The 71570-nt window shown below is 49.9% G+C and overlaps 4 protein-coding genes across 8 annotated transcripts in view; 3 read left to right on the forward strand and 1 right to left on the reverse strand.

Moving 5' to 3' along the window:
• LOC135811320 (temptin-like) overlaps positions 1-21590 on the reverse strand; it is a 39979-nt gene extending 18389 nt beyond the window's left edge. Inside the window, exons 1-2 of one of the 2 annotated variants that reach the window (XM_065324543.1) lie at positions 21282-21590; positions 734-789 (exon numbers count right to left, since the gene is read on the reverse strand). In XM_065324543.1, coding sequence (XP_065180615.1) covers positions 734-789; positions 21282-21430 — 205 coding nt within the window. In that variant the 5' untranslated portion in view covers positions 21431-21590. The remainder of the gene's footprint in view (positions 1-733; positions 790-21281) is intronic. The other variant, XM_065324544.1, reaches the window with a different exon arrangement.
• Positions 21591-28429: 6839 nt separating this feature from the next.
• On the forward strand, positions 28430-57246 carry LOC135811315 (temptin-like). 2 transcript variants are annotated; one of them, XM_065324536.1, is made up of 8 exons: positions 28430-28592; positions 44146-44321; positions 46473-46528; positions 49800-49970; positions 51916-51963; positions 54036-54128; positions 56065-56076; positions 56779-57246. In XM_065324536.1, exons 2-8 carry the CDS (start codon positions 44164-44166, stop codon positions 56823-56825), a joined length of 585 nt encoding a protein of 194 aa, XP_065180608.1. In that variant the 5' UTR covers positions 28430-28592; positions 44146-44163; the 3' UTR covers positions 56826-57246. The 2 variants fall into 2 exon arrangements, with proteins under 2 accessions (XP_065180608.1, XP_065180607.1); XM_065324535.1 differs by having other exon boundaries at positions 44149-44321.
• LOC135812815 (uncharacterized) lies at positions 32234-32851 on the forward strand. Its single transcript, XM_065326033.1, has one exon. The coding sequence runs from the start codon at positions 32234-32236 to the stop codon at positions 32849-32851; it is 618 nt and encodes a 205-aa protein (XP_065182105.1).
• Positions 57247-63265: 6019 nt separating the features above from the next.
• LOC135811317 (protein tweety homolog 1-like) overlaps positions 63266-71570 on the forward strand; it is a 17372-nt gene continuing 9067 nt past the window's right edge. Inside the window, exons 1-4 of one of the 3 annotated variants that reach the window (XM_065324537.1) lie at positions 63266-63859; positions 69654-69820; positions 70162-70273; positions 71018-71152. In XM_065324537.1, the coding sequence (XP_065180609.1) occupies positions 63728-63859; positions 69654-69820; positions 70162-70273; positions 71018-71152 (546 nt within the window). In that variant the 5' untranslated portion in view covers positions 63266-63727. The remainder of the gene's footprint in view (positions 63860-69653; positions 69821-70161; positions 70274-71017; positions 71153-71570) is intronic. The other 2 variants (XM_065324539.1, XM_065324538.1) reach the window with 2 other exon arrangements.

The following is a 71570-nucleotide window of genomic DNA, read 5'->3' on the forward strand; positions in this document are numbered from 1 at the left end:
AAGGGGGAGCAAGGTGGGAAATTCTGAGGGGTGTCATAGACGACGCGTATCATAGCACAAGAAGATTAAGAGTCAGCTGACTCACCCCTCAGAATTTCCCACCTTGCTCCCCCTTATGTGCTGGCTGCCCGTTTTGGATCCATCAGTTGCCTGATGATCGTACTTCGTAGTAGTAATACGTGAAACTCAGAGTGTAACAAAGCTTCCAAACTCTCTCTCTCTCTCTTGTGTACAAGGCTCTGCTCTACATGGGCATTGAGCACTCTTCGGACAGTGAAGCACACCACTTGACTACTGTATAAATACAAATTTTCGTCCACGAAATCTTTCGTTATTTCACTCCACCAGCAGGCTTGTTACGTACTAAATTTTGGTCGAGGTCTGTCACCCGAAACGTTCAGAAAAAAACTTTAGTTTGGTACAAACTTTAGTTATTTCGTGCCCCCAATAGCCTATTAAACGAATATAGCGCAAGTTAATTCCAAACGAAAATTTGTACTTAGACAGTAAAATAATATCGTTGAGGGAATGGAAAACGGAAAACGGGAAAGTCTGAATAAAAAATAGCCTGTTGCCACCAGGACTGGAACCAGTGACCTGCGGCTGCGCTCAAGGCCAGCGATGCTCTAAGTCTACCCACTGAGCTACATGTACATGTATAGTGTAGCTATCATCCAAGCAGAGACCGCTCAACATTTTCTTCAGACTTCGAGACATGTAGTATTGTTCGTACCTCTGCCGGATGGTGGCCCGGTGCAGCTAGCCACGTGTCCCACGGAATCACAGAATCTGTGGCCAGCCAAAGCAACACACGGACATACACAATACGCGCACGTGCGTGCGGGCACAAACGCATGCACACACACACACACACACACGCGCGCGCGCGCGCGCGCACACACAGGGCATACACACGCGCACGCAAAAGGAAGCAAAATGCAGGAGGTGGATGACAGGAACGCGGTGTTGACTAGACAAAGGGAACGTAGAGACGATTGTCCCATACCCTGGTTAGGTGGACGTACATATAACTCGACTAAGCGGAGATCTCCACTGGAACAAGGCATTTCAAGGTCATTGTACACACGAGGGAATGCGAATAGACGAACACAAGTTCGGCCAACACCAAGGACACAAAGAACGCAGGAAGGGTGAATATCAAGATGCCGCTGTCTGATGATCGCTGAAATGCGTAGACGTTAGTTACATCCGCACAGCCCAGGCTTTCGCCTCAGTTGTATGTGCATGCTGCTCTGCATATTACGGTAATTTTGACTTTGTGCATTGAGGGCTCTGCTTCGAGCTGCCTCGACCGGCCTTGTGTAGGTTTTCCTACGTATCCCCGAGGCAAAGTATTGCTACTTTTGCTGTTTATTTCTGTACGACGTCATTACTGTTCCTTTAGACCGCTGCCATGATGGGATGCTGCACTTGCTACAATCGACAACTGGTGTGAACTTCGACAATTAGGGCTTGAAAGTGCTACGTCACAGCATAGCAACAATTTCAAAAATTAAAAAATTGGATCCACTTGGATCCAGTTTTTGTGTGGATCCAAGCACATTTCAAGCGGTCTTACTCTCAGCAAGGTGATGTAACCAGTGAAACTGACTGATTTGGCTACTGGGGGCGGGGTTACAACAGGTGGCGAAATAAAAGTCACACCTGCATGCGACATGAGTGGGTTGCTATGCACCCACATACTTAGGCAATGGCAAAGTCACACCTTAGTGGATCCAAAAATAGAAATCTGATGTCAACTTACTACTCCCTGGCCGTTTTGACGTCATCACTTTCAAGCCCTATAGGGATCCACGGCCCATAAAGATTTTATTTATTTATTTATTTATTTATTTATTGCATCATCATCTCGTGGCAAGCAATGCCAATATTGAATGAGAGAGGGGTGATAGCCAAAGATGTAGCGGATCGACGATAGGGACATTGATACGGGCATTAGTCCGCGGCCCATTAAAATGTAGCGGATCAACGTTTCCAAACTTTCCATGCTGACCGTACACAAATCTGTCCCTGACTGAGCTACTCCCGATGTTGCTAATGTCACATACACGAGTTCCACGACCGGATGGAGGTGTTACCCAAGGCGAATGCCTTCATCACATTGAAGGACCACAAGCCACAAAGACAATTCCCGCTGAAACCTACGATGTACTTCTTTCGCCGGTTCTATCTCCCATCTTGGTTGTAGCAATATACCTCAGCCATGACACTTACACTCCTATTACTCACAGTAGATTCCAGCGCTGGTGTTATCTCATAATTATCATGGCTGTAGCTGCCCTAGCCCGCCTACAGTCTACATTACAATTACCCTATATACATATTCATGGGGTTTTTTTTAAGTGAGGCACGCGTTTTTCGGGCTCTCCTTTCTTTCACCTTTTTTTGCAGCCCAGCCGGCATCAGGCCGGACTGGAAGTAGACTAGATCAGTGGTTAGAAGTAGAGTAGTGTCGGAAACTTTTCATGCCCGGAGCTACCACGAGAACTAACTCTCGTGTATCAGCCTTGACTGAATCTGAGAAGAAAATGTTGGGCTCCCTGCCTAGTATCGAGTCGGATGTATTGGCAGTGCTAAAAGGTCTGGTTGCACTTGTCTCTGAGGCCGCCGATCGCGAGGATCACCTAAACAATAGGTTCGATGAGCTATCCAGACAAGTATCTGAGCTGAAGGAGGAGGTAGCTTCTCTCAAAGAATCCGCCCTTGCCATGGCGAAAGCTCCTCAGCCATGCCAGCCAGGATGTACTACGAACCGTGACTGTACCCGTACTGACCCCCGCACAGCCTGCCAGTGTAGCATGAGTTCGAGTACGAGTAGATCTACCAGCGCGCTGAACCAAGGTCCAGCATCCGATGCGCCCCGTACTGAATTTGAAAATGATGTTCGCCCAGCAGCCAGTCCTGGCCACAATGTGGACAGCGTGAGCGAGAGTGACGCGAATGACGGTTTTCAGCAGCCACGGAGACGAAAGCGCAACAAGAGCACAATTAAAGGTTTTGAAGCCCATCTCCGACAATGCATTGAAACTAATTGCAGATGAGCCCCACAGAGCGAAGAGAGCTGTCGTGTATGTTGGTAATCTCAGCAGGGAGACAACTGAAGACCGGTTACGCGAATTTGTTGATTTGTGTAGCAGGGCCGTCAACTCCGACACACCAGTAGTGCTCCACACCTGTAGCATGCATGTCAATGCTAGCGGCTGCATGTCTGCAAGAGCGTTTGTGGATGCCAGCTCCCTGCATATCCTGCTGGCTGCCGACTTCTGTCCGGGTAGGCACTGCATTATCAACCCATATGTCGCTCACCGCTGGTGTGCCACAAGGCTCCCACCTAGGCCCTCTATTATTCAATCTTTCCATCAACTCCCTTCCCAGCATTCCCCAATCCAGCGATCTGACTCTGTTTGTGGATGATTCCAACATGGTCTGCGTTTCTCCGCCTACTGGCGTACCCGCCGCGCACACTGCCTCCCTGCAACTAGACCTTGATAGATGTGTGAACTGGTCCCATAAAGCTGAAGCAGTTTTCAATGCCAACAAATGTGTCCATGTTGCCTTTTGCAGACCTAAATCAAACCCACCTGATCCCAGGACCGTCACCATGGCCGGTACGTTACTGACCCAGCCCTCTTCCCCCCGCATCTGGGCATCATCCTCACTCCTTCACTCAATCTGTCCCCCCATATTCAACACATTACAAGCAAATTTCGAGGTCGAGTTTTTCTTTTAAACCACATGTCCAACTTCCTTCCTTTTCCTGCTGTGAATCTTTTGTATAAATGTTATGTTCGTCCCCTCCTTGAATATTCTGTTCCCGTTTGGATGTTTTCCGTTTCAGCCACCATGTCCACAACCCTTGATAAACTGCAGTGCAGGCTACTGCTGCTAGAGCATACTTTAAAAATAGTAAACTCAAGCGTCGGCCTGACTGCCTGACTGCCTGACTGCCTGACTGCCTGACTGCCTGACTGCCTGACTGCCTGACTGCCTGACTGCCTGACTGCCTGACTGCCTGACTGCCTGACTGCCTGACTGCCTGACTGCCTGACTGCCTGACTGCCTGACTGCCTGACTGCCTGACTGCCTGACTGCCTGACTGCCTGACTGCCTGACTGCCTGACTGCCTGACTGCCTGACTGCCTGACTGCCTGACTGCCTGACTGCCTGACTGCCTGACTGCCTGACTGCCTGACTGCCTGACTGCCTGACTGCCTGACTGCCTGACTGCCTGACTGCCTGACTGCCTGACTGCCTGACTGCCTGACTGCCTGACTGCCTGACTGCCTGACTGCCTGACTGCCTGACTGCCTGACTGCCTGACTGCCTGACTGCCTGACTGCCTGACTGCCTGACTGCCTGACTGCCTGACTGCCTGACTGCCTGACTGCCTGACTGCCTGACTGCCTGACTGCCTGACTGCCTGACTGCCTGACTGCCTGACTGCCTGACTGCCTGACTGCCTGACTGCCTGACTGCCTGACTGCCTGACTGCCTGACTGCCTGACTGCCTGACTGCCTGACTGCCTGACTGCCTGACTGCCTGACTGCCTGACTGCCTGACTGCCTGACTGCCTGACTGCCTGACTGCCTGACTGCCTGACTGCCTGACTGCCTGACTGCCTGACTGCCTGACTGCCTGACTGCCTGACTGCCTGACTGCCTGACTGCCTGACTGCCTGACTGCCTGACTGCCTGACTGCCTGACTGCCTGACTGCCTGACTGCCTGACTGCCTGACTGCCTGACTGCCTGACTGCCTGACTGCCTGACTGCCTGACTGCCTGACTGCCTGACTGCCTGACTGCCTGACTGCCTGACTGCCTGACTGCCTGACTGCCTGACTGCCTGACTGCCTGACTGCCTGACTGCCTGACTGCCTGACTGCCTGACTGCCTGACTGCCTGACTGCCTGACTGCCTGACTGCCTGACTGCCTGACTGCCTGACTGCCTGACTGCCTGACTGCCTGACTGCCTGACTGCCTGACTGCCTGACTGCCTGACTGCCTGACTGCCTGACTGCCTGACTGCCTGACTGCCTGACTGCCTGACTGCCTGACTGCCTGACTGCCTGACTGCCTGACTGCCTGACTGCCTGACTGCCTGACTGCCTGACTGCCTGACTGCCTGACTGCCTGACTGCCTGACTGCCTGACTGCCTGACTGCCTGACTGCCTGACTGCCTGACTGCCTGACTGCCTGACTGCCTGACTGCCTGACTGCCTGACTGCCTGACTGCCTGACTGCCTGACTGCCTGACTGCCTGACTGCCTGACTGCCTGACTGCCTGACTGCCTGACTGCCTGACTGCCTGACTGCCTGACTGCCTGACTGCCTGACTGCCTGACTGCCTGACTGCCTGACTGCCTGACTGCCTGACTGCCTGACTGCCTGACTGCCTGACTGCCTGACTGCCTGACTGCCTGACTGCCTGACTGCCTGACTGCCTGACTGCCTGACTGCCTGACTGCCTGACTGCCTGACTGCCTGACTGCCTGACTGCCTGACTGCCTGACTGCCTGACTGCCTGACTGCCTGACTGCCTGACTGCCTGACTGCCTGACTGCCTGACTGCCTGACTGCCTGACTGCCTGACTGCCTGACTGCCTGACTGCCTGACTGCCTGACTGCCTGACTGCCTGACTGCCTGACTGCCTGACTGCCTGACTGCCTGACTGCCTGACTGCCTGACTGCCTGACTGCCTGACTGCCTGACTGCCTGACTGCCTGACTGCCTGACTGCCTGACTGCCTGACTGCCTGACTGCCTGACTGCCTGACTGCCTGACTGCCTGACTGCCTGACTGCCTGACTGCCTGACTGCCTGACTGCCTGACTGCCTGACTGCCTGACTGCCTGACTGCCTGACTGCCTGACTGCCTGACTGCCTGACTGCCTGACTGCCTGACTGCCTGACTGCCTGACTGCCTGACTGCCTGACTGCCTGACTGCCTGACTGCCTGACTGCCTGACTGCCTGACTGCCTGACTGCCTGACTGCCTGACTGCCTGACTGCCTGACTGCCTGACTGCCTGACTGCCTGACTGCCTGACTGCCTGACTGCCTGACTGCCTGACTGCCTGACTGCCTGACTGCCTGACTGCCTGACTGCCTGACTGCCTGACTGCCTGACTGCCTGACTGCCTGACTGCCTGACTGCCTGACTGCCTGACTGCCTGACTGCCTGACTGCCTGACTGCCTGACTGCCTGACTGCCTGACTGCCTGACTGCCTGACTGCCTGACTGCCTGACTGCCTGACTGCCTGACTGCCTGACTGCCTGACTGCCTGACTGCCTGACTGCCTGACTGCCTGACTGCCTGACTGCCTGACTGCCTGACTGCCTGACTGCCTGACTGCCTGACTGCCTGACTGCCTGACTGCCTGACTGCCTGACTGCCTGACTGCCTGACTGCCTGACTGCCTGACTGCCTGACTGCCTGACTGCCTGACTGCCTGACTGCCTGACTGCCTGACTGCCTGACTGCCTGACTGCCTGACTGCCTGACTGCCTGACTGCCTGACTGCCTGACTGCCTGACTGCCTGACTGCCTGACTGCCTGACTGCCTGACTGCCTGACTGCCTGACTGCCTGACTGCCTGACTGCCTGACTGCCTGACTGCCTGACTGCCTGACTGCCTGACTGCCTGACTGCCTGACTGCCTGACTGCCTGACTGCCTGACTGCCTGACTGCCTGACTGCCTGACTGCCTGACTGCCTGACTGCCTGACTGCCTGACTGCCTGACTGCCTGACTGCCTGACTGCCTGACTGCCTGACTGCCTGACTGCCTGACTGCCTGACTGCCTGACTGCCTGACTGCCTGACTGCCTGACTGCCTGACTGCCTGACTGCCTGACTGCCTGACTGCCTGACTGCCTGACTGCCTGACTGCCTGACTGCCTGACTGCCTGACTGCCTGACTGCCTGACTGCCTGACTGCCTGACTGCCTGACTGCCTGACTGCCTGACTGCCTGACTGCCTGACTGCCTGACTGCCTGACTGCCTGACTGCCTGACTGCCTGACTGCCTGACTGCCTGACTGCCTGACTGCCTGACTGCCTGACTGCCTGACTGCCTGACTGCCTGACTGCCTGACTGCCTGACTGCCTGACTGCCTGACTGCCTGACTGCCTGACTGCCTGACTGCCTGACTGCCTGACTGCCTGACTGCCTGACTGCCTGACTGCCTGACTGCCTGACTGCCTGACTGCCTGACTGCCTGACTGCCTGACTGCCTGACTGCCTGACTGCCTGACTGCCTGACTGCCTGACTGCCTGACTGCCTGACTGCCTGACTGCCTGACTGCCTGACTGCCTGACTGCCTGACTGCCTGACTGCCTGACTGCCTGACTGCCTGACTGCCTGACTGCCTGACTGCCTGACTGCCTGACTGCCTGACTGCCTGACTGCCTGACTGCCTGACTGCCTGACTGCCTGACTGCCTGACTGCCTGACTGCCTGACTGCCTGACTGCCTGACTGCCTGACTGCCTGACTGCCTGACTGCCTGACTGCCTGACTGCCTGACTGCCTGACTGCCTGACTGCCTGACTGCCTGACTGCCTGACTGCCTGACTGCCTGACTGCCTGACTGCCTGACTGCCTGACTGCCTGACTGCCTGACTGCCTGACTGCCTGACTGCCTGACTGCCTGACTGCCTGACTGCCTGACTGCCTGACTGCCTGACTGCCTGACTGCCTGACTGCCTGACTGCCTGACTGCCTGACTGCCTGACTGCCTGACTGCCTGACTGCCTGACTGCCTGACTGCCTGACTGCCTGACTGCCTGACTGCCTGACTGCCTGACTGCCTGACTGCCTGACTGCCTGACTGCCTGACTGCCTGACTGCCTGACTGCCTGACTGCCTGACTGCCTGACTGCCTGACTGCCTGACTGCCTGACTGCCTGACTGCCTGACTGCCTGACTGCCTGACTGCCTGACTGCCTGACTGCCTGACTGCCTGACTGCCTGACTGCCTGACTGCCTGACTGCCTGACTGCCTGACTGCCTGACTGCCTGACTGCCTGACTGCCTGACTGCCTGACTGCCTGACTGCCTGACTGCCTGACTGCCTGACTGCCTGACTGCCTGACTGCCTGACTGCCTGACTGCCTGACTGCCTGACTGCCTGACTGCCTGACTGCCTGACTGCCTGACTGCCTGACTGCCTGACTGCCTGACTGCCTGACTGCCTGACTGCCTGACTGCCTGACTGCCTGACTGCCTGACTGCCTGACTGCCTGACTGCCTGACTGCCTGACTGCCTGACTGCCTGACTGCCTGACTGCCTGACTGCCTGACTGCCTGACTGCCTGACTGCCTGACTGCCTGACTGCCTGACTGCCTGACTGCCTGACTGCCTGACTGCCTGACTGCCTGACTGCCTGACTGCCTGACTGCCTGACTGCCTGACTGCCTGACTGCCTGACTGCCTGACTGCCTGACTGCCTGACTGCCTGACTGCCTGACTGCCTGACTGCCTGACTGCCTGACTGCCTGACTGCCTGACTGCCTGACTGCCTGACTGCCTGACTGCCTGACTGCCTGACTGCCTGACTGCCTGACTGCCTGACTGCCTGACTGCCTGACTGCCTGACTGCCTGACTGCCTGACTGCCTGACTGCCTGACTGCCTGACTGCCTGACTGCCTGACTGCCTGACTGCCTGACTGCCTGACTGCCTGACTGCCTGACTGCCTGACTGCCTGACTGCCTGACTGCCTGACTGCCTGACTGCCTGACTGCCTGACTGCCTGACTGCCTGACTGCCTGACTGCCTGACTGCCTGACTGCCTGACTGCCTGACTGCCTGACTGCCTGACTGCCTGACTGCCTGACTGCCTGACTGCCTGACTGCCTGACTGCCTGACTGCCTGACTGCCTGACTGCCTGACTGCCTGACTGCCTGACTGCCTGACTGCCTGACTGCCTGACTGCCTGACTGCCTGACTGCCTGACTGCCTGACTGCCTGACTGCCTGACTGCCTGACTGCCTGACTGCCTGACTGCCTGACTGCCTGACTGCCTGACTGCCTGACTGCCTGACTGCCTGACTGCCTGACTGCCTGACTGCCTGACTGCCTGACTGCCTGACTGCCTGACTGCCTGACTGCCTGACTGCCTGACTGCCTGACTGCCTGACTGCCTGACTGCCTGACTGCCTGACTGCCTGACTGCCTGACTGCCTGACTGCCTGACTGCCTGACTGCCTGACTGCCTGACTGCCTGACTGCCTGACTGCCTGACTGCCTGACTGCCTGACTGCCTGACTGCCTGACTGCCTGACTGCCTGACTGCCTGACTGCCTGACTGCCTGACTGCCTGACTGCCTGACTGCCTGACTGCCTGACTGCCTGACTGCCTGACTGCCTGACTGGACGACTTCCAAAGAAGACCTCAATGTTCTGTCCTCTTGGAAATCTTCAGCATGGCGACGGCAGATTCTTGGCCTTGTCTATTTCCACCATGTATTCTCCCAATACCCCTCCTTGTTGTCTCACTTCCAGCTACCCTCTTCCCAAAGCAGTCGTCACCCTTCATCCATAATTCTTCCTAAAGCTGGCACCTACTTTCGTAAATCAACCCTTTTTTCTTTGCGTGTTGCCTGGAATAAACTTCCTGAAGATATTCGTTCACTCTGTTCAACAGCGAAATTTAGTATTGCTGTTCGTCGGTATCATTCGCAATCTATGTTTTCTTTGAAAGGTATTCCTGACTTTTGTGTCTAGGCTAACCACATATATGATAGTTTCAATAGTTTGTGTATATGTCAGTTATAGTAGTCCGCAATGCTGCTTTTCTAATTCTCTGATTATGATAAGCATGCAATGTACTACCCGAAGTACTGAATTTACTTCTTTTGTACTCTATATTCTAATGTATCTTCTACCTCTTCTCCCTTACGAACATAATAGGGAGGTTTAGTTCCCACGTAACGGAAACGCGTACGTGGGTGATCCACGTAAAGTGGATGAAGGGCATCCACGTTGCAATGTTGTGTTTAGTCACACGGAACAAACAAAAGCATGAAGCGAAAGGCCCAAACCTGGTCAAAGACGAAGCTACCCGGGCCTAAGAAGCTCATCGAATGTTTTTATTTCGTGCTTCGGAAATTTCTTCAGCTGAGCACCGTCACAGCACGCAAAATGCGCTCCATTCTGATTTTCACCCACGTTCTGGCGGAACGTGGGTGAGCCTCCATACACGGTATGTCGTGAATCAGAAAACGTCTGTACGTGGGTCACTGAGTATCACGTGGTACACACACGTAAAGTACCCACGGATTACGTGGGACTAAACCTCCCTACTTTCTCATTTTCCATACTTACTTAGGAGACTCCCTTCGATAGGCATATGTTTGCCTCTGGAGAATCCGTGAAATAAAATCAATCAAAATCAATCAATCATTCTGGCCAAGGCCACTTTACTGCAGGAGGTGGACCTTCCACACATCCAACATTCACAAGACGGCACCAGGGTCAGCTCAGCCTGGCTGCCCACCAACTGACAAGCCAGACACATCCCCATCCCTACCCAATCCACTGCAAAGCACAGGTAGCAACCAAAGCAGCAGCGCAGATACTGCAAGCAACAGCAAAAGCAGCAGCACAGATACTGCAAGCAAACAACAATGAAAATCCTCCTTACAAATTCTGGTGGAATCATGTCCAAATTTGGAGAGTTTCAACACGCGCTTGCATCCTCCAAAGCTGATATCGCTGTTGTCACTGAAACCAAGATCACCTCAGAGAAGTTCTCGGAATCTCCCTTCACGAGTCAGCCATCCCAGGGTACTCTGGCCCACTCCGGCGTGACAGGACTGAACATGGTGGTGGCATAGCAATCTGGATACGCAGCCCATTGGCGTACCATCATCTAGATCAGTACGACTCATCTCTTCACGAAGTAACTTGGCTCACAGTGCAGTCTGCCCATCATGGTAAGATAGTGCTGGGTGCTGTATACAGGCCAGGATCCGCCTCAGACACTGGTATCTCAACACTTGAGCACCTCGATGGCATCCTGGATAGCGTCAGAAAACACGGTACCCACACCGTGCTGGTCGGAGACTTCAATGTCCACAGCACGGCTTGGCTCGACAGCTCTAAGACCACCCGTGCAGGGGAGTACAATGGAGGAACTAAGCGCTGCCCACAGCCTCATGCAGCATGTCCAAGAACCAAGCCGAGGTCTCAACACCCTGGACTTAGTGCTCTCTGACTTCACTGGTACTGTGACCACCAGTATCTCGCCCCCGATAGGAAGGTCAGACCATTGTGTTGTCCACGCTGAGCTCGCTCAAGCTTCGCTAGAAAATGAGCCCAGCACACGGAGGCGTGTGTGGCGATATGGCCAAGCCGACTGGAACAGACTGCGTGCCAACTACCGTCGCATTGCCTGGACAGCTGAGTTTCCGGAGGACCCAGAGGAAGCATGCAGCCTTGTTACTAGGCACATTGTGTCCGGGATGCTGCAGTTTATTCCCCACAAGATGCTGGAAACAAGGCCATCCGATCCGAGCTGGTGGACACCAGAATGCACTGAGGCTCAATGTGCTAAAGAGAAAGCGTGGAATGCCTGAAGCAGTCGTTCATGACAGCTGTCACTCAATCTACAACCCAACATCGTGCACAACAAGCTGAAGAGCAGACAGTTCGAGAACGTCTCACACGTGGTTCCATGAGAGACAAGGACTGGTGGAGGAATGTCAAGCGCGCCGCCGGTCTGGGTAGGACTACAGATGTGCCAACACTCACTGATGCTGACGGGCACGAGCACAGTACATCGAAAGCCAAGAGTGACAAGAGTGAGTGCCTTGCTAGATTCTTTGCTGAAAAATGTAGCCTTGGCTTGGGGATAATGACATCGACAATGCTGAGTTACCAGCAACACCCCACACTACCACTCCGAGCCTGCAGCGCATCCGCTTCCGCGTCTCCGAAGTCCAACAGTGCCTGAAGCGTCTCAATACATCCAAATCCACTGGTCCAGATGAGATCCCAGGACGAGTACTCAAGGAGTGTGCAGCTGAACTAGCACATCCGCTGGCTAGATTGTTTCGCCTGTGTTTTGCAAATGGAGTCCAGCCCCAATCATGGAAAATTGCCCGTGTCGTTCCAGTGTACAAGAAGGGACCCAAATCCATGATGAAGAACTACCGGCCTATATCTCTTCTGACGATCCTCTCTAAGATCATGGAAGGTGTCATCAATCGGTAGCTTGTGAACCACCTGGAAACCCATCAACTCTTCTCCTCGTCCCAGTTTGGCTTCCGACGTGGACTGGGCACAAGTGACCTACTGACGACTCTCCAGCATTCCTGGGCCACTACCCTGGCTGGCGGTGGTCTTGTCCATGCCCTGGCAGTTGATATTGCCGGGGCATTCGACAAGGTTTCCCGCGCAGGTGTCCTTGCGAAGGCACAGCAATGTGGCATCCACGGCCAACTCCTGGCTTGGCTAAGGTCGTATCTCCATGACCGAAAACTGACTGTAGTTGTTGGCGGTCAGTCCTCCCCACTGTTCCCGATCAAGACTGGAGTGCCCCAGAGTAGCCTCCTAGGTCCCACTCTTTTCCTGTTATATGTAAACGATGCAGAACAGTGTTTGGCCCCAGGCTCCAATCTACCTGTCTATGCGGACGATACAACACTCTATGCCCTAATCAGAAACCCAGATGCCATCGCTGCTGCCTGCAATAGCCTCCAAGCATCTATTGACCGCCTGCAGACTTGGGGTGCCCAAAGGAAGATAAAGTTCGAGCCATCAAAATCTCAGGCTATACTCCTTGACCGCCACAGACCATCCCTGGATGTCCCACAGCTCACATTTGATGGCATGCAGGTGCCTGAGAGCCCTCAGCACAAGCTGCTAGGAGTGTTATTTGACAGTACTCTCTCCTTCCGAGCCCACATCCGTTCCCTTGCCATTAGAGCCAACCAGCGACTCGGCCTGCTCCGAAAGGCATCTCGGATCCTGGACAGTGCAGGGCGCCTAACTGTGTACAAAGGATGTGTACGGCCTATAGACCTTATTCGATAACGTGATTTTTGGACTCGCCTCCAGGGATTTGTCGTAAGCTGGGGCACGCGTGCATGAAACGAGTGGCAAGAAAGGCTCAGTTCGTACAAGGGAGTAGTAAAATACCGGTATTTATCTACTCCTATGTTCCCACGCCGAGTCCACTGTGCACTGAGTGCAGGTCTCTTGCCACTCCCTGGTTCCCGGGACCCCGGTTCACGTGATTGTGACGTTTATCGAATAAGGTCTATAATGGAGTACGCCCCTCTAGTCTGGGCAAGTGCGGCACATTGTCACCTCCATCAGCTGGACCTGGTCCAGCGTCGAGTCATGAAGGTTATTGGCCCCTCATTGCTTCCCAGCCTGGCAATACGAAGGTATGTTTACGGGCTGTGCTACCTGTATAAGCTGCAATGCATACCAGGTCCAGCTCTGCTTACCAACATGGTACCTCCCCCAGCAAGAGTTAACGCTGCACCCCGGACGCGGTGGCAACGCCAGTCCCTCGGTGGCCACTCTTTCCAACTCGCAACTCCTCTGCCAGCCTCCAATCCAGAGTTCATCCGCCGCTCCTTCCCCCTACTTTGTCCTGGAGAGCTGGAACACACTGCCTGCCCCAATCCTCGCCGATCGCCCAACTCTCAAGAAATAGCCGACATTCAAGACCAAGGCCTACCATCACCTCCACCAGACCAATTGACTATGGGCCACTGACGTCCACCAGCACTGAGAATAACCGGTTGCCTCTATTATTATCATGTTCTGTTTCTCTCTCACTCTTCCTCTCCTGGGAAGCTCCTCATGCTCATTCTCCCTTTCTCTGTCCATTTCCCCTTCCTGATGCGTAGACCAACTGATGAACCCGAGACCACTAGGTCGGGGGAGGTTGACCTACCTCATCGGCACGCATGCCAGGCTCCTTTGTGTTGTCAATGTTCGCTTGTCCAATTTTGCCTACCTTCCCTTTTATGTCATTTACGTATTCACATTGCTAAGTATCAGTTCGACTGCACTGGTACACCTTTGATGTGCAATCATTGATTTACATGCTTGTTCTTTTCTTTTCTGTCTTACTTTCTTTCCTTGTGTTTCTTATTATTCCTTTTTAAAACCAACATTTCACACTCACTTTGCGCACTTTCTCCCGCATCCATAACTATGTTACTAGTACATACACAAATAGGAGATCCCCCAGATAGGCGTTAGCCTTTGGGTAATCCTGAAATAAAGAAAGATTATTAAGATATGTTGCTGGCCAGTGCTTTGTAGTAAAAAAATAAAAAGTGTTCATTTCTCGTTGGCTGAACGCAGTGAAATAAACGAGAAATAATGTTCTTTGTAGATTTTTGCACGTGGTCACCGATGGGTGCGAGGGCACCGCGGCCGCTGGAAAAGCGTGCTGGCGCAGAGTGCTGTTCATTATTTTCTTCTTGCCAGACAGAAAGTTGCCAGTCTCGGCCAGGAATTTCGATTACTTTGTAATATTTGCCGGATACAGAATGGGTCGACGTGGACGTGTTGCAAGCGCCGGGCAGGTGGCCTCTGGCAGAGGCAGAGGTAGTGGTAGGAGGAGAGGTACCAGTGACTTGTCTGTGTTCGAGTTTCCCAACTCCGACGTGGTTGGAAACACCTCGTCGGAATACGAGACTGCAGTAGAAGAGCAAATCCCCCGCGAAGCTGAGACGCAGGCTCCGGCGTCACCGATTAATAGAATGCCGCATTCCCAGCTCATGGCGGAGAGGGAGCTGCTGGGGATGAAAATCCGGATGCTCGAAAGGAGTGTCAGTGAGCTGACAGCCCGTGGCAGGTCCCTGAAAAGGAAACGACCAAGGGATTCAGCACAGTCAGGGTCGTCATCATCATCATCGTCACGATCTCCCTCCTCGGACTCGTCACGATCCCGGTCGAGGTCGCCAAAGCGGAAAGCAAGGTCTGCCGCCGGCGACGTCGCGAGCTGGAAGACGACAAGCTACGCGAAACAATTCGAGCTGAATGCCGAGCTCCTGGATCTGCTGCACGATGTGAGGTCGGCAAAGTCCAAGAAGAGGAGAAGGAAGGCAGCGAAAAAAGGTGAGAGGTTGCTGAAGGAGAGGCAAGAGTGGCTTGTGATTGCGGAGAAGCACGGCCATCAGGTGGCAACATCCTTTCAGGAAGGCGATCAGCTGATGGCACTAGTTGGGGGAGCCAAAAAGCAGAAACGTCTGCAGGCTGCGATCCTGGCTGAAGGGTCGAAGAAGAAGGTAGCTGGGGTGGTGCGGGGCCCAACCATGCCAAACACAATCCATACCATTATTTTTCTTCTTGTGCAGTATGCCTGCACACCCCGCATTTCGTTGTGTGTGCAGTGGTGGATGATGGGCATGAGCAAAATAGACAAAGAATTAAAAAAATTAAAATAAATAGAAAATAAATACAAGTACCGGTACAGTAACCAGCGAATATCACATTATGTTTTATCGTCTGTTGAGTGTTTTTGAGCACGAAACTCGGAGCGACGAGACAGATAGTGGTCTCTGTCTCTGCACGAAAATGCTTGGTCGGATCTCAGATGCCACCATTTTAGTGACTGCGCTGATTGTGCGCAACACGTCGGAATTAGTCACGAACGTACATGTATGGTCGGTGCGGCGGGGATCGGGAGCCTGCCATCTTCCTGTCATTGGTTTTCTCAGCCAGTGGTGGGATGGGGAAATTCGCCACCAGCCTTTACAAGCGACTGTGCAGCACCGATGTTAGCAGTCTCTTCATGTATTTCGTAGTGTTACAACTTACATTTGCCAAGAAATCCGGCCAATGCTGCATGCATCGTACTCGTAGACGGTACGCTTTCCAACGGCCAAAGAGAGTTGGAAAGCTTGTGTCTTTGTGGGTAACTTGAACATTTGGGGCTCATGTAAAATCGCACTGATTTTGGGATTTCCCTGCAACTTTTTGCTTCAGCAAAAATGTTGTGCTTGACCGCATTCCTGTCACTTCGCAGTGGCTTTTCGTGGGTGCAGTTTGTAGGTATACGTCATAGAGTCACAGAGACGTAAAGGCCATGGTAAATGGCAAGTATGTGTCTCGCCATACAATGGATGGCCCAGCTGCTGATGTGATTGTACCAAGAACGTCTTTATGTAGGCCAAAGCCCCTACTGTATGGTCAGGGCATCTACTCGGTAGGTATCAAATGCCCCCCTGAACCCAGCCATTCTTCGTGCCCTTCAGACCACTGCGATAACCACACAACTAAGTGCAAGGTTAAGACGAGATATGGCACCTCCGTGCCCCAAGCCTCCACCTGTGAAAACACACAAGTTACAGAAGCGAAGCACAAACACCACACTGCCGAGCCACCGTGCTCACAGCAGAGACTTCTGTGTGTGTTATTGTCGTGAAAGTGGACCACAAAGACGCCTACCATGTGCAGCATTGGCTGGATGGTACAACCTAGGCATATGCGGCTTATGCCGGCAGAAAAATTGGCAGAATTCGGTACATTTTCTGGTACGTTTCATGCATGTTTGGTGTGTGGATAAAGAAATGGAGCAGAATTCGAGGAATTGCCCGCCATAAGGTTTGTATGGTTCTGCCAATTTCACTGCTTTTCGAGCAGAATCTGCCACCTTTTCCAGCATTTTCCGCATATGCCTAGTACAACCACTTGCTGGGCATTTGCAGTGTGCGTGCACGAAGCTGGGATCGGATTTCAGTTGCCACCACAGTACAGTAAAACCTGTCAAGGCGACCACCTGTCCTAAACGACCCCTGGAACCAACGGCAAGGGGTGCTATTTCCATTCAATTGACCCTGGATAAGGAGACCATGTGGTAACACAGACCACGCTTTGAAGGTCCCTTGAGAAGTCGTGTTAGACAGGTGTCACTGTACTTGCTGTGCAGCGTGAGCGTGACACTGCACTGACTGACTGACTGCAGGTCAAGGAGCTCCTCGCACATGTGCTGAACTCTAACTACTTCCGGTTTGGAGGGCAGGTGTACCACCAGAAGGATGGTGTGGCTATGGCCTATGGGCAATAACCTAGCGCCCCTCTTTGCCATCCTGTACATACATGACCTAGAGAGTTTGCTCTTGCGTAGTGCACCTGCCAGCCCAGTTCTGTACAAGCGCTACATCGATGATGTTTTCATTGTGTGGAACCTCGGTCCGGAACTTCTGCAGAGTTTCCAGGATCACTTCAATAATGCCGATCCTAATATTAAATTCACTCACCAATCCACGGAGTTGACTGGCTCAATCAATTTCATGGACACGACCGTCCATGTCTCACCAGATGGATCTATATCCTATGAACTGTACCGCAAGCCATGTCACAGCGGACTGGTATCAGACTACAACTCGTCAGTCCCCAACCAGCAAAAGAAAGCAATTGCTTCCTCTGAGTTCCTGCGTGCCGTCCGTCTATCTTCCGATGCTGACACCCTTAAAAGAAGTGAAGAAAAAGTAACCAACATCCTACAATTCAACAACTTCCCAGAGTCAGTTATAGTTTCGGCTCGTGAACGAGCTATGCGCCCCCGACGTGGCAGAGTGCAGAATGAATACCGTGTCACCCTCAACCTACCGTTTCACAACAAAATTCATAAATTACTCCGGAAGTACAAGATAAATGCCCAGCTGATCTACAGGAACCGCCGTCTAAGTTCTATGATTTGCACGTCTGCCCTCCGCAAACCACCATGCCGCAGGTATGTAGACCCGTCCAAGCCCCGTAAACGGGGGCGGCCCAAGGCTGCTTGTGTCGCCTGCATGTCCGATTCAGAAGCATGCACAGAGCGAAACGTCGTATACCACCTCGAGTGCAAGTGTGGTGATGGATATGTCGGAGAGACTTACCGCAGCCTCGCCACTAGGACAAGAGAGCACAACGACGACGCACGCAACACAGTGAGCGGCACCGCGCTGGGTGAGCATTTTACAGCTAAGCATGCATCTGAACCATTGCCATTGGGAGCAACGGCCTTCTCGGGTATCCGGGTTCTTGGTTCTGAGCGTGACCGCCCCAGGAGGAGGATCCGAAAGGCCATCAACATCAGGGAGCGATCCCCGGAAATCAACAACAACAGTGGTTGGGACCTGATATAACACCACCTGTGAGCCCATATTGGCTTCTAGCATGCGTTCTGGGTGATACACTCGGCACATGTGTGTGGGCAATGCATGCCTTCACGTACCTTGGCTACCACTTTTTAAGGAGTATGCTCTTCCACATTCTACCATGGTCTCTATAATCTCTCTTACTCAGCTACCTTCAGGGATGTTGTGGCACTGACATGTGCGATCTGCCGGCATTGAATAAAGCTGTTATTTATTGCGAGTGGCTCGGAGCTCTACACACCTCACTGGAGGTGTGACACTGGAACTGTGCTTGTATCAATGCTGTAGCGCACTATCTACTTTCCTCGCCGTTTGTGCTTGTGTTGTCATGTATATACGTAGCAATGCACTCGCCACGACGTGCTTTGCACTTCTCTACGCGAGCTGTCACTAGGTACCGCGCTTTGCTTCCTTCTTTTATACAGCTGTTTTTTCCATGTTCACTTCATTCCTGATGATGGTCATGAAGACCGAAACGTTGAAACGATACCCTAATGGATTTGTGTGAAATGCAGTGCTCTCTTGAGTGTAGGCAGGTTGCCTGCAAACGATTCAAGTATAATGAAGCTGCGTGAAGCGTCCTTCAAAATTTTGAAGCAATGTTTATACATGAAAAAGGGGAAGGAAAGGAAAGAAAAACTTCCAAACCAAAACTGCTTGAACACCGCCAGAAATGAAACCATAGAATTGAGATTCATACAAAAGAAGAACTTCAGGACACCGGAAAACAAACTTTAGATCACATTTTCACCATTATACGAGATCATGACAAAGAGAAACTATGCCCTAGAGAGCACACGGCAGTCATTCACAAAGCTCGCCGAGCGCTTAGAGCGACAGGAGGACCTAGAGCAACGTAAACAGGTGATACACCAGCGAAGTAGGCAGAATGACAAACGGCATCGCAAATGATTGACAACAACAGAATACACCAAATCAACATTTTTCTCTAGAATACGGCCAACCAATGCCTTCAAAAACACGGAACACTCCTTGCCTATCATGCCGTTGGTCACAAATACCAGAGGGGTGAATGTGCCTCGATCGATCTGATTCACTCGCTCTGCGTAATGCCGCTTTTTTCCCGCTCATTGCGCTCCAATTGGCTCATGGCTTTTTCACGAGACAGCACGGTGGCCCTGGGATGCGTTACCCGGATATCGAAGAAGGCCTCCTGCTGCCGCGTCCAAAAGCCACGAGCCCTGACGTCCAGCCGCGCTTCCTGGGATCGGTTAGCTGTTGACCATGCCAATGTCTCACCACCAAATGGAAGAAGGTTGGGCTCGATTGCCACATCTGGACTTACACTTCTGAGTAGCTCAGCGATGAGATCACGTATCTCATTATGCCTTGCGGTGGGATAGCCCCCACAAGGGCACACCATGGCATGGTCAGTCGACAAGTTAGCTCCGCATACACAGTTCGTTGGAAGACCATCAAGCAGTAGACCGTACCGAAGCGCCACAGCATCTCCAAAATCTGATTTGTTGAGTGTTGTGCCATGGGCGGACCTTGGTTCAACAGTCAGCCAGGAGAACACGCCCTTCTCACCAGCTATATCCACCAAGAATCGCTGGTCTGGTGTCAGGTCATCATGTACTGTTGCCAGGATCTCTATGCCCCTAGCGGCTCTCTTCTTCTTGCCTTCTCTTAAACGCTGGCGAGTCTCCATCACAACCTCGCTAACGCTAGCATCACGTGACGGCATTTCCATTGAAGCTGACGGTGGCCGAGGCGGAAGCCATGATGAGGTGAGAGACTCATCAGCGGTTTAATTGTTGACTGTGTGACTGTTGTTGTTGCTGTTGGTCATTTTGTGACAGCTTGTACAATTCCCTTGTCCAGGTAGTAAAGCCGTCTCTCTCCTCTTTCTCTCTCTCTCTCTCTCTCTCTCTCTCTCTCTCTCTCTCTCTCTCTCTCTCTCTCTCTCTCTCTCTCTCTCTCTCTCTCACTCTCTCTCTCTCTCTCTAGTGTTGTTGCTGTTGTTGTTGCTGTTGTTGTTGTTGTTGTTGTTGTTGTTGTTGTTGTTGTTGTTGTTGTTGTTGTTGTTGTTGCTGCTGCTGTGTTGTTGGCGTTGCTGTTGTTGTTGGCGTTGCTGTTGTTGTGGCCTGTTGTTGTTGCCGCTGTCGTCGTTGTTGTTGCTGTTGTTGTTGTTGGTCATTTTGTGAGAGCTTGGACAATTCACTTGTCCAGGCAATAAAGCAGTCTATCTCTATCTCTCCTCTTTCTCTCTCTCTCTTCCCCTCTCTCTTTCTTTCTCTCTCTCTCTCTCTCTCTCTCTCTCTCTATCTATCTATCTCTCTCTCTCCTCTCTCATCATGCATGCGTCACACTCTCATGGAATTTTCTCTTATAAGATTGCATGCTTAACACTTTCATGTAATATTTCTTTCCTTTCTTCGTCTTTTGTGAGAGCTTGGACAATCCATTTGTCCAGGCAAGAAGGCAGCAATGCCTGTTCATTCTGGCGAAGTAAAATAAAATATACCAACCAACCAACGCCGCGGACGCAGTGGGAGCCAAATCTCTGACGCATCACCCCCATTTAGCAAAAAAACATCACTGCGCTCCCGGTCAGCTGAGCCAGTATCCACTGACCCAGAATCCAGCGGCATAGCTTCCACGTTGTTGATGTTAGTTACTGAGTTCCGCTCCACTGCCACTCCGGACGATTCCTCATCCGCCAATTCGACCCCGGCCAACTCCTCAGCTGCATCTGGCCGGCTCGCAGCCGTTCGCGTGCTATCAGCAGCAAGCTGTGGCACGGCTGCCTCGATTATTGGGCGCACGGCTGAGGTACACTGCGAATACTCACCCTCACACACTACTATCACAACTCGGGCATAAAGTCCGTCTCTGAACATTCGCCAATCGCCAAAGTTTGCTATAACGTGAGCACTTTGTAGCGACTTTTATCGACTTCGAGCAGGGATACATCTCGCTCGACCACTGCTAAAACTACAAGTAGTTTGAGGATGGTGCCGACGTTTGGACTCTGATTATAATGATCCAGCTTCGTAGGAAGTTACTATTTACCCTTTCTACCAGGGCTGGCGTCTAAAGAGGATGGGACAAGATACACCTGCAGGCATAACCGTCCAACTAGACTAGTCACAAAGCTTTAAAGAGTCTGACTTACGTGTTCGAGATACCGTATGGTGCAGGTACGCGTGACGACACGTTTTTGCTTCGGTCGCCGGCATTCGGAACTCGTGGCTGGTAGAAGAGGAAGGCAGCGGTGCTGTGCACTAGCAGTGCTCCGCACAGGGCAGCGATCCAAACCTTCATGATGATGCTTGCGCGAGTAATCTGCTAGCAATCAACTGAGCGAGTGTCTGGTAGTTGCGACGAAGCTAGGCGGCCAGGCAAACAAACTACAGAGCACAGTGCGCCGAAACCAATTCAACTGAATTCACTCAACAACACCCACACGACTCACGAAACGACGCGGCGTTGGATGGCAGCGCCCACGGCGCGTTTCCTCCGCATGAATGGTGGTGCGGTGATTTGCTCGAACATGACAGTAGACCGCCACGCACGCACGCGCACAATCAGTAGGAGGAGTGCACGTGCAGAGACAGGTCTACAGACGACAATGTATAGTCCGGACTCCGGAAAGATTCAACGTGATTCAGCATGTGCATGTGCATGATAGCGCAGCACATGTAGTACAATCATGTACAAAAGTCATGTAGGTTCTCCCTATCACTCAGAGAACAATCGTAATATTCGTATGTCACAAACAGGGAGTCTTAAAATACGACTCCGGCTCCCTGGTCACAATACATGTCAGTGTTAGGCATTGGCAGATTCTGCTCGAAAAGCAGTGAAATTGGCAGAACTATACAAACCTTATGGCGGGCTATTCCTCGAATTCTGAATTCTGCTCCATTTCTTTACCCACATACCAAACATGGTGGGATGGGCTCCGAAGCAGCCGTAGTAGTCAAGAGGCTGGCGCATGGCTTGGCCGCCACACGCAACGCTGCGTATAGCCGGGTTGTAGCTTGGCTGCGGTGCTGCTTGGCATTTTCTCTTGCCAGATCTGCCATCCGTTGCTTCCGTGGATCGCGCTCTGTTCGCCGTCGTCGCTTCGACCTCGCGCCTGTCGACCTTGTCTTGGCAGGCTGAGGCGCGTCTGGCTCGACATTAGACTGTATATACAGCCATTTATCTCCTTTCTTCCTGTTGTATAATTACTGTCCGGCGTGTTTTACCGCCATATTGCCAGGTGCGTGTTTACCACCATAATTATGAATAAAGCTTTGTGTCAGTACCAAACATGCATGAAACTTACCAGAAAAAGTAACGAATTCTGCCAATTTTTCTGCCGGCATTATCCGCATATGCCTAGTCAGTGTTGATTTAGGTTTTAGTTTTTTTTCCTCAAAAGCCTCCTCTACGGGTAAAATAAACAAGAATTCTTGTGGTGCAGGAAAATACTACAGGTATAGCTACACTGTGTAAGACAAGCTCAACTAAAGATCACGTGACAAGAATGTTGAGAACTACGGCTACATGAATGTGCCATGCAGGATGTCCAAGGTTAGCCAGGCAAGCAGCACTCGGAGACCATCCGTGATGCGGAGCCCGTCGATGGTAGAGTGTGAGGGCGACTGCGGTGACCTCTGAGGCACGCAATGGTCGAGCGATTCAGCGCAAAGACAAGCCGACACTTCATCCAGGCCATCATGACCGAAAACGCCTCCTTCCGCTTTTCGTAAAGCATTGTGGCGAGGCGCTTGTAAAGTGCGCTGGCGGCCTTTCCCTACCCTCCAGTGGCGCTGAACAGGAGTGGTACAAACACTGCATGTTCGACCTCCCGCACACGCTCCTCGCATTGTCGGCGCTTCTCACCTTCGTGCTTGGCATATGTAGCAGAGAGAGAGTGAGCCTGATTTGAGCTAGCCAAAGGGTTGAACACCGGAACATCAAAATAGGCTCGCTCAAACCGGCCACCCCACACTCCGCTGGCCGCAACAACAAGGCGAGCGTCGTCCTCTCGGATTGCGGTGCGGTGGCGAAACCGCTCTCCGGATAACGGTTGGAGACCCGGCTCCACTACAAAGCCCCGATCACACAACAACACCCACCTGCAAGAGCTTTGCTCCAGCCACTGTTTGTCGAATGTCGTTAATGTGGTTACACGAACCCCGTCCAACACCGGTCTCGACTTAGCCCTAGTACTGAAGATGTCCTAACAGTCGGCCATGTATCCGCCACGTCCCTGCACGATGCTACTGATCGCCACCTAGTCAAAGTGGTACTTCAGTTAGCAGACTGCCCCCCCCCCCCCACCTGAGCATAGCTATCGCCTCGTTCGAACGCCGGGCATTTCCAGTATTGACTATGCCCAGTTCGACAGAAGGCTTCAGGCCAAGTTGGAACAGAATCCTCCCGATTGTCCGTCTCTAAACAGCTACACTGAACATGACTGCATACTGGAACACTTTGTCAAGAAACAGCTGACAACTTTCCTAGATGATCACTCCTTGTTACCTTCAAGTCAATTTGCATACCGAAGAAATCACTCAACAGAAGATGCTCTTATCCTTGCCTCCAACCACTGGAAATTGGCCAAATCGGAACGAAAACACACCGGGGTAGTAATGGTAGATCTATCGAAGGCATTTGATAGAGTCCAGCATGCCAGGCTTGTGCAAGTGCTGTTTGACCTTGGCATTTGTGACACACCACTGGAATGGTTCCTCAGTTATCTCTCGGAGCGGCAGCAGTGTGTACGGGTGGAACACTCAGTTTCGCAATATGTTGGATGCTCCCGAGGAGTGCCTCAAGGCAGCGTTCTGGGCCCTCTTCTTTTTGTACTGTACACCAGTGATATGTCGTCAGTTCTACCAGGTAGTGTATGCCACCAGGAATTCGCTGATGATGTGGCTCTGGACTACTCCGATTATCAGCCTGATTTAGTGTGCTCTGTTCTCTCTAACGCTGTAACACGACTCGCTGAGTACTTGGACAACATTGGTCTGCTATTAAATGCCAGTAAAACCCAAGTTATGTTTGTGAGACCCCGTGGTTGTCTGGACGGACCATCTGAAGTGAAGTGTGGTACCACAGTGCTTGATGTTACTCCAGTCACGAAGTATCTCGGTGTCATGCTTGATGACCAACTGTCCTGGAAGCCCCAAGTGGACTTTATTGCCAGCAAGACTGCTACTACAATCGGGCAGCTCTGGCGCCATGGACGGTGCCTTTCACTCAATGCCCGCCGGGCCTGGTACATGAGTATGATCCAGTCTGTGCTCTGCTATGCCTCAAACTGTTTCTTTCCCGCTCTATCCAAACTGCTGCTGCATCGACTGCTACGCATTGCTAAGTCTGGCATACGAGCCATCTTCCAACTCCCCAGAAGGACTCCCACTGCTCCCCTATTTGCCAGACTATCAATGCCTCAGCTCCACCAGCTGTACGTGCAACGTCTGCTTCTCTTCGTCTTCCGCTGCCTTCATGGCAGAGCCAGCTCACTGTTCCAATCCTACTACTCCCGCATTGCCACGGATGCGGACAGAAGTTGTGTCACGCGTGGTCAGGTCAGCCAGCTGCTCAGAGTGCCGTTCCTACCTGGTCCCTCACTGAGGCCGTAGCTCTATCGCCTTTGTTGGCAGTACCACATGGAACTCTCTCTCCCTGCTGATATTTGCGCTTGCGACGTACGCTACACGTTTCAAGCATTGCTGTCTGGCTATGACCTTACCTCCCTCCTCAACTAGCTCTCCGATGTTGTGCCTACTATGTCTTCTTCACAGATTCTGCCTGAACAAATGCTCATCAATTATGTTCTTGTCCTCTATCCTAGTCCAACTCCTGCCTTGCCCATGCATGACTCTCATGAAATGCCCGTACTAAATAGTCTATAGAACAAGAATATTGGATATCATACTTCTCTCATCAACTATGATAATACCCATTTCATACCTCCCCCTCCCCCCCTTCATAAAATTAATACCTACTGTTTTCTTTCCTTTCATTTCATCTTCTTTTCCGTTCCTTTCTTCTTCATACAAATTTTAAACATTTTCATCATACTGTGAGAGCCGTGGGCCAATAGCCCCGGTGAGAAGGCAGTCTTGCCTGTTCATATGGTGAAGTAAAATAAAGAAACAACAACAAACCGCGTTCAGAGAGTTTGAGTGGGACAGGAACTACTTGGTGATGCCCGCCCATGCACAAGAGGCGTCCCTCAAGGCTCTGCACTTGGGCCACTGCTCTTTTGTATATACATCCGCGATGCACCACAATGCTTCAGGTATTCATCCAACAAACTCTTCGCAGATGATATAACCTTCCATATCCGTAGGCATTCCTGTCAAACAGTACCTACTCGACTGAGTGAGGACCTGGGTGCTCTCGATGGCTATCTTGAAAGGAAAGGACTTTTATTGAATCCATCTAAGACCCAGGTTTTAATACTTCGCCGCCCTGGTAAAGAGCTGCCACCTGGTGCTGCAGTTCTCTGTCGTGATACCCCTATCAAGCCCCCTCTGCTTCCGCTCGCAATTTAGGAATATTAGTTGATGAGCATCTATCCTTTTCTGACCAAGTAGCAGTGGTGTGTACAGTAGGGAAAGTAGGAGCCTTTGTGCATGCAAAACAGAATTATTATCTTGATTAGTTTGAGCAAGAGTACAAAACCCCCAGGTTATGTACTCTTAAGATCTTGGTTTGAGGGAAAGAGACAAACGGGAAAAGTCTGAAGAAAACAATGACTGTCACCATCAAGACTCGAACCAGGGACCCTCACTTGTAGCCAGCGATGCTCTAACCACTCAGCTATGGTGTAGTCGTCATCCCAGCAGAGACCGTTCAACATCCTCTTCTGACTTCGTAACTCACACAGTGACACTTCCTGTGAATCCACACAGGCGGGTGAGACGCAGCCCTCACGGTACCCACACACTTCACGTACCCACAGCACGCAAAACAGAATATCGGTACTTTGGCAAGCGACTGTTCCACCTCTCTATAATGATTCAGTCTACTACTGAGTATGACAGCACCGCATATGTACATGACTGTACACTGTTTGTCGCAAGCTCTTTATAACAAACTTCTTGCTGCCAGCCGCTTAGCGATAAAGAGAATTTTTCCCTTGGATAGAATGATCCCAACTGCCCTTCTCTAACACCAATGTATACTCCCTTGAACAACGCCTCAATTTCAAGACCTATGTATTTGTGTATCGCTGCCTGAATGGCCTTGCTTGCTCTCTCCTACAAGACCGCTTTACTCTTCGTGCTCATGATGCTCACACTGCACCACAATGCTTCAGGCATTCATCTAACAAACTCTTCGCAGATGATATAACCTTCCATATCCGTAGCCATTCCTGTCAAACAGTAACTACACTAACAGCTGTACATGACTGAGTGAGGACCTGCCTGCTCTCGATGGCTATCTTGAAAGGAATGAAAGTTGTAGGCTAGCAGTGGCGTCTCGCAGCTCGTTGTGCCGAATAGCAGGACAACCTCCTGTCGGGCAAGATAAAAAGGAGTGTTGTAGCGAGAATACCGTCGCGAAAGGCCTGCTTGCGCAGAATCAGGCCATGACGCTTGATTGGACGGCATGTCAGCCAGCTTGATGATCGGTACGCGGTGTTGATTTTGTGCATTTTCGTACTGTAGTACTGTATATCGCCTTATCGGTACGCAATAAATAAATACAGTACCATACTACAGTCCATTCAGAAAAAAATGAACTTCTAGCTTTTGGCCATAAATGGGTCAAACGTTGAGTTTTTTTAGAATTTTTTTTCTGCAATCCCATATGGAATCCTCTTCCAATTATGTTTCTGAAGTTTTTTTGTCCAAAAAGCAAGCCATAGCAAGAATAGGATTTCGGCCAGGTTTTGCCCCAAAAGCACTGAATTGGGAAAAACCATCAAAATCCAGGCCGTTTGACCCCGCCTGCAACAGTGCATTCTGCGGTTCGAACCCCAGTTCAGGCACCCTTTTTGGACCCTTTTTCAAATTTCAAAGTTCGCAGCACTGCACTGTGTACGATGAAATCACGAAAAATCGCCAAATACGGGAGCTCGCCAGAGCCAGGACCCATCTTTTTATGAATGGACTGTACGAGTAGTAATCAATCAGTAAAATCCAAAGAAACCGCTAGAAGCAGTATGCGTAGTAGTCTACGGCCAAGATACCAGAAACCGTATCAAACTCAGCACGGGGTTCGAGGTACTAAAACGATTACCAAATTAAGTCAAGGATTGACCATTACATGCTGCATTCTGCCACTGCTAACGTGATCGAAGGGCAGCCGTTGATTCTTGACGCTTTGTGCCGATGACCTCTCAGGGCTGTGACTGCGGCATTGACCAGCGCAAAAGACAGTTGAGTGCGGATGTATGCCATGACGATAGAGAAAGGCTCGGACCTCTTATCGGCCAACATGGATGCAATCCGAGCGTATCCTTTTTGGTGCAAGTCGTACCCATATATGCAACTACAAGCATAAGGGTGCGTACCGCGTACCGCGCATACCGGCACATCGAAGTACATGTACTGTACAATTTGTTTTTTTTGTTTTTTTTAATTTTTAATAGGGCATTCCCACAGGCCTAAAGGCCTTCTTTGTTGTTATGCCATAAATATGCCAGTATGCCATACATGTACATGTATCTGCCATTATGCCATAGCCTATCAACACGAGTATATTCTTGCCATCAATCATAATATAAAATTATAATATCTTCTGAACTGTAGTCAAGTAAGTTGCTGTCTGATGATCGGTTAAAAACCGTGAAACTCAGAGTTACAGCAGAAACGCTGTTTGGATTCCTCTCAAGTGTGTATGATTATGCCATATTAGGTGCTTGACTGAGAAGTTATGGTTATGGAGGTTAAGCGATAACGTCAAATCCGTCATATATAGGAGCCAGTTGGGGTGGCAAAATGCCCAAAGCGGGTACAGAGACCCCTTATATAGAAGACTTTGGGGCGGCAATGACGTGTATCGCATAACCTCTATAGGCAGGGAGTAGCTCGTACAATACCGGTATTGTACTACTCCCTGGTTCTAGGCACGCTACACTTCTGCACCCTGATGTGTACCAATATACTACAGTACCCGAAAATGCACAAAATCAACACATGTATTGTTGTGACCTGCTGGGAGCCGGAGTCCTACCTGTAACTTCTCAGCTATATATGGCATTGTAGTATACCGGTATTTGTACTTCGATGTACCGATACACATGGTACCATGGTACACACCCTTATGCTTGTCGCACTAGCCCGAAAACACAAAACTGCTGCGACCAGTCAAGGACTTGTTCATTCTCTTCTTGCTCTAAGCCCTCAGTTTCTCCAGTAAGTCGTTCCGTCACAGAAGCTGTTCATCATCTCTTGCACTGAGCATCCGTGCGGGTGTGTGCTTCGATCCTGCGCCACTTTTGCCAGTATTCTCCTACCCCTTCGAAACACAGGTAAGTAAATTAGGTCTTCTGGGTGTGTCACGGTATGGGCATGCATGTGTGTAGGCTCGGGACATGTCGCCATTGCCGGGCAGTCTAGCATGGTCTACTGTGACAGGCCTACCATATATGTACCATGATCTTGGCTGACAAACTCGATTGCAGACGCCGGTTGCTGGGTGGGCTACGCGATCCACTACACTGTACATTGTAGTTCTCTGCCCGCAGTCACATGATTGTTCTGTTTCCGCATAATTTTCCCAGTGGCGTTGAGCAGTTCTCTGCCAATCAATGTGAAATTGTTGGACTATTTCCGTTCTCAGCTGTGTTCCCAGTAGGCTCCCAGGACCCAAGCAGCTCCCTCATTTCTTCATACCGCTGAGATCATTCGCAGTCTGCCATGCAAATAATTCCCTTCCGTGTGATTGGGCCTACAAGAGTCCGCTCGCTTTGTGAAATAGAACAACAAACCAGCCTGCAGCCCAAGCAGGATCGACAGTAGCGTGGATGTGCATTGTCTCTGGCCTGGTCGGATTTTGTTCCAAAATAGCAGTGTCGTGACCCGAGGTCGACGACGCACAGCCATCCTAGCAATCTGGCAGACGAGGGGCCAGCACCAGCTGACAAGCGCTCAGCTGACTGACGGGTACGAGTCGCGCCAGCACCGCATGTGCACAGTACGGTAACTTACCGCATCTTTTCTATTCACTACGTCATTACTACTCACTACATCATTAGACATTACTACTACGTAGCCTTTATACGCACTTTAATACTACATTGTACATAATCATACAACTACTACGATGCTGCATAATCTCGCGCCTTGTCAACTGTCATAGTCTATTAACTAGTATCTTCTTCCATTCTTGCATGTTGTATCCCGCCGTTATGAGACGTTCAATCATTATGAATCTAGCTTTGTCCGTTACTTGTCCCCTTGTCCCGCCGTCTAATATGATTAGTGAGTACAGTATGTGTGCTCTGATTGGTTGTTGTTAGTTATTGTTATGAATATAAGTCCCTGTCTTTTATACGTTCGTCCTCTCGCTCCGGTACTGCTTCAATCTTGATCTCCTCTTTCTCCTCTTTACCTCTGACCTACCTACAAGGTATGTCCTTGGAAACGGAACTCTTGGTGGGCTGTTGAGTGATGGCGTGCATATATTGTGCACTTGGGATTCTGGGTCTTGCTCACACTTCGTGGCGGTCCTATTTGGTGTTGTTCGCAACGCAGGCTTTTGACTGACCCTTGGGGTCGGGTCATGACAATTGGTGCTGTGACCAGGATCCGTCACTCAATGTGAACTAATCCTCGGTTCTTTTTCTGGTGTGGCTTTTTTTGTCTTATCCAGAATGGCACAGGAAATGCTAGAGGAGTTCAACGCCCTTTCGCAAGAAGCAGGCCAGGGGCGGGAGACTCCAACCAGGCAGGCCTTGGAACGGGCGATTTCTTTGTTTGAAGGCGTGGGTCGCCCCGACCAAGGGCGACACTTGCGAAAACTAAAGGAGGACCTGGACTTCCTGTCGTTGATATCATTCAGGATATTGGGCCGGCATGCCGGTCACCGCACAGAGGAGTCGGAAGAGCCACCGAGAAAGAAAACTCGTAAAAACTCACGTAAGCCGCCTAAGAAGGACAAGGCGTCTCCTAGTGCGAAGAAGGACCAGAGTACCGACACGGAACTGCCTACAGACTTGCCGACTACCCCCGACAAGTCTGCGCCACAGTAATGTGCGGCCACTTTTATTGGACCAGATATAAATTCAATAAAAGTATTGTTATCTAAACCTGACTGCGCTCTGATCGCGTGTATGGTGAGGAATGGAGGCTAAGACCGACACTGTGGGGAAGTCTCATTTTTTTGAGATTGTTTGGTCAGAACCTGGCGGCATGTATAAGCCTTTGATACGTGAAGCAAGGAACCTGGGCATATATCTAGAACCGACAAGTAGTGTACTCGCAAGAGGGCTGGTTCGGGATATAAATAATCGGCAGTCACATTGACATACAGGGTTGGGTCTCTGGAGTCACGCTGGTTCAGCGGTAAGAACGGGTATAGGTGTGTAACATATTTTTACACAGTGCCATCACCGGTGGTATATCAGGAGCTGCAGTTTGAACTACTTCTTCATGGTCATGCAGTCACTAGAATGAAAGTGGTCGTTGTTCACTTTTCTTTCTGGAAATGAATGGAGATGCTGTCCTCTAGTCAGGCAAGGCTAAGACACAGCATATTCAAGAGAGGACACACAGGCTGACGAGAACGCCAGCTGGTGTAATGTGTGAGAAGTGTTGCAACACACGCGGGTAAAACACACTACATGTACCGGCTTAGGACGGTGTATCGGGAGGCACGGAAGGGAGATGACAAGTCCTAGAGACGGCAGGCTCAGGGACACTCAGCGGAAACGCCGAGTGACCCAAGTATCCAAAGAAAACTGGAAGGAATTGAACTAATCAGTGCTCCTGGTCGAAATAGGACACACAGGACTAAGGCAATGGGCCGGGAGATCCTCACTAAGTAAAAGGATCACTCGGCAGCTTTCGGGTCAGGTCACTCGGGGCGAATCTAAGCCCGGCTGAAGGGGAACGTCGTGTACGAGTGTACCAGACTAGGAAAGAAGGCACTCTGGTCGAGCCTGAGATGAGAGGGGCGTCGTGTACGAGTGTACTAGACATCCAAGGATGGAGGGATTGAACGGATTCAGGCGCGCCACGGTGCGTTTTGAAATCGTTTTGGAAAGAGGCCACTATGATCGACCCTGAGCCCGGTTGAGGGGGGCGTCGTGTACGAGTGTGCTAGGCATCCAACTGTAGGGGAAAAGGAACTCTGGTCGACCCTGAGCCCGGTTGAGGGGGGCGTCGTACGAGTATACTGGACACATTGGAGAGAAGGCACTCTGGTCGAGTCTGAGCCCGGTTGAGGGGGACGTCGTGTACGAGTGGACTTATCGTCCAAAACCACAGGAATTAAACGGCTTCAGGCGCGCCATGGTGCGGTTGAGAACGAATTGGGAGGCAACACGGTTTCAAATGCGACATGGCGCGTTTGAAAACCGAGAGGCACAGGGGTTGACGTGCATATCTCTGAAGAGACTGTCACGTGGCGAGCAGCTGTAAGGATTGGCGTACGCGTATACGGTGGACAAGGCATGAGATATGGGAGCGCAGTGCACGGCGCACTGCCCAGGCGTGGGTACCCCTAGCTGACCTCGAGCCCATCGTCCCGTACCGGACGAGGTCAGTGGACGTGGCACGGGATCAGCGGGATATAAGGCCAAGTTTTTGGGCAGAAGGGTATCATTCCTTCGGGATACCTGAGAGGCAACCATTGAGCAGATCTTCTGCAGGCGCTACTTTCTTTTGTTGTGACCTACTCTACTGAAAGACCATGTCTGACGGTGAACAGGTAGAACAACAGGCTTCAAGCCAGGCTCTGGCGGGAAGGGAGAGATCCCTACCTGCTCCAAAACCACGTCCGGAGAAACCCGTCATTATGCCTGAGGCATTCGATGGGGTGACCCGGGAATGGCCGGAGTACCTTGCGTACTTCAAATCTTGCGCTGAGCTCAACCAATGGGAAGATCAGCAAAAGGCTATGTTCTTGGGGGTGCGTCTGAGAGGGACACCTTCACGATTTTTTTCCACTATGGAGACGGGCCGCCAGTCAAACTGGCAACACCTGTGCGAAGACATGGGAAAGCGCTTTGCGCCGGCAAGTGAAGCTGCGAAGTATAAATCGCAGTTTAGAGCTCTGAGACGAGGCCCAGGCGAAGCCATTCCGTTAGTCACGGACGAATTACGTAAGCTGGTGACTCGGGCTTACCCGACAGCCACAGAGGACTTGAGGGAGGAACTGGTCCGCGACCAGTTCATCGAGGCCATGACACCGGCCAGGCTCAGAACGAGGCTCCTAGAATTAGCTCCAGTCACCGTACAGGCGGCTGAACAGCAGGCACTACACCTCGAAAGGGTGTGGGATTCACACGACATGGGTATACCCCGTCATGCTAGGATATTGGAGGAAGATAACCCTCCTATGTTAGTGGCTGCGGCAACCCGGGAGGAACCCTGGAGTCGTATGTCACGTACTCTGGACCAACTGGCCGAAAGGCTAGATCGCATGGAAAACCGAGGAAACCGAGCACGCGGACCATTTATGGGGTCGTGCTTTACATGTGGGGAGAAGGGCCATAAGGCATATGAGTGTTCTAACAGAACACGGGGTGGTGCACCAAACCGACACCAGGCGGGAAACGGACAGTGACCGGGGCGCGGGATCAGCCCTTGGCCGCACATTGCCCAGATCCCAAACCAGGCCCATCCGCCGGTGGTTCCCGGAAACGGGAGACCTCAGGTATGACGGTGCCAGGGTTGCTTAACGGACGGAAAATCCACATGTTGGTGGACACAGGTGCGTCAGTAAGCTTGCTTGCGGCACGACGATTAGGCGAATTCGATATCGAGCAGGAGGATATACTCCCTCCTCCGGATAACCCGGTATTTGGCGCTGGAGGGGATGCTCTCCAGATTGTTGGAACCAGTATTGTAACACTGGAGATTGGACAGGCTACGTGCTTGCACGAAATATGGATTGTAAACCATTTGCATCAAGAATGTTTGTTGGGACGTGATGTTCTGGCGAAAATTCCCTGCAAGATACAGTCTGATGGACAAAATCTGAATTTTTCAGCAGACAAGGCCACGGTTCATACCGTCAAACCAGAACGGATACCTCTGTCCTTACGGAAGCGTGTGACAATACCACCTCAACACGAGATGGTGGCATGGGCGTCTTTACCGAGCGACCTGGGAATTAACCCGGGTCAAGGCTACCTAACCGAACCTGATCCGAGCCTAGGAGAGGAGTTTGGGGTTTTGGCGGCGTACACGATCACTTCCCCGAAGGGAGGGGTGGTCCCAATACGTCTGATCAACTGTTCAGACGAACAGGTGATCGTTGAAAGGGATGTCTCTGTGGGCACATTGTGTCCTTTCGAGACTGTACAGACGGTTTTTCCGGCTGCTGATGACACGGAAACTGTCCCAAACATGGACCACTGGGAGGACGCACCGTCGTCCGCCGAATTGTGGGAGGCTCTACATGTTGGTACGGATGGCATGTGTCCAACCGAGTTGGAACAGCTGCGGGCAGTGGTAGAAGACCACAGGGACGTGTTCGCATTGGACGCAACTGAACTCGGACGGACACATGTCATGGCTCATGGCATTGAAACTAATGGGGCTGCACCGGTCTACCAACCGGCGCGGCGTATGGCTTGGACCAACAGGTCCACAGCCAGAGACATTGTGGACAAAATGCGAGATCAGGGGATCGTGGAGGATTCCACGAGCCCTTGGTCGGCACCCATCGTGCTGGTGGGGAAGAAGGATGGCTCTACACGGTTTTGTGTAGATTACAGGCGGTTGAATGACTGCACGACCAAGGACCCGTTTCCCCTTCCGCGGATGGATGATACTCTTGATGCGTTGGGGGGAGCGAAGTACTTCTCTACGTTGGACTTATGCTCTGGGTACCATCAGTTACCTATGAAGCCAGAGGACAAGGAAAAAACGGCTTTTTCCACACCTGATGGACACTACCAATTTACGGTTATGCCCTTCGGTGTGTGTAATGGACCTAGCGCATTCCAGCGCTTGATGGGTGCAGTCCTTAAAGGACTACAATGGCAAACTTGTCTGGTCTATCTAGACGACATCATTGTTTTTGGACGTACATTTCCGGAACATTTGGACCGCCTCAAGGCGATTTTTGCTCGCCTCCGGGCAGCGAACCTGCGGCTAAAACCTTCGAAGTGCTTTCTCTTCCGGGAGAAAGTAAACTTCTTGGGGCATGTGGTCACCGCTGACGGTGTCCAGACGGACCCGGCGAAGATCCGGGACATTGAACAGTGGCCGACCATACGGACGGTAGGGCAACTCAGGACCTTCCTAGGGTTCAGTGGCTATTATCGCCGGTTTGTGCGAGACTATGCGTCTATTGCAAAACCCCTGCACGCGTTAACACATAAGGGAGTCACTTTCCAGTGGACTTCAACATGTGAGGAAGCTTTCAACAAGCTTAGACAAACTCTGGTTGAGGCTACTACGCTAGCGTATCCCAGATTCGGGCCGGGGGATCCCCCATTTGTGTTGGATGCAGACGCCAGTGGCGTTGGATTGGGTGCTGTGCTCTCCCAGCCGGATAAGGATGGCAAAGAACGGCCAATAGCATTTGCTAGTCGGCTTTTGAATTCCGCTGAGCGGCGATATGGCAGCACTAAGTGCGAACTATTGGGCATGGTTTGGGCAGTGAAGCACTTCCGTTGCTATCTCTTGGGCCGCGAGTTCTTGATCCGAACGGATCACAGAGCATTGCAGCATTGGGGCCGGTTTAAGGATCCCCCAGCAATTATTGCACGATGGCTAGAATTCTTAGCGGAATTTCAGTTCTCCGTACAATATCGTCAGGGACGAGCGCATGCAAATGCAGATGGGCTATCTCGGTGCAAGGAAAAACCGGAAGTTGTGGCGGCTGTTGCCACCACAACTCCCGTTATACCTTCACCGTTTGTGCAAAGGAGGGACTGGTCTCACACTAATTGGGCTCAAGCTCAATCAGAGGATGGGGACATCTCACAGATGGGAAAGTGGCTTGCAGAATCCGCCGAGGATCCTGACCTGAATGGGACGAGCCCCGCGCTCCATGCTTATTGGCGAGGTCGCCAACTCTTTCTTGTTAAGGAGGGAGTGGTGTATCGACGTTGGCTAAACGCGGAAACCCTGGAAAGTAGGTTACAAATACTTGTGCCTACGAAATTGAGGCCTGAGGTACTCATCGAGTACCATGACATGGCAGGACATGCGGGCGTACGACGAACGTATGAACAGCTACACCGCCGGTTTTACTGGCATGGCATGAAACGGGATGTGCAGGACTGGGTGGCCAGCTGTGTGTCCTGTAGCGAGAAGAACAGGCCGGTTGGCCGTGGCCGTGGAGCTAGTCTCCAATCCTCGTGGGCGGGTTATCCGTTTGAGAGGATAGCAATGGATTTGATTCCCGGGCTACCTGAAACACAGAATGGCAACAAACACATATTGGTTGTGGTTGACTACTTCTCTAAGTGGGTAGAAGCTTATCCCTTGAAGAGAATGGACGCACTTACGATTGCTTCGGTTTTCGTGAGTGAATTTGTGGCTAGGTTTGGGGCACCCGAAAGGTTGCATACTGACCAAGGCAGGAACTTTGACTCAACCTTGTTTAAGGAAGTCTGCTCACTATTGGGTATTCGGAAAACTCGGACAACGGCGTACCATCCAGCTAGTGATGGGTTAGTTGAACGGTTTAATCAGACCCTTGAGGTCCAGCTCTCTCACTACGTAGATGATACGCAGCGAGACTGGGATACCCAGTTACCGGCAATGTTGATGGCCTATCGGGCTACTCCACAGACAAGCACGGGATATACTCCGGCTTATCTGTTGTTTGTTGTTGTTGTTGTTGTTGTTTATTTTACTTCGCAGATTCTAACGGGCAAGTTGCCCAATAACAAGAAAGCGAAGGCAAAGAAAATAATACTAATAAAAGAAATAACCGGGGGCAGCAGAAAATGAATAATAGCTTTAAGAACTCAGATGGTGAGCCAAGGAACAAATTTCCATGTTACAAATAATCGCTTTTAAAAGTAAAAAGAAAAGAGCGGGTGGTACAGCAGACTTCCTATTCTGAATTCCCTGAACGAAGCAGAGACATTAGCTGGGTACATGTCACTATTACACAGTAGCAAGAGAGCTACCTCGGTCGACATCAGTGGACGTGGACTACGAGTGGATGCGACATACGAGTGGATGCGACAGCAACAGTGACTGGAATAATGGGTGATACGTTTCATGGAGCGAGCGTATGTGGGATGACTGACATCTTGAACACACTGCGTTGGGGGATGGTGCGGATGTCGCTGGGTAGTGCGTTCCACAGCTTGGGAGCGGCAACAGAGAACCTAGCCTGACCAGCGCGGCTTGCGGCGGGTGGTATGTGCGCTCCGATGTCCTTCTGCAAGCGGGTACGCCGATCTGGTGACCTTGAAATCAGTCCACAGAGCCGGTTCCCCGCAATGCCGTGGATGCATCGCCAGGTGAGCAATAGCGCCTTTTGCTTGTGCAACTCTGAGATTCGGTAGAGTTCCACCCGTTGGAGCAGAGGTTGAGCAGAGTCGTATGGCCGAGCGCCAAAAACTGCGCGAACCGCTTTGTTCTCCAGCGTCTGGAGATCCGTTGCTTGCTGGGCAGTTAGACAGAACAAGAAACAACTTGATGCGTAGGTCAGATCCGGCATCACCACGGACTTCAAGTAGGTGACTCGGGCCGCCAGGCTCAAGCATCTCCGAGTCCGCCAGAGGGCACCTACTTTGCGGGACACCTTTGCTGTAATGGCTTTCAGGTGTTGCTGAAAGTTCAGCCCCTCGTCAATGATGACGCCAAGGTACTTCGCGCTGGTGACTGTCGGCAGAGCTTGGCTGCGACAGAGGACTGTGACCCGGGGTCCAGCGTCTCTACCAGGAAAGACTGTGAGAACTTGACTCTTCTTCTCATTCAGAATCAGTCCTCGCTCTTCCAGCCATGCAGCCAAGGAGGAGACTGCGGTGGAGAGCGTACTGGCAACAGCCTGAGTCGTGTCAGCGCTACAATATACTGCGACGTCATCGGCGAACTGGATCGTGGCTGCGGATTGGGCTACTTGAGGAACATCTCTTGTGTACACGTTAAAGAGCAACGGGCCGAGCACCGATCCCTGGGGCACACCGCAGCTGCAAGAGGTGATTGTGCTGCTGCTGGCCCCGAAACAAACTCGCTGTGTCCGCTCACTGAGGTAGCTGATTAGCCAGCGAAGGGGTCTGCCTGTCACTCCTAAAGCAAACAGGTCCTGTATGAGACGCTCATGAATGACTTTGTCAAATGCCTTGGAGAGATCGAGAAAGCACACTCCCGATACCTGGCGTCGATCGCGGGCCTCCAGGAGCGTGTCCGTCAGGACAACCAATGCATCTTCTGTTGAGTAGCCATGCCGGTACGCAAACTGCGTGTCAGGCAGCGCATGAACACGGGAAAGCTGACCTTGTAACTGGTTTTGTACAATCCGCTCGAGGATTTTCGAAATAATGGGTAGTAGAGATACTGGTCTATAATTCCCAGGGGAAGCAGGATCTCCCGATTTGAAGAGGGGGCGAACCTCTGCTAGCTTGAAGGCCCGAGGAACGATACCCGATTTCAGGGACATGTTGAAAAGTTGGGTGAGGCTTGGTGCGATGATGTCGGCAGTGGCGAGCAGCAACGATCCTGGGACCCCGTCACTACCGGTTGCTTTTCTGGCGTCGACTTTACGGAGCAGTTCGTAAACGGAACCTGCATCAGTCCCTCGAAAATCCGAAAGGACTTCCCCTCTCAATGGCCCCTGAGGTTCTGCCAATATGGGAGGTCTATTGGCGTCGGTCACAACTTGATGGAACGTATTGCCGACCTCTTCAACGTCGCATGTAGGATCCGGTTGTGCTCGGGTACGGCCTGTAAGGCTGTTGATGAGCTGCCAGAGCTTACGAGGGTTTGCAGATGCAGATTGACATGTCTGATGAAAATACGAGTTTCGTTTGCGCCGAATCGCGTTAGATGCCTGCGTCCGAGCCAGTTTGAATGCACTGTGAAGTGCCATATCTTCGGGGTTCCGGAGCCAGCGCGTGTGCAGCCTATTCCGTGTCCTGATGAGTTGATACGTCTCACGGTCGGACCATGGAGGTAGAGGCTTGCGGCGCGGTGGTACAGTCTTCATTGGAGCATACCTGTCCAGGACAGTCATAAAGCGCGAGTGCCAATCATGCCACGTATCATCCACGCTTGACGACTGTGGAAGGGAAGGGAAATGCTGAAGTTCTTGCTCCAGAGCGATTCTGAACTCAGGGATACTTATATTCCGAATCCGCCTGGCCTGCTTCGATTGAGTCTCTGCACGAGGAACTGAAATGTTCAGGTTGGCGAGCACAGCGCTGTGATCACTGATCAGACAAGGTATCACCCTGCAGCTGGATACCATCTTCCTGTCCGTGAGGACAAGGTCAATAAGGGTGCCTTTCGGCGTACTTGGAGTGATGCGCGTCACTGCATCCACGCAGTTGGTTAAGTCGAACGTGCAGCACAGGCTCTGTAGATGGGTTCGCTGATGATTGGGGTGATTAGCGGACAAGTCCACATTGAAATCCCCCAACACCGTTAAAGACGTGGCTGAAGAGCCAGCACTATGCATGGCACTTTCTAAATCAGTCCAAAACTCTACGGATGTGTCAGGGGGCCTGTAGGCGCAGCCGACACGGTGATGCTGTCGATGTATCTGTACGTCAACCCACACCAGCTCTAAGCCGCTTACGCTTAGATCTGGGCGTGGTTTGATTGGCAGGGTGGATTTGTAATAGATACACGTGCCGCCACCTCGCCTGCCGCTGCGATCGGTCCTTGTGAGGCTGTATCCAGGAATAGCTACTTCTCCGTCACCAATAGTGCTATCCAGCCAGGTTTCGGCCAATCCAAAAATATCAAAGTCCTGCACCCGGAGGAGTGCCGTTACTTCATCTACTTTGTAGCGCAAGCTACAGACATTCAAAAAACCTAGTTTAAGCGTTCGGGTATCCTGGGTGCTCACCGGAAAACTGATGGTGGCAGCTCGTTTGGACGGGAACTATGTCTCCCTAATGATGTGGCCTATGGGGTTCCCCCAATGACCCGGATGGATGAATCGTCAACGTATGTCAAGGACTTACGACAGCGGTTGAACCACGCACACAGTGTAGTGCGTAAGAAACTAGGCGTTGTACACCAACACCAGGCGCACTTGTATGACTCGGGCGCAGTGATGGTTGGGTTTGAACCAGGAGATCTGGTATGGCTCTTAGTTCCAGCAGTACATGTCGGAACTACTCCTAAGCTGGCAAGGCTATGGAAGGGACCGCACCAGGTCCAGGATAAGTTGTCTGACGTGGTATATCGCATTGTCGGTACGGTCGGAGACAAGACCAGGAGACAGGTTGTACATGTCAACCGGTTGAAGCGGTGCTTCGTGCGCCCTGAGCGGCTACTTCCAGTTGTGGAGGAGGATACGGAACCCACAGGCACACTGCCTGACGGTCCAGGAACCACCGATACTCGGGCTGACGGTTATGTGCCAGACGCCACGGACCGGTTGTATGAAACAGATCTGGCTTCAAATTTAGCGGAGTCCTTCTGCGACAACGGCCCGGCTTGTAGTAGCCCTCCTTCGGACCGCCCTCCTGCAGGGACCTCCCAAGATGAAAGGCTTGAGAATGCTCCGGTTGTGAGTGGATTGCCTCATGAAGGGCGGTGGTCGGAACCTTCTCATAATGAGATAACACCCGACGGCGACGGGCGCCCCAGGCGTTCTTTAAGACGGCCAGCTTACCTGAAAGACTATGTCTAGAAGAAGCGTAACAGCCCGTAGGGGCAGGATATGCGATGGCCGCTAGCGGCAGGCTGTACTAAGTTGTACCTAGTACTTCATTTCCTCTCTTTCTTCCCCTCTTTCTCCCCTCCTCTCTCTCTTTCCCCTTTTTGTCTCTCGCTAGGTATCCATCTCTCTCTCTCTCTCTCTCTCTCTCTCTCTCTCTCTCTCTCTCTCTCTTTCTTTCTTTCTTTCTTTCTTTCTTTCTTTCTTTCTCTCTCTCTCTCTCTCATCCTCTTTTAGATCTTCCACTATCGATATGTCTATCTCTCTCTCTCTCTCTCTCTCTCTCTCTCTCTCTCTCTCTCTCTCTCTCTCTCTCTCTCTCTCTCTCTCTCTCTCTCTCTCTCTCTCTCTCTCTCTCTTTCTTTCTATGTTGTCTAGTACATGTGGTGTGTAGGTGTATGTGTGAGAATGGTGTACGTCTTTTACTGGCCGTGGACACGAGGACGTGTGCAAACCTGAGACGACGGGGGGAAGTGTCGTGACCCGAGGTCGACGACGCACAGCCATCCTAGCAATCTGGCAGACGAGGGGCCAGCACCAGCTGACAAGCGCTCAGCTGACTGACGGGTACGAGTCGCGCCAGCACCGCATGTGCACAGTACGGTAACTTACCGCATCTTTTCTATTCACTACGTCATTACTACTCACTACATCATTAGACATTACTACTACGTAGCCTTTATACGCACTTTAATATTACATTGTACATAATCATACAACTACTACGATGCTGCATAATCTCGCGCCTTGTCAACTGTCATAGTCTATTAACTAGTATCTTCTTCCATTCTTGCATGTTGTATCCCGCCGTTATGAGACGTTCAATCATTATGAATCTAGCTTTGTCCGTTACTTGTCCCCTTGTCCCGCCGTCTAATATGATTAGTGAGTACAGTATGTGTGCTCTGATTGGTTGTTGTTAGTTATTGTTATGAATATAAGTCCCTGTCTTTTATACGTTCGTCCTCTCGCTCCGGTACTGCTTCAATCTTGATCTCCTCTTTCTCCTCTTTACCTCTGACCTACCTACAAGGTATGTCCTTGGAAACGGAACTCTTGGTGGGCTGTTGAGTGATGGCGTGCATATATTGTGCACTTGGGATTCTGGGTCTTGCTCACACTTCGTGGCGGTCCTATTTGGTGTTGTTCGCAACGCAGGCTTTTGACTGACCCTTGGGGTCGGGTCATGACAGCAGCATGTGCATGCAGTGGCAGTACTGTTGTGGCGTAGCGTTCCCATATTCGGCACTAAGCCCTATAATAGTCATGCTAGTCAGGTGGTACGAGCGCCCCACATGTAACTGGTTTATTCTACGTGTAGATGACATTGTCTTATTTGGAAAAGCTCCCATAATGGAAGTATGCAGTAGTTAAAGTTGTTGTTGTTGTTACTTTATTTTACTTCACCAGAATTACAGGCAGTAGAATGCCTTCTCACTAGACCAGGTCTAGTTCTCACAAATGATGAAGAATGTGAATGAACATGCTAAAGCTAATGAAAAACAAGAAATAGAAAAAGATGAGAAAAACTTGTGGGAGGCAAGGGCTAGGGCTTGGGGAGGTCGCTAGCAATATTTGCCCTACAAATGCACGAATATTGAGTAGTAGTAGCAGTAGTAGTACCGGTAGTAGTAGTAAAATTTATTATTTTGATAATTGAGTCCATACTTTGCGACGCCTGATTTGACAGAGCACCCTTTTCTGTTCTGTACGAATGGTGTGGTATGGTATGGTATGGCAGGGTAGGGTATTTTCACTTTTTATACAGAGTTGGTATCATTTATAAGCCTTATGCACGCTGTACAGATGCAAAAATCTCGTAGAATCTCGTAGAATCCCAGACCCGGTTGGGTGTTGAATGTGCAGGACCCTATTGTGTTCACTGCCACTTCCACCAAGAAATGGGCCCTGAACGCATTTCATAGGAGAGCTTCTTTTTTTCGACTTACAGTAAAACCTGTGACTACCGACCACCCCTTGGTGCCAGCAAAAGCGGTCTTTAGTAGCAGGTGGTCTTTAGTTGGAGGTTTGCACTGCGTGACCATATATGGATCACATTATATGATATGTATGTCATAATGCAGCTAATACAATTCCCCAGGACTTGCGCAATACCATTCTTATTCAGGTCAAACAACACTTGGAGAGAGACAGAGAGACAGAGAGACAGAGAGACAGAGAGAGAGAGACAGAGAGAGAGAGAGAGAGAGAGAGAGAGAGAGAGAGAGAGAGAGAGAGAGAGAGAGAGAGAGAGAGAGAGAGAGAGAGAGAGAGAGAGAGAGAGAGAGAGAGAGAGAGAGAGAGAGAGAGAGAGAGAGAGAGAGAGAGAGAGAGAGAGAGAGAGAGAGAGAGAGAGAGAAGCTTGTCAGATTTCTACTTGGTAGGTATAATCGCTTGACCCCGACTAAATTGGTCAGATGCTCGTAACGGTATGGCCCATAACGAGCACCCATTTGGGCATGCACACACCGCCCTAGCTTATACAGTAGAGATCAGATATAACGGCACTCCTTCGGGAGAGAACAAAATGTCACTATATTCGATCTGTCACTAAACCCGATCTTCACAAAGGACTTACTAAACGACTTGGGAAACAGAACTGTGTCGCTAAACTCGATCTGTCGTTATATCCAAGGTCCTTACATGTAATATTCATTATAGCCGATCTCCACTGAACAAATCTTCAAGCCCCTCTTGAACCTTTCGTACAACTTTGCTGCGAAGAAGGTCCAAATCGTGCATCACACGAATGTCGCATCGCAGAAATTGAGCCCAGCTCAACTTCTGCGATGAGCCAGTTGTGACGGTTGCGCGAGCTGCGAGATTGATGCGATTTGGGGATTCGATTCGCGCATCGCATAGCAAAAATACTTCTGTTAATCCCGCTTTAGATGAGTGTGTGTCCATTCTCTTACTCGCAAATACTCTTCATCTGATCCGGCGGGAGAAGATCCTGCGTGCCAAAGGGTGCACATAATCTTCGCTCTATAGTTGTACTTCAAGTACTGCGGATCTATTAAACGAGAGAGCTTGGAAGCTCAGGGCCCTACGCTATGCTTTTTTGCCTTGATGACCTAGACAAACAAAAAGCATAGGGATGTTATAAATTTGTAAGAAAGGGTTTGCTCCCCACACCGGAGCTCGCGCTATTCCGCCGACTTTACTTGACACTTGACTGACTCACGACTGCCATCCAGAGCACACAAGAAGTCCATCGTGTCGTGAGTCAGTCAAGTGTCAAGTAAAGTCGGCGGAATAGCGCGAGCTCCGGTGTGGGGAGCAAACCCTTTCTTACAAATCATCGCCGAAGTCGCAACCACTATTTCGTGATGTTATAAATTCTTTAAAAAAATCCTTTTTTTAAGACATAACCTGGGATTCGAACCCGCACTATCGCGCGCCCTGCATGCATCCCCCGATACACTTCGCATACATACTAATTCTTCCAAGTTGTTTCACATTGTGATCTTGCATTTGAAAGCCCTATTTGAATATGCATTGTGGCCAGCTAGCCGTCTTTGATGGCACGGTACGGTAGGGGATAGGTACGGGACAGGTACGATCGAGGGTAATACGGCACCGTCTCCCGTACCGTACCATCAAACACAGCTGGCCACATACAGCTGCCCGCAATACTCAAATAGGGCTTTCAAACGCAAGATCATAACGTGAAGCAACTTGGAAGAATGGGTATGAATGCGAAGTGTATGGTGGAATGCATGTAGGGCGATAGTGCGGGTTCGAATCCCAGGATATTCCTGAAAAAAATAGGAGAATTGAAAAATTTATAACATCCTATGCTTTTTTGCCGTCAGATACGGATAGCGCCAGGCGTGACACAAACAAACAAACAAACAAATACCAAATTAAAGCTGTGTGGACCCTGGCTAGCGCCACACGTTACTGAAGTAACGTCTTCTGCATAGCTACGGGAATTAAATTATTTTACACGCAGGCACTCACACACACAAACACACGCGCTCACACACACGCACACGCACTCACACGCACGCACACCAACGTTGCAATGCGTGTGCTTCTGATATTCTCTCCAGCAGAAACCAAACCGAAGCATGGCGGCCATGCGTGTGCGACTGCTAGCCCTGTGTATGGCACTCGCCATGTTACACTATGCAGCAGCAATGAGCTCTTATAGAGCCATGCTTCCCAATGCTGGATCCGACAGCCCTGCTGCTGACGGAATAGTCCCTGACCCAACAACAGACGACGGGTAAGGCCGGCCATACGTTTACAGTATATAGTGACTATACTGTATATCCAGTATGTATGTTGAAGGTGACTATACTGTATATTGTCTATACCGTAAAAGCCATTATTCTAACGATGCGCATATAATAACAATTTCCTAAAATTGACCAGTTAACGTGTACAGTCGTCCCTCTCTAATCCGGCACTTGTTTATCCGGAACCCTTGCCAACCGGCGCACTTTCTGACAGAACCGATTTTTTTGTTCAATTCCTACATCTTAATCCGGCACTTGAATTCCGCCTCCGGCAGTGACTTTTTGAAACGAATCGCTCGAACTACACGTAGTTTGATTTCATAATCCGGCAGTCGTAAATCGACTGTGCGTGTGTGTGCAAGAGTACGTATACATCATGTGAACATGTTCTCTGTTTTACTTTATCACTGTGTACATTCCTGGAGAAAAGTTGAGAATATAAAGCCGTGCACCAAATACTGGGGTCGACACGGAAAACCCTGCGTTTTGACGTATGATACATGCATGCAATTGTGTAGGGCCGGGTCAGAGGGCAGGATTTCTTAATCCAGCTCCTCGTTAATCCAGCAGAAAATGCCGTAGCAAAAGGTGCCGGATTAGAGAGGGACGACTGTACCAAAGGTAACGATTCTCACTCATTCTCAACCGCGGCTCAATAGCAACAATATGCATCGATGTCTGTCTAACGTTTTCTATTTTAACGACAGATTTTTCCTCGCTAAATCGTTAGAATTAGCACTCCGTTATATATAAGGCTTTTACAGTACTGTAAGACATGTTATTATAACGAGTCGCAAATTTAACGATTGTCCAAAATTCATAGGTTAACGAGAAGATATGTTAACGATCTTGCAGTATTCTGCCATATCCACACACAGCATATATGAAGCAGTATGGCCTCAACGGATCTTATTATAACGAAGAAATGTCATCCGTTAAAACGTTAGATTTGCTTCCTCGTTATATATACATGTCTTACAGTACAGTCGAATGTCACTTATCCGACCACTTCGGGAATCAGGCATGAAATGTTGGATAACTGATATCATTAATTTTTTTATGTGCAAATATGGCTGGATTTCACTGATTTATGTACACAATACCCAAATATATTCATGCATATTCATGAATTGCTCCATGTACACATACATGTTAGCATACTTGACCACATCTACTTCAAGTAAATGCATATTACACTGTATAATATACCACAAAAAAAGTTTTTTTAGAATTATACTGTTGAGTCATAAAATAACCACTCCCGGGCTTGTCGGATACTAGTAACCGACGTGCTCGGATAACTGGCGACCGGATAAGTGACATTCGACTGTACTGTATATCCAGTATGCATGTTGAGATTACCAGACCAGCATAGTCCCGGCGCGTGTGTGTGTGTGTTTGTGTGCGTGTGTGCGCGCATGTGTGTGTGCGCATGTGTGTGTGTGGGCATGTGTGTGTGTGTGCGCATGTGTGTGTACATGTGTGTGTGTGTGTGTGTGTGTGTGTGTGCCGATGAGATTTTCTTCTCCCATTGCTGACGCCGAGATACACATAAGATGGCAATGTATGAAGTGCATGCGGTGGTTGAGGAGCGCTGGAGGACTGGCTGTGCATCGCTGTCCTGTGTCCACGGATGTCCCCACTGTATCTATTCGCCATGAATCTGACTCTTTTCGATGTGATGTTTGTCGCCGCTCTTTCCGCTCTCGTTCTGGTTTGAGCCGTCATCACTGTGACCGTGCGAAACGGATGTCACGTGCAGCCAGGAACAACTGCCGTCATGAATGCGAGCATTGCGAAAGACGGTTCTCAAGGCCACAGGACTTGCAACGCCATGCCAAATATTGTTGACTTTGCGATTTCTCTCTCTTCTCTTCTCTCTTCTTGTCGTTGTCTCCCGTTTCTGGGAGCGGCGTGGCCCGATAGGGTAGCTGTACATAGTAGTAGTAGTAGTAGTAGTAGTAGTAGTGTGTGTGTGTGTGTGTGTGTGTGTGTGTGTGTGTGTGTGTGTGTGTGTGTGTGTGTGCATGTGTGTGTGCGTGTGTGTGTGCGTGTGTGTGTGTGTGCATGTGTGTGTGTGTGCATGTGTGTGCATGTGCGTGTATGCTGGTATGTCTATGTGCTCTACCGCTACACAGCTTCTGTCGGTCTTTCGGCCATGCTTCAAGTTGCGACGGTGCACCATCCGGCAATGGTGAGTTGTATTGTGCAGTCTTACGCACCTTGTCTGAAGATACCATGCCAATTGCGTACAGTCAACTTTGCGTATAACGACACTCGGCCGGGCATCAGAAAAGTGTCCTTATTCGCGAAGTGTCGTTATACCCGAAGTCTCATTATATGTATACAGGTAGTATGGACTTTGCTCTGGGCATGAAAATTCTGTCGTTATTCGCGAATTGTCATTGTATCCGCAGTCGTTATTAGCCAAGTTGACTGTACTTGTATGCACAACAACAACTCAACAACAACGGCAACAACAATAACAAAAACTTTCTCTCTTACTGGCCACTGGCTATCGTGAGAATAAAGATTTGAAACAACAACAGCAACAACACCACAAATAGAGAACAGTTTTCTACTCTGGGTGCACATGCATAGCTCATGCACTGCATAGGGATGTTGCAGAAACGTAAAAGGTAGCGAATCGTGTGTCGCTGCCGCAGCTCGTTGCAGGCGTCGCAAGTCGCTTGTCATGTCGCAAAAAGTGGCATTATGAAAGAGCATTTTTGGTAAATGCAAAGGTTTAGTAACGGGTGAAGCTGTATTATGCTTGTCACCTAATGTTAGCGAAAGATTCGAGGAATTCGGATTCGAACCCCCTGATTTTCTCCAGGTCCGTACCGGGGACATGGGGGTGGGGAGGGAGGGGGGGGGGGGGAAGAATCGTATGAACCCCCTTTTTGAGTTCTGTTTGTATGATTGTGCTTTCACTTATACACTGTACACAGCTTGAGAGTGCGCGGTAGATCTGCGAGTGGTACATGAACATCTGATATACTGATGTCGATTGCGTACTTACGAGGCTTCCACATTCTGTGCCGCAATGGCTTTTTCGCAGTGCCATCGTACGAGATTGCTAAAAAGGGGAAGTGATCTAGAATCTTCCCATGTTCCCACTCGAACACGGTTGAGTAAGCGGTCACGTACGGATGTGTACACCAGTCACCTGGTCACCATGCCTCCAGGCTACAACTTACAGCCTTTTTAGCATGAGGTCCTGTCACTCGAGTTGAGCCTTCGTGTGAAAGTTGTAGCCTGCAGGCACGGTGATCAGGTATCTGGTGTACACATCAGCACGTGACCGCTTCCTCAACCGTGTTTAATTGGGAATAAGGGCTGAACACTGCATCGCAGCCTCTCGAACCAAAACCAGTCGACTCGGCATCCGACAGACTATACTTGTTTATCCGTGCTCTTATAAGAACGAAATGGCACTTTTAGTGCCATGTTGCATATACATCCCCATCTGTAGTACGGTGTAGTCACCCAGTTTCGGTGGAAGTGGCAAGGTCGATTGGGAATAAAGGAGGAAGGAAGCGCCTCAGCTTCCTCGGACCAAGACCATTCAACTCTGCGCCCTGAAGACTACGAGTAATGAGATTTTGATTCTAGACCATAAATAATAAATAAATTTCACGGTTCGCGTGAGACTCGGCTGGAAGCCCAGTTTTCCGCATCCGTCGTGGGAACGCCACCACCCTCTAGGATCAAAGGCGCAGATGCAGCGCCTAAACGGTGGGAGGTGAGTAGATCAGACCCACCACCAAGTGGTCGAAGACCGAAATCCCATTAGCTGCATCCATGTTACCCTCGTGCCAGGCCACAAGTTCCCAAATAACTGTGGGTCGCAGCACGGTTGGAAAAATTCCTTCCGCTTCCAAGCAGGACTTGAACCTGGTACCCTCTGTTTCTCAAACATGGTCTTAGACCATCCCACTATGCCTGCCTGCCCCCACCATACTTCCCTTTAATTTTAACCAACTAACCAGAATAATAATGCGTTCACAAGCGTTTCGGAGACAAAAACCTCAATAGTGGTAGATTGACGGACCTACTGAAGATGGCATCAACAAGTTAAAAACCTCAATATGGCAATCAAGAGTACTGACTATCATGTAACCATGCTTATAGTGACAATAGTAATGAACATGGGAGAGAAAGGTGAAAGTGAAATGCACATGTGAAAGAAGAAGAAGAAGAAGTGTTCAGAGCCGGTTTCTTTCCTCTCTCGCATGTTTGTTACTATTGTAATACAGCATGGTTATACTGCACAGCTAGTACTCTTGATTGCAATACGAATAGTGTAGTGGTGTGCACGGGTAGTTAGGTACCCGTGCTATCCGCGAGGACCTCGGGTAGTCGGGCACAGAATAGTGCAGGTGGAATCCTGGTAATTCGAATATGGCTTAATTCGAACATCCCGCTTAATTAGAAGTTTTCCAGGACCGATTTCTGTCACATAAATTTTTCTGATAATTCGAACCTCGAACCAGACATGTCCGGTTAATTCGAAGTTCCACGGATTCCACTTACATAGAAAATGTGTGGGATTTGTGCTGATAATTCGAAGTTAGCAAAGTGTAATTCGAAGTTCACTGTACACTGTACTGGTCGGTTCAGTTTGCATGAGCAGGCTGTGCCGGTCAGTTCAGTATCCGTGAAATCTGTGTTTAAGGTCCATAGCGCAACTCTGCGTGACCATGAGCGCATTTTGATATACATATTGTGCTGTGGGTTCATGTTTGGATAATTAGAATGTCCGGCTAATTAGAAGTTTTTTCCTGGCATTTCGAGGTTCGAATTATCAGGATTCCACCTGTACCCGAAAACCCAAAGTCGCAGATGACATCATGTATAGTGCACGTGTACAAATTCATGTAATAATCCGCATCTCTACCCAGTCTGTAAGGGAAGGGGTGCATTGTGGTGTTACCATGGAAACATTACCCAATAGGGTACCCATACTAACCGTGGAAAACTACCCAAACCCGATACCCGAAGAAAACGCTACCCGACTCAGCCCTAGATAATAATGCGTCCATTTTAATTTCTTTTGGGGAGTTGGAGGACCGTCTTCTTCCGAATCAAAAACCGAGACAGTTCCCCACTTCAGGTAATGTGCCGCTAATAGAGGGTTTCTGCCACACGGTAAAACGTACCAAAGTACGCATGGAAACCTCACCGGGGTATGGGATCAAGCTTCACACGGATATTTTCATACCGTTTTCCGTGTGAAGGTCTCCGTGTGAAAACTGAGCACACAGAGTACGTGTGGCGGGAAGTTCGAGCATGCTACGCACAGCAGAACCGGCACAACGTCCGAAAGATCTGTGTCGAACTTCACTGCAGTTGACACGGAGTTTGGTACGTAGTTCCGTGTAGCAGAAACTCACTAATAGCTCAATGCCATCCCTAGCTGGTGATTTCCTATGCTTCCTATTTTCCTATGTTTGTTACCTCAGGGAACCAGTTCGGGATGGACTTCGTAAATGCCAATAGAATGTGGACTACCACTTTTTGCAAGATGGACAGTGACAACGACGGATTCTCCAACGGTGCTGAGCTGGGAGACCCTACTTGTGCCTTCACAATGGGCGGTACCCCCACAAGCACTAAGAACATTAGTCATCCAGGTACGTAATAGATTAATTAATAGACCCACTATTTAACTCGAATACTGAGCCAATAATACAGTAGACTCCACATATAACGAACTCGCATATAGTGAGTTTCGTGATACAGTAAAACCTTTCAAGGCGACCACCTGTCCTAGAAGACCACTGAACCCAGGACCAAGGGATGTGATTTCCAGTCAAATGACCCTGGATAAGGAGACCGCCTGGTAACAGAGACCACGTCTTGATGGTCCCTTGAGCGGTCGTCTTAGCTGTTTCACTGTATAGCGGACCGTTGTCCATGTGTGTTGTCCTGTTTGAAGTTTTGACCCATACAAAGCTAAGCTGACTCTTCATAGCGAGCAGTTTTCGTTTACAACGAGCCAAATCTTGTGCGCCGCATGTAAACAGAGTGCACTCATACTGTCACGGGCCACTTGCCAGTCATGACTTGCTGCCTGCATAGTGTGAGTGTGCTTCTGTTATAACAAACTTCGGCTATAAAGAACTTCTGTTATAACAAACTTCGGCTATAAAGAGCTGATTCTCCTGCACTATGGTGTTCGTTATATCAGGAGTCGACTGTAGATGTAAAATGGCAGAAAACACATGGGAACGAGTTATGAAGCAACTTGAAACTCGGATGTTGAGCCATAAATAAATGTGGAAGAGAAAAGACATATGGATACGAGTTAAGAGTAACTCTCCATCACTGTAACATGATACTATTATACAGTCAGAAAGTGCAATAACTAGGCACAAAACTGTTACAGTGATGGAGAGTTACTCTTAACTCGTATCCATATGTCTTTTTCTCTTCCACATTTATGAAGCAACTGTCCATGATTTATTTCAAGCAGCCAGAAAGTGCGATACCAGGGTACACCACTGACAGGCACCCTCCCCTCTTCGGTTCTCGGTCTTTGGCCTTCCCCTCTTCCTTCCTAATTAACCGTGAACCTTCCAAGCTGGAAGGCTGTTGGTTTGTGCACTGGAGATGTGTTAGAGCTACAGGTGTAGGTGTCTGGTCGTTGACTGTCTCAGTAGCTTGTCAGTGTTGTGCCCTGTGATCACACTTTCTCACTGCTTATTTTCTTGTCTAAAGTCGTGGACAGTTGCTTTATAACTTGGTCCCATGTTTTCTTCTACATCTTAGACCTACCATTTCTTTCTTTTTAAACGCTTTCCCTCCCGGCCTGTTTTGCAACGTTGGATGCTATTCATGAAGTTGAACGTGTGCCGTCAAAGGGGCATTAACAAAGGAGCATTAACAAAGGGGCATTAACAAAGGGGCATTAACAAAGGGGCATTAACAAAGGGGCATTAACAAAGGAGCATTAACGGTAGATCTGAAGATTAGGGACCTTTCGCGTCTGCTGCGAATCGAATGCGAAACGAAAGTTTGATTCGGCTCGTCCTCGTTTCGTTGAAAACCGATCCAGGTTTCGCAAGTTGTCGTGCAAATGTCCATGGCAACTACGAATATGGCTGGTAGCTTGGCGTATGGGTGTTTACACACACACACACACACACGTGAATGGATCGTGGAATCAAGGGAAAAAATGTGTACCTGGCAAAAAAATGTGTATCTGACGGATTCGGAGCTCGCCGCGAATGAAGAGGCTTCCATTCGTGAAAACGAGCTCTCCGCAGGGACTCTGACAAATCCTCGAACGCAGGTGACGAATCAGCAATCGTTTCGTATCCGTACGCGTGGTGCGAAAGGTCCCTATTGTGTCGTTATTACTAATGAGTTGCAGTCGAGGTCAATACGGATAAGGTTGATTGTCTCTCTCTCTCTCTCTCTCTCTCTCTCTCTCTCTTTCTCTCTATTTCTCTTTCTCTCTCTCACGCACACATGCACACACGCACACACACACACACACACACACACACACACACACACACACACACACACACACACACTTTCTCTCTTTTTCTCTTATATTCATATGTTGAACAGGAGTTCAATGTTCCGTGCCCTCAAATCCGTGGTGTACTGTTCCGACAGGTAACTACTGAGTTGGTGCATGCATTTGCTGTCCAATCATTCTGGTTCACTCGTGTGCATCTTAGACTGGACTAAAACATGTTGTATCAAGAGTACATAACCTCCACGAGTGTGCAACTCCAGCTATGGGGTATGCGACGGCAGAGCTTAACATCACGGGATGAACTTGTACCCATTATTTTCCCCCTGTGCATGATATGATAAGTTATGTTATGTCATCTTAATTTCACTTCTGCCTTCTTGCTGTGGATCATGAATGATGTCACAGCTTCTAGGCTACAATGAAAAAATATAATGGTACGATAGATTAATATGATCAAGTCATGGGATAGATACAGGGTTGTATGCAGCCCTGCTTTGGGTTAAACTCTCTTGTGGTCACTTTGTGCTGTTTGCTAGCGTAGCCTTTTGATTGAACCATGTCACACGCTGTGAATTCCAGTTCTACCGTCGCTGCACTGTGTAGAGGTTGTGCAGGTTGTTGCATACTCTTCGGGGTTATGTACTCTCGGTTACTGTATAAGCAGAAATATTCGTCTGGAATTTAATTTCGTCTTTTTCGTCCAAGGAGCTTTTGGACAAAATTAAATGTAGGACGAATATCGATTTGTCCAGCGTTTCTATACACTCTTATGATCTATGGACGAAATTTTCAACCGGACGAGCTCCTTTTCTTTGGAGTTGGACGAAATTATTGACCGACGAAATTTTCTGCCTCTACAGTATGTTGATAATGGTTTCTGTTAGACAGAGGGCACGTGCATTGGTGGATATTTTCCCACCGTTGCTGCAGGCTGGCTGGGTTGGAGGTTGGACCATGCGTCTTGTGTGTGCACCGGATCATCGGGCAGGCAGGAGTCTTTCAAGTACCAGCCAGTCTGCAGCGTTCACGAGCTCTGACATTAGGAGCAGCAACCTTACAAAAGTTAAAATATACAGGTTCTGCACTACGTAAAGTTGAGCTACTTTACGTAGCAACTTTACATAAGTGGGCAGGAAAACCCGTGAATTCGCGAGTTTGCACTCCAATTACGAAAATCTACGTAGAGTACATAAACGGAGACTCCCTCGATTTTGGCTAAGGCCTGTGGAGAATCCATAAATACAAAATACTAATCTGAGCTCTACTAGTGAAAGGTTCTCCGTAAGTGAACTAGGGTATAAATTTACATGAGTATGACTCTCTCCCTAGGTCGTACACTGTCGCGTTTGGAGTTGCGAAGGGCAGCTATGTGATTCCATAACTATGCGGAGCCCGGATCCGCAAGCACTGTACATAAAACTTTCCGTTGATCGACTACTTTTTTTACAAATGTACTTACATTGTGCAGAAACTCGCTAGTATCTCCCTAAAATACCGCCAGAACATTCCATCTTGATTTCCAGCCAGGGAAAGCAAAATCGCATGGCTGAGTGCAGTTCAACATGATCATGCCGTGTAAGAACATGAACTTTGTAACTTACTACCGGGCTTCTCGATGATGTAGCCCTGAACCAGCTCACGGTCCATGTTTACCCACAGGACTGCCGGACGCAGTTTTTGATTGGTCCGGTAGTTCACAAAATATTGAACATAATGGCGATAGGAATTGCTCCAAAGTAGCTTCAATGTACCGTAATGTAGCGTGTTAAAGCCGGGCTTATTCCTGTAGATGCCGATGTCAGGGCTAGGCTTTTATTCACATCAGGTTTCTATTCAAAGGGCCAGGTATTTCTATGTACCGTACAGTCGTGTATAAAGGCCGCGGCTTATGTGACTTTTTGGGGGAATTTTTGCAGGCTTCTATATGAGACAGGCTTCTAAACAAGACGGGTATTCCTAGGTTACAGTAGGTATGGCAACACTAAAACCAGGCGTATGTGCTGGCAGTGTATCTTGAAAATCAGGCTTGTATTCAAAATGGGCTTCTATATATGAGACCGGCTTTAAAACGAGACACTACGGTACATAATATGTACTGTGAAACTACTTCTGAGCAATTCCCATCCATCGTGTATATTTTACTTTCAATGTGCGCTCTATCTATCTCTCTATTTCTGGTCATTTTCTGTCTACACCTTCACACTTTCAGGCGTTGTGCCCAGCAGTATGACCAACGTGTCAACTTCTGCCTCCAACTACACATCAACGGCTGTTATGGTAAACACAACAGCCCCCGCTGACGGTAAGCCGTGTAGGGTGCTAGAAAGCCACTGGTCCAGCTCTGTGTCCCTGGACTCAGAGGCGTAGTTCGCACACGCCAGTATGTGATGTGGGTGGCCCTGTACCAGAGCACATCTGTGGTGGGGTGACCTTGTACCACCGGCAACCCCAAAGTCGCCTTTTGACTACTGTAAAGTCATGTAAAGAGTCTGATCCTCTACGTTGTTGTACACCGTACTGCACTTGGCAGCCTTGATCTAATTCCTGCCCCCTGCCGAAAATCCAGCTGGGAAGCGACACGGTGTGGGGGACGGATCAACGGTACTTTACGGTACACGTATGACATCACTAGAACTAGGCTTACTGTAAAAGCAGAAATTTTCGGAGGTGTTCTATTTTCGGTAACTTCGGTGCCGAAATTTTTACCGAAAATAAAACGCACCAAAAATTCCGGTATAGTACTAGTACACTTACCTGGAAAACGGGTTTGCAGAAAATTTCCCTCTGCCGAACCACCGTTTTTGGAGAATGCTGAAAACATTACACCACGGAAATTTTCTGCTTTTACGATATGTGCCGACAGTGCATCTAAAGAAATCAGGCCTGTAATCAAAAGAGGCTCCTATTAAAATGAGACCGGTTTTTATACAAGACGCTACAGTATTCTGACTGTGTAGTACCTATGGTATACACGAGCTACAGTCAACTTTGCGTATAACGACACTCGGCCGGGCATCAGAAAAGTGTCCTTATCCGCGAAGTGTCGTTATACCCGAAGTCTCATTATCATGTATACAGGTACTTTGCTCTGGGCATGGAAAATTCTGTCGTTATTCGCGAATTGTCGTCATATCCGCAGTCGTTATTAGCGAAGTTGCCATGCCTGGGACTGCAAGACAGCAGTGCTGGTGGCATGCTTGCAGTCCAGTTTGGCCGCCACTTGTTCCTCTCTAAATGCATTTTTTCTCATGTTTCGTCATATTCGCTGTCGAGCCTACTGTAAAGCCGGGAATTTCCGGTGGTGTAATATTTTCGGTATTTCCCAAAATCAACGGTTTCGTGGCGCGAACTTTTCGGTGGATCAGTTTTCCAGATCCAAAAATGCACTTTGCACACCATGTGGCATGGCATGGTTGAATGTTTTTTAGGTCGCGTTTTATTTTAGGTGAAAGTTGCCTGTACATGTACCGAAGTTACCGAAAATAAATCTCCATCGAAATTTTCCGGTTTAACAGTATTCACTATCAGTGGCGTACATGTACAGTTGTTCTGGGTGAAGTCCAATGTGTATGCAAAGCTGCCGCTCCGGATCAGTTCACATTATATCACCAATGTGTCAGGGCATAGGCAGACAGGGTGTGGTACTTCGGGTGCCAAAGCAACCCCTCAACATGTTCTATCTTAGCCCCAGAAAGACCATGGTACGTGGACCGCTGACCGAATGTGCGACTTCCCAAATACTAGTACAAGGTAGATCTGAACAAGTTGTTACGGAACATCCCTCGTGTGACTCGGGGATTCGCTCTGAAATTCCACAAAAGTCGCTTTTTAAAAATCACAGAGGGTAATCACTAGTGTGACTCGGAATTCAGTCTGAAATTCCCCGTAATCTCTTTTTAAAAATTCACAGAAGGCGTGGGGTAATTCTGGTGAAAAAATGTTCACGGTTCGCGTGAGACTTGGCTGAAGGCCGAGTTTTCCCCACCCTCTAAGATCAAGTAGCAGATCCAAATGGAATGGGTTTTTCGCTCTTTGACCACTTTGTGGTGGGTCTGATCAACTCACCTCCCACCGCTTCTTGTGAAAGTGTTTTTTAAATGCCCTCTGCGTGTCAATGCCCTTACCTGCGTTGTCTCTTTGTTGCTATCTCTTCCATTCGCTGTCGTGTGTGGCTTCCTCGATGATGGTGATCTCCTGGGTGAACACCGATACCGGTCTGCACCAATCCATCAAACTAGTCGCTGTTGCAAGTAAGTTCAGGAGATGTTCAAATGTCATCGTTCTTGTGACGCTGTGTGTCCCTTCCAAGAATATGGATGCATTCTTTTTTGCTAGGGTTTGTCGGGTGTTAGCCGCCGTCGTGAGTTCCCTTTGGGAACGTGAGTTCCCTTCGGGAACGGATACGATAATTTTACTTTTATTTATTTATTTTTTGAAATTTTCATTGCACAATTCCACCTGTTTTTTTTGGGGGGGGGGGTGCATCTCTAATATCTGCTTTCCAAGTTAGGGGTTGGGAGTGGTTTCACATCTTCGTCACGTGACGCAGTAGGTGGTCATGCCCTGTGAACAGTGGAACCAACATGGCCGACATCATGTGACCCATACATGTACATGTATATTATGCAGGGGTTGAGTGGAGTTGGAACCAGGGAGTCGTAAAATACCGGTATTTTACGACTCCCTGGTTGGAACCACCATGGCTGCCCGGTGTATGGTCATGTGATAGGTGTGAACCCACTCTAGTATTAGATAAACACTCTTTCTTTCATATCTGGCTTGCAAGTGTTGAGGCTCGGAGAGAAAAGAGCAGTAGGTGGCATGTGGCTGCTAATTTCCTAACACTTTGAAATTCTCCGTGAAGTCCAAAATTTGAAATTGCACTCTGTAGTTAGTCGAAAGTTGACTGATCGTGCACGCGCCGTGGCGTTCTGTGTTTTTCCTTCGTCCAGGCTCGGCCATGGTCATCCTCTCCGCTGTCATAGCAACCATCGTCTAATCAGCAGATGACATACGCGCTCATCTCCAGGCAAGGTGAAGCATCGGATACGAGCTTACTTATGCTCTCACTGATTTTTAAATTAATTTGATGTCTTGTATTCGTTTTGATAAGGGTGAACTTCCATTTTGTAATATGCTGCAACTGTCCTTTGACGATTGTGTGGTGCGGCATTCGTATTTCTGTTGATAAAATACCATATCACTTTCTCCCCCTTTTTTTCTCCTTTTAAGTTGCTTCGACTTTCACAACTCCTCAAGAACATCACGTGACATCTTATCAGTTTTTTTCCCTGAGTTCCTAACCAAAAGCATGCAACCGTGATCTCTTTCCTAAAGGTCCGGTGTGCAGTGCACAGCTAGCATTACATCCAGCTACATTTACAATCCGTACACTGCGAGAAATAATTACTCCCCGCCGAGCTTTCCCTGTGGTTTGTAGCCCAGTTTGCAGGTTTGTACATACCAGGGAGTCGTAAAATATCCCTGGTACATATGAATAGACCAGTTTTAAAAGGCATTGGGGCCGACGCCTATGGCGTTGCACAGTGGAGGTGCTTGGCAGACAACCCTGTCCATTGTGAGCTCCCCCGAGATAATTTGAGTGAGCGCTTCAGAAGGAAAAAGAATCTCCTGAGAGCTCAAGACCGAAAAGTCCAAGCACCTTTGCTGTGTGGCACTACAGGCAGTGCAAGAAGCCCAATGGGAGTTATGCATTGAAGATGGCCGTCACCTTTTTGTGGGGCAAGTTGCCCCATTTTTGGCAGGTACAACCCATTCTAGTACATTTATGAGTATGACCGTACAAAGTTTATGACCTTTTTATGCAGAGTTGGTATGACAGTGTGTACGGTTGTAGTGGACTTGCCCCGCAAAACCTAATGGCGGGAAATTGATGCATATAATATCCCATCATCATATTACTGGTATTCAGGGGTCGAAACCGGGCCGAAATCCCATGTCCACATCCATCTTACGCCGGGGGCCAAATACACTCATACCTCTCTTATCCGGGCGCTTCGGGACCGGACACTGCCCGTAACTTCGAGGGTGCCCGTAACTCCGAATCATATACATCTTGATGGGGAAAAGGCCATCGATATGGCATATGACGTCAATATTTCTACGAAAAGTGACAAAAGAGTAGTAATATTTCCCCTGAAACTCGCCCAAATAGTGCCCGGTAGACCGAAGTGCCCGTAACTTCGAAGTCCGGATAACCGAGGTATGAGTGTACAGTGGAGTCGCTCGCTGAAGAACATTTAGCCCAAGAACGTCCAGCCTGAAATGCTAAGGGTGCGTTCTTAAATCCTCTCGGAAAAGTTGGAAACTCTCCGAAAAGTTTGACAGCTGTTCTTATATCCTCTCCGATTTTTAGGAGGCTCTCCAAAGCCTGTCCCTCCAGAAACTTGCTGAGACATTTTGGAAATATCGCGGAAAAAGTTGCGAGGTAAAATGCCACAAATTGCGGATTTTGTCAAATATTGCGGGATTATTGTGGTAAAATGCCACAAATTCCGGGGAATATTGCGGATTTTGTCAAATATTGCGGGATTATTGTGGTAAAATTGCGGAAATTGCGGCCGATTTTGGTACTTGTACTGTAGTGCTGTACGATGTACGAGTCGTACAGCATAAATCATGCATGACAAAACAGAACGTGTGCTGCGCTCTCTGTCTGTGTTCGACTGCCTGACAGGAGCTTGCAAGACAGCTTTCCTCCATCCTCGGACAACACTTGACGCGAGCCTTATTTTGTGACTTGTCAGCCGCTGATTTGCCCAGAAACTTCTCCATTCTGGTGTCGATCTCACAAGTAAACTACTGACGAGCTTGAAGAACTAAACAACATCAAAGAAAAACTCGAATACCGCGGTTGCTTTTCGAAATATAGCGGTGCTTTTCAAGTAACAAGGACAGTTTTCTACAATATTGCGGATGATTTTTCAAATATCGCGGACATCACGGACTTTTGTTCAAATCGCGGAAAATAACGCGGCCGCGGAATCGCAAGTTCCTGGAGGGACAGCAAAGCTTTCAAAGCTTCAGAGGTGGTTGAAACTTGGAGATTCCCGCGGTTTGGGATCAGCGCATGCGAACTAGGCTAAAAGCCACGTGTTGATCATGATTGTACGCATTTCCCTTTTCACATATAATGCACAGTGCATACTACATGCGTGGCACTCAAGATTGCGGCCCCTTTGGCGCTTCATATTGCTTGACATGTGCAAAACATCTCCGAATTCTTCGAGACCCGTTCTTAGATCATACCAGTTTCTTCGACCTCTGTTTTCTTCTTCTCCGAGAAGCTAGAGAATATAAAAACGCACCCTTAAAGTTACAGCTGCAGTAACACAGCCTTTCGCCTCTGTTGCGTGTGTATACAATCACAGGCCCAGGGCCAGCTCCCAAGGTGTGGTACGGCCCCCGGGTCGGCTGCAGGGCAGATAATTTCCGCATGCCCTATTTCAGTGTCGTGGGCGGATTCATCTCGACTGTAGCTAGCTGTGTGCGGCATGATTGCTAGCGACATGTGTAGCTGGAACAACCAGATGTGATGGCATCACATCTGGTTGTTCCAGCTACAGATGTCGCTAGCAACAGGTACAATGCAACGACATTGCATTGTACTATTAGCGACGTTGACTGTACATGCACATTATATGCATGTACAGTCAACGTCGCTTATAACGACTGCGGGTAAAAACGACAATTTGCAAATAACGACAGAATTTCCATGCCCAGAGCAAAGTCCCATCCCACTGCAATACATATACCGTATTTTACCGGTTATAAGTCGACCCCGGTTATAGGTCGACCCCCCGTATCCGGAGGTCTTAATTATGTTTTTAAAGTGTTTGCCTAACGAAGCACTGCTAACCGCTCCCTGCTACTAACACATGAACAAATCACATAAACACTCCTCATTGGATTCTGAAACATCCCTATCCTTGAAAAAGGCAAATAGACTTGGCAAAAATGCATACACATGGTGCACTCGTGTACTCATTGCAGGTCACTTTTGGAAGATACCGATAATTCCCGGTTATAAGTCGAATCCCGGTTGTAAGTCGACCCCCACCTTTTCTCCTGCTATTTTCAGTCATAAAAGGTCGACTTATAACCGGAAAAATACGGTAATGAGACTTCGGGTATAACGACACTTCACGAATAAGGACACCTTTTTGATGCCCCGCCGAGTGTCGTTATAAGCGAAGTTGACTGTATTCAGTTAGTCCAGTAGTCCTTACGGGACATGATGGACAGTTTAGGGGTGAGAGACTCTAGCAAGGATAACCTATTTGTACATCCACACAATAATTGATCATACACTGGACATCTGTGAAATCTGGAATTGACACACTGGTACAGCCACGGCCGTACCAGCCATACCAGTGGCACCGGCCCTGAATCATGTGTATTGTGATTCACTGTGGACCTTAGGTTAATTGTGCGGGGAGAGCGGGGGGGGGGGGAGGGACACCACTTCCAGGCAGCACTTGTGTTTATCCTAGTACAGTCAGTATCGGCTATAGCGTACGGCTTTTGTTTTCAGCGTTCTTCATCGCTACGCCCGATGCATCGCTACAAGCGATATGGCATGCACACGTACACATACATGTACACATGGCTACACATACATTGCATGTGCATGAAGGGCTCCAATTGAAGGGCACCAATTCAAACGCAGGCTGTGTTTACATGAGGCGTTTCAAACCGGGTTGAGGTCGACCCGGGTCAAGTTTCAACCCGCCATGAACACAGATTGACTGGCGCGTTCACATGACACATTGCGCTCGACCCAGGTTGAAATTCCTCTCCAAGGGGAGGGTTGAAATCGAGAAATCGTACTACCGTACGTCTGTGCGTATCTCGTGCCTGGTTTGAATAGCACTGCACAGGAAATTTCGCACGAAAGTATTCACGTATCCATACAGGATTCTGGAAGTGGACTTTTGACGGCATACCAGTACCGTTCTCGCTCGATTAGAGCCCTCTCTTGAATAGTGCCTTAGGGTTGGTTCACATATCGCCGGTACGCGCTGGGAGTCACCGGGAGTGGGCCTCTTGCAACCTCTCCCGGCGCAGTGCGATTGTGTGAACCAGTGCAGTCGTAACAAATCATACGGTAAAATATCGAAAGGGACCGCCGGCAAAGTTGGACAGTGCCTTAGGCTGTGTTTGCATGAGAAGTTTCAACCCGGGTTGAGTTCGACCCGGGTCAGATTTCAACCCGCCTTGTACACAAAATGAATGGCGCGTTTACATGACGCATTGCGCTTGACCCGGGTTGAAATTTCGCCCCGGGTCGATTTCAACTCTTCCCTGGGGGGGGGGTTGAAATGAAAGTTTCAATTCTGTCTGTTGTTGGTATCCAACTAGGCCAGCGGACCCTATTGCAATGGACTGTCATTAAAAGCTGCTAACCGGTTCTGATCAACGGCAGAGGAAGAGGCTGGACATCGATGACCACGAATGGCAGCGGCAGCTGCTCGGACGCGAGCAAAGCCCAACCTCACTCGAAGAAAGGCAATCACTGATCAGAAAGACTCTCCTGTCTTCTCCGATATCATTGACGCAACCCTGCTGTAGAGAGCCTTCGCTGCTTTGCCTTGCCCGCCAGTGCAAGGCTGAGGACGATGGGGACAAATGACGCATGCTCGATGTGCAAAACTCGTGCTTTGTAGCTGCGATGCTTCTCCTTCTCGTGTCTGGTTCAAGACAAATACAAGTGTTTTAGTAAATCGGCAGGGGTTGCGGCTTTAAATCCTGCAAATACTGCATATTCACGCGACAATTGTCGAGCAGAAAAGGCCCTGTAGCGAGGTTGTCGCACGGTTCCTGGACTGCCAACATCGTCGAGGCAACTCAGTGAACCCATCCCTAGCCAACCACGCCGAGAAAACCTTTTCGACAGGGGGGGGGGGGGGAGACAAAACCTCTTCGACACGGGGGGGGGGGGGGGGGGGGTGGAAGGCATCTTCTTTTCTGAGCAGTTTCTGAGACTTGCCTCACATACTACCGGGTCAGTGAGTGAGCGTGTCATCAAAGAGTAGAAAAATTACGATTGAGCGAAATTGAAAGTGTGGACCTACATGTACACGAGTCATGACTATGTTACAGTCTTGTAGAGGTCTACATCTACATGATTGTACATGTACGGGGTCAAATATGGTCAAACTGCTCCGCCTCAGCCTTTTTGAGTTGAGGCTTGACCTGCTCCATCCAGTGCAGACCAGTGACAACGGTGACCCCAGCAGGCAGCACAGCAGCGCAGCCAGGCCCAGGAGGGCCAAGTGCCGCCTTGACTTGACCTGTTCTAATCTAAGTCAGTAAGTGTTCCACCCACTTAGTGCACCGGGGTAGATCTGTATCAAAGGAGGCGAAATCGCCTGTTTGTGGTGCGACGTTAAATAAACTTCTACAACAACAACAACAGATCTACGCGGGTGCCCGAGCAGGGCCAGCACGCCGGCGCCAGGCTAGGCCGGCGCGACCCAGGCAAGCGATATCGACTGCCCAGTCAGGGTCAGTGTCATAATCGGCCCTGCCCCGATATCCCATCATGGAATGGCCGGAGCAAAATAAAAAAAAGCCACAATGTTTCTACTCCAGCTCCGGAGCTCCCTGGCCCTGCTGCTGCATGCCTGGTCGCAACATTAAAAAATATAATATCAGTAGAGCTACAGGCGCTAGGCGCTAGGCGCGCTAGCTAGGCGGAAGATGCATGCATTTTTACTCACTGACCTGTACGGACTGACTGTACTGTACTGTCCTGACCTCTTGCACTCTTGTACTCGTAGCTCTTCTCGCAGCCTGGGGTCAGTAGGGACCTCCGCCTCCGCTTTATCCGGCTCCTACTGCTTTTTGTTCTGGCCATGCAGTACTACCGGTAGTCTTTCAGGGGCAGGGTATAGCCCCTTTGACTCAAGTAAGTTTGAGGCTTTGTATCTACTCTTGTAGTTTATCTACTCTTGATGACTTGAGGGAGCAAGGCGAGAAAAGGGGGAACCCACTGATGTAGCGCAAACTTTTGCCAAGGAAGTGCAGGCGACGTCGACCATGGTCGACAGTAGATCTACGGCAGGCTATTGTTACTTACAAAATACAAGGCCAGCTAGCTAGCTAGAGCACTGCCGGATGCCAGTGAGTCTGTGCCAGCCGTTCTGGCGGATACAATCAGCCATGTCCATGATAACGCCAAAAATCCAGTTGTACGTCACGTCGTGTGTATATGTACTCGTGCGCGTGCGTGTGTGTACGTGTACGTGTCAGCCTGTCAGCTCAGATCAGGTCGACAGTGCACTACTACTGTGAGTGTAGACTCGGCTCAGATACACTACAGAAAAAAAGCCTGCGACCAGTCTACCAGGTCTACTGCTAGCTGCTGAGTAGATCTACTGTCTAGATCTACATCCGACTCATCAGCAGCACAGATCAGATCAGGGACCCAGTCGGAGGCTCGGAGCTGAACTCTGTCCAGTGTGGACCTGCTATGCATGCAGTCTGTCAGTGTCACTTGTATTACTAGTCTTCACTCTACAGTCGGTCAGCTGCGTCCCCGCCACAGCTAGCTATCCACCCTCGAGCCTCCTACTAATACACAGACTGTACTACAGTACAGCGCGCGTGGACTCGACTTCAAAAACTTCATTGACCTGCAGACTGTGCCTGTTGCCAGTGTTGGCGTTGGTGCTTGCTTGTCGCATAGCAGTGTAGAAGTTAGTTTTCTTTTGGAGTTGCGATTTGGGTCGAGCACGTTCTGTTCAAGCTGTACAGGTTCATTCTCCCTTCCTGCACCAGTGTGTTCTGTGTACGCTGTATCGGAGGCCAACTCAACTGGCAGGAGTAAAAGGAATCGTGATCAGCTGTCTCTCGTGGTGATATCCTCCGCCAACAGTCATGGCGACCTGTGGAACGGTCGGCTATATGGTGTCCAGCTTGGCGAAGGAGCTGCACGGCTTTCCGCACAAGAATCGCAACTTGAAAACTGTCAGCGATGAGTTTGACCCCACTGAACTCTCCTACTACGAGGTGAGTTTGTAATCGTAGAGTGTGCTGCTGTTGCGTGTAAAAAAAGTCTAGTTTCACGTCATATCCCGACCTGGCTAGACATGAAGACACGGGTGTTTGTACCTCCTCGCTCCTGTGCCGGTCGCTCTCTTCCCCCTCGCTTCTGGGAAAGTGCTGTTCGCAGGTCCTTGAAAGTGATATGGTGATTTGTGCAACACTCGAAATGCTCCTTCGCCAGTAACACCAGCAATCATTTTGATTGTGTTTACAAATTTCTGGTGATAGTGGTGTCACAGTGCTCTTGCGTTCCGTCACTTTGGTTCTGGTCACCGGCGGCAGAGCCATTCTATAAGCAGTACTACAGGGTGGCGTTCAGGTGAATGTTGTCTTCTGCGCTCTGCCTTTCAGCTTCCTCTCCCTGGCCCTTTGACTCACTGAGATTGTGAGCGTGTCACAGTTCGTAACGACAGCTGGGTTGTGGTGTTAGCCTTCACGAACAAGGCGATTTCTTTCGGTTTTTCTGCGAAGCACGGGGCGGACCGGCACGCCAGTGTGTTGCTGTGCGCGCGCGCGCACGTATGTGTGTGTGCGTGTGTGTGTGTGTGTGTGTGTGTGTGTGTGTACATTGTGTGTTGAATATTTTATTAATTTTGTGGTGTAGGTGTGCATGGTACCGGTGAAATTACTATCTTGACTTGTTCCCTCCGTCAGTTCAAATGCATTGGACTATCTGCGTATTATCCACCCCGGACTAGTGACATGTGCTTCAATGTTGCAATACAATGCGCAAGTAGATCTGTGTACAAGGGCAATTCTTAGACTCTCGCGTGCAGTTCTGGCAACTCTCAATGGGTTCCCGTTTGAGAGGACCTGCGGGGCCGGTGCAAATGCCGCGATGCAGTTAATTGCTGGTGAAATGGCTGCACTCAGAGTAAAGCGATGACAGTCGATCGGAAACTGTCGGTGGGAAAGGGCACAGCATCTCCGATGGAAGTGATTGTCGTCAAGTGAGCCGTTCTCGTGGGTCGGCTGCACGAAGCTTGTAGTTGTACACGGACGTTGATACCAGCAGAGAACACCGCTGCTATCTGCTAGATGCTGTGTGGCTGCGGTTGTTTCAACTAACTACTTGTTTGCCTGAGCCACCCGTCTTTGCTGTGTACTATAATGTGGTGTTGTGCCGTTCTCCCCGAATGGGTGTTGGTAAATCGTAACTGACTGCTTTGTACCAGTAGATTCGGCTCTTCCTCCATTGGCATTGTATTGACTGTTGCATTGTGCTGTACTGTTGCGAAAGAAAATCGTTGGCAGTGTGTTTCCTCCAAAAATAGCTGCTCGTGTAGTTGATTGCCTTGTATGCAAGAACGACACGTACAGTGCCTGCACGTGGTGACCTCATATCATGATGTTTCTGAGCCGATCCGTCCCAGTTTGCCATTTACGGTCCACGCAGTCCGCGTGTGAATGTCCCCTTCGTTCCGTGTGTGTTGTATTATGTACATGTATCCGGAAAAACTATGACGTTTAGTTCGACATGAGTGTATGAAGGGGGGGTTTAGCTTGGACTTGGAGGCTGTCCCTGGCAGGAAAGCATTGTGTGTCGTGGAAGTCAGTTTACAGCACAGGGAATAACAGCAATTCACATGCCATAGCTACTCTGTTGCCTGTTGAATGGCAGTGATTGATAATGATTATTATGTGTCAAGCGCGTGACAGTGACTGACATTGTGTGGAGGATTGTTATGGCACTGTACGCTCATATCTCTCAGTTTTGTACATCCCTTTTGTAACTCGAAATGGCCGTAATCATGAATCGCATATGTTTCCATGGGGAAGAGCCAGCGATCTGGCATATCAGGTCAGTCTTTCCACAGCAATTGGCGAAAGAGAAGTAATATTTCCGCTTGAATTCACCAACAAGGCGCCCCGTGGACCGAGGTGCCCGTAACTTGGGGGTCTGGCCCGTGAAGAGAGATCTGAGTGTACCAGCTATGGCATTGCATTGTGCTGGCATCATGCACATAGCGTGCGAGAGAGAGAGAGAGAGAGAGAGAGAGAGAGAGAGAGAGAGAGAGAGAGAGAGAGAGTGTGTGTGTGTGTGTGTGTGTGTGTGTGTGTGTGTGTGTGTGTGTGTGTGTGTGTGTGTGTGTGCATGCATCTGTGTGTGCGCACGCACGCCCGTCTGTGTAAGTGCAGGACTGTGCGGCATCTGTGGTGGCAGTACATGTTTATAACCTTTATTAGGGGCCATCCGTAAATATAGATATTTATTTAGAAACGAAAACTAGTCGTTTAGGAGGGAGGGGGTTTAGCGCCTGTTCGTTTCTCGAAAAATATCGATGCACAGTTTGTATGTGTGGGCACGTCCAGAAAAGAAAAGAAAAAATATCGATACTATGCATCGTTTGTATAATTATGTTCGTTTCTGAGGGAGGGGGGAGGGGGGTTGAAGAGAAACGACTAGTTTTCGTTTCTAAATAAATATCGGTGTTTACGGATGGCCCCTTAGAGGTGTCTGAGCGTACATGTACGTCCGAGACTGTACTGGGGGAGAGGAGTGCTGGCAATACTGGGGTGGTGGAACCGGTCCGGTTGACCAGGCCATGGCCGGACCAACTGTTTGGCCATCAGCATGTGTGTTTACTGCTGAGGAGGTCATGTGTATACCCTCCATATCATACACAAACTGTATGAAAGGCTAGGGTATTGCCGGACCAATCGAAAACTGCTTCCGCCGGTCCTGCAGTGAGTGTTGCTATGGAGGCCATGTGTACCTGCCACTTCATACACAAATGTATGAACGGGCTATGGCAGGGCCGGACCAATGAAAAATCGCGGGTGGGTCCTGTGATGATAATAATTGTGTGTCCTGCAGCGTTTGAAAGAGATTCCAGGGAAAACGTTTATTGTTAGAACACCTTGTTGTGATAGCCGTTTGGGCTATCAAGGTTGGCTACAGCAGCCCTATGATTTCGAAGGAGAAGTGCGGCTATGTTGCTGATGTGCACAGCTCGGCTGTAGTCCTAGGGTATCGCTGCCACCTGTTTATTGGGGGGGGGGGGGGGGGGCAGGAGTTATGGTCTAATCATGGTCGGATAGTGTGTATCGTGTTCTCCAAGGTCGTCACTTCAAGGAAATCAAAAGTCGAATATCAGGGATACTTCGCGTATATAAGATGCGGAAGATGCATGAAACGGTATATTCTCCAAAGACCAAACCATCAAGATGTAAGGAGGGCAATCTTCTGGCTACGGCAAAGCCGAAAACGGCCTGCGCGTGCACTTGTGTGTGTGTGGGGCGGGGGGGGGGGGGGGGTGCGTGCATGCGGGGGGTGTGCGTGAAAGTTAGTGGCCGAATTGACACGCACGGTCGAAAGCCATGATGGATCTGTAGCCGGCGCAGATATTACCATGGCAACGCCGAGCACTTTGCATTGGAGCGTGGGAACCGACTAGTATGCTGTGCGGCCGACCGGCAACACAGCTCACATCGTCACCGGGATTTCTGTCTCTGCGTGTCATAATCAGATTCATCCCATACACGGCAAGATTCCTTAGCGCCCTGACGCGCTGCCCTGCTTCCTGTTAGAGTATGGATATCGGGACGAGAATGTTGACTTGTGCAACACAGGCGATACCCCGCGTTTTTCACACTTGACACAATGTTTCCTGTTAGCGTCTTGCACTTTCTCACCGAAAACAAAACAAAAAACATTCCCGGGTTGTACTTTCTCGGGTAAAGCTTTTTTGCCCCAATAATAAATGGCATACTAGTCGTTGTGTTGCCATGGCCAGGAACTGGCAAACACATGTTTCCTGTACAGTAAAGCCGTTATGAAATGTCGATTCATCTGGTCCTGTTGATCGCTATCCTGAAATTGTTGTCGCCTCGCCGCTTTTTATACAGATTTCCCGTATTTATATTATAAAAAAGATGTTTTAAAAGCTCGTGGACGTGAATGCAATCAGTGTGTGTGTGTGTGTGTGTGTGTGTGTGTGTGTGTGTGTGTGTGTGTGTGTGTGTGTGTGTATGTGTGTGCGCGTGGGTGTGCGTGTGGGCCCACTGCCTGTCAACTGCAATGAAATGAACTGGGTGCAACCGGTCCTGTGTTGTGCGGGGGCTCTAAGACAGTGTTCTGACAGTGCACGCCAGCAGTGCTGCAGAGTTTGTGGCAGTGTTGTGTTGTGCTGGTATCGTATTCAGGGCTTGCGATGTCGCTAGTGGTTCAGCTCCTCTGGGGGCAGTTCAGGAGGAGAGCATGGCTCCTCTGGACAGGGCAGAGCTTATTGTGCGTTTGGGTTATTGCAGCCATTCATGCCCCCGCCGGCATACACACACAGTCTGCTGCTGCACTGGTGGCAATGCAAACCTCAGCCCGCTTACTTCTCTCCGCCGCAACTTGTGATGTATTTTTTCCGGTCTGGTGTGGTCTGGGCTGGCTGTGACCATTGGCTGTTTGCTGTGCAGCTGGACAGCACAAATTTGGCCACATGACAAAGCTGTGAACACCACTTGCATTGTGTACCCTATATGGTATTGTGTACCGTATACAGTACTGAGCAGATGTATTGCCTAGATGATTGTATAGTATTGTGTACTCGGTGGTGTACTGTTGTGGTTAGTGTAGCTCCTCTGAGTAGATCCTCTTCACTCTGGTCTGTGTTGTATTACCTACCTCTTAGCGGGCTAAGTGGCCACCATGTGGGGGAAGTTTCGGGGAAACCTCCATGTCTGTGCACCCATTGCGGCTGTGCTGCACAACCAGATACACTACACTGTGGAAGTACTTGTACACAATTGTAGTTGGTTTTGACGTATAGGACTGAGTACCCCGTTGTCCCCTGTCTAAACATGGCTTGACACAACTCTATAGTGACTGGTTTCAGTGACACTGCCAGGCCCCAGTGGTAGTGCCTCTGTCCATGTATCATTGTGTTGAGTGGTACAATGCCAGCACATGTTGCAGTGTTGTCAGTCATTGCTAGCATTATTAGCACAGCATCAGATCTGCCTGTGTTGATATCAGAGCGACACTGCAACTCTATCTCTCCGGAAGAAGAGAATGTTTCCAGCGCTGTCAGACGGACATGGTCTGCCTGATGTCTCAGCATGGCTGATGTCTGTCTATCTGTGTGTGTGTGTGTGTGTGTGTGTGTGTGTGTGTGTGTGTGTGTGCGTGTGCGTGTGCGTGTGTGTGTGTGTGTGTGACAGTTATCTGTCTTGGCCGTTTTATACCGATGTACTCCGTGTGGTGTAGACCAGGTGTGCATTGGTGGTCGATTCACATGGCTTCGCCAGTTGTGTGGATTAAACAGTTATCTGGCGCAAGTCTCGATCTGTCTCATTCAGATCTTGTTCGCTATCGTTGCTATAAGAGAAAATCTGTGGGTGCACATCCAGTGCGTTTGCAGATTTGCGTGCTTCTCTTGCGACGGGCGTATACATGGTACATGGTACATGGTGTGTGTGTGTGTGTGTGTTTGCATGTGTGTGTGTGTGGGGGGGGGGGGGGGGGGCGTTTGTGTCGCAGCTGTGTTCATGGTATGGGAACATCATAAATCTGTGAAAAACGATACTTTGTAGCATGTAGTGTTTACGAATATACTTCGGAGCGTGTCTATAATATTTTTGGTTGTGTGTGTGTGTGTGTGTGTGTGTGTGTGTGTGTGACTTTGGTGGTGGGTTCGTTGGTGGCGGTGGGCTCGGTGGTGCTGGCGGCGGTGCTGCTACTGCTGCTGTTGGTGCTGTTGATGGTGCTGGTGCTGGTGCTGGTTGCTGTGCTGCTATGTGGGCACATGGATCTCTACTGCTGCAGGGCGTCTTCTTCAGCGCCGGTCTCTTCCTGGTCATCGGCTTCATCTTGATGGCGTTTGCCTGCATCTACCTGTGTGTCAGGGCATGCTGTTGTAACAAGGAGGCGCCACCAGGAAAGTCAAAAGGCTGCAATCCCGTATTCCTCCTCATCTGCGTTTTGCTTTGCCTGTAAGTGCGAGTACAAGTGGGAGCAACATCTAACACACCAGGGTCTTTTGAGGGCATTTGATAGTTGCATGACTGTATAAACTTCACCCATATAAGGAGTTGACCACCACCTTGCCACCACTAAATCCTGCCAACATGATATGGATAGTGAACCTGGTTTGTCTTCTATATTTGGGTGAATGTATACATGACGATCGAGTACCGTATATTGGCTCTTGTGCATGGCTACGTCAAGGCATTGGGACTGACATGTTAGCCATGCTGTCGACAATCCCAGTGATACGGACAGACCACGTAAACCGTATGTGTGTGTGTGTGTCTGTCTGTCTGTCTGTCTACAGCGGTGGCTTGGTTCTGGGCTACTATGGGAACGAGTTCACGCGGGACGGCATGTTGGGAGTAGCGAGCTCAGTCAAGTCTGCCAACGGCACGGTGTCATCTGCAAACACCAGGGTATGATTATAGAGATCTGACCAGCTCTTCCCGGCGGCTATGGTATATAGATCCCGGTCACCCCTGCACTGGAGAGTAACGCAGCTCCTGAAACGGCTCCACAAGTTGTAAAAAGAAGGATCCACGCGCGGGATTCGAACCCAGTGCCCCCTGTCTTTCCAGGACACTGCCCTGCCGATTAGCCTGCACACACACACACACACACACACACACACACACACACACACACACACACACACACACACACACACACACACGTGGGTTCTTCTTGCTACACCGCCCCAACAGGCTGTGTCCTCACGCCATACAGCCGTGCATGTCGTTTCAGCTAAAACTCTAATCTGCTGCCTAACATGTTGGCATGGTAACTTGTGCTAGGGACGTTACACTATTCTCTAAACTTGTTCCTATCGCTTCGATTTCTGGCTCACTGAATTGGGTATGAAAAATGAGCCGGAAAACATAGAAGATTTACCTTGCCGAGTGTGCGTGTATGCGTGCGTGCATGCGTGTCCGTGCGTGTGTGTGTATTTGTGTGCGTGCATTCGTGTGTGTGTGTGTATGTATGTGTGCATGTATGCATATATGTGTGCGTGCATATGTGTACGTGGGGTGTCCGTGCATACATCGTCATATAATAATGTCTGTCTGTGTGTCTGTGTGTCTGTGTGCATGTCTGCGTGTGTGTGTGTGTGTGTGTGTGTGTGTGTGTGTGTGTGTGTTCGTGTCTGTCTGTGTGCATAGGTCAATCTCATCACAACTAACTTGACAGGGCAATCACGGCTGCTTTACCGCTTGCAGCTGGAAATAGGCAACTCGTCTGTACCAGATCCGCAAAAGACAAATTACGTTAATCAGGCTAGCCAAGCTAGAGGTCAGGTAAGGCCACAGTGAGAAAGAATGATACGTTATGTTTCACGGCATTTCACTCCCGAAAAGCTGGGTCAGTTGATTGTTAGTTCTACTAACACTGGATTCGATCAAGATTATATTATCCTAGTAACCCCAAGAGTGTGCAACTGCCTGCACAATCTCTATACAGTGCTGCGACCGCAGAACTTCACATCACGTGATATTGTTCAAAAGTTTACGCTGGCAAACAGTGCAAAGTGACCACAAGAGAGTTGAACCCAAAGCAGGGCTGCGTGCAACCCTGCATCTATCATGCACAGGGTGCGAATAATGTGTGCGGGTTCGTCGCGTGATGTATAGTTCTGCCGTCGCAGACCCCTTTAAGCTGGACTTGCACACTACTGGGGGCTATGTACTGTTGATTCGATCAATCTCCTATGTTCTC

Source organism: Sycon ciliatum, chromosome 3 (assembly GCF_964019385.1).
Source record: "Sycon ciliatum chromosome 3, ocSycCili1.1, whole genome shotgun sequence".
Lineage (NCBI taxonomy): Eukaryota > Metazoa > Porifera > Calcarea > Leucosolenida > Sycettidae > Sycon > Sycon ciliatum.

Excerpts from the sequence above, each read along its gene's own strand:
- LOC135812815 (XM_065326033.1), top strand. The coding sequence starts at position 32,234 with ATGGAGACGGGCCGCCAGTCAAACTGGCAACACCTGTGCGAAGACATG.
- LOC135811315 (XM_065324536.1), top strand. The coding sequence starts at position 44,164 with ATGGCGGCCATGCGTGTGCGACTGCTAGCCCTGTGTATGGCACTCGCC. Across the intron at positions 44,322-46,472 it reads GACCCAACAACAGACGACGG|CTTCTGTCGGTCTTTCGGCC; the intron begins GTAAGGCCGGCC and ends ACCGCTACACAG. Across the intron at positions 49,971-51,915 it reads TAAGAACATTAGTCATCCAG|GAGTTCAATGTTCCGTGCCC; the intron begins GTACGTAATAGA and ends TATGTTGAACAG.